The sequence below is a fragment of the Opisthocomus hoazin genome, chromosome 9 (assembly GCF_030867145.1).
Source record: "Opisthocomus hoazin isolate bOpiHoa1 chromosome 9, bOpiHoa1.hap1, whole genome shotgun sequence".
NCBI classification, from domain to species: Eukaryota; Metazoa; Chordata; class Aves; order Opisthocomiformes; family Opisthocomidae; genus Opisthocomus; species Opisthocomus hoazin.
The window spans coordinates 25,867,850-25,939,938 of record NC_134422.1 but is presented as its reverse complement, the minus strand read 5'-3'; the positions used below and the strand labels follow the sequence as shown (position 1 = coordinate 25,939,938).

Here is a 72,089-nt window from a genome sequence, read left to right as displayed (position 1 = left end):
ATTCAATGGAAAATCACAATAAAAATTGACTATCATGATGAAAGTTAGGTAGAAAATAAGCCCATTAATCTTCCTCAAATGGAGAAAGAAACAACCTGGCTGACATCAGACACCTTATTAGAATAAGCCATCTTTAATTAGTTAATGGAAGCCAACTTACAATGTGTTTGTTGGTCCATTCCTCATTGACTAACATGTATGGACTTGAGCCTCTGAGGTGATTTTTTATGAGATAGTGATGCCTGGTACCAGTACATACAGCTGAAAAAGAAAGACCAGCCACTCCCATTCGCTGTAGTAGCCGGTGAGGATCCTGAACATTGTTAGGATGGAGTCCTTCTTTTGGAGAGATTCTGCTGGAAACTGAGCAGATAGGTTTTCAATCAGCCAGATGAAGTAGGGGAAGAGGGAACTGAATCTAAACTTTCCACATGCCAGAAAAATCTTCTGACCTGCGAACTGTGATATATGTGGGGAGTGTTAAAAACAAAAGGACACACAAAATGGAAACGCCTATGTGTTTTTTGAAAAGACCGCATAAGCCTGCTCTCCTTGGTGTTTCCAAGGGATTGGAGGTAGGTGGCCCCTACTCAGCATGCTGATGCTGCAGATCCCAGCTGGAGGTGGCTGACTCTCATTTGCTCTTCCAGACACCAAAGTCCTGCACATGGGTTCATGGTACCAGGCCAGAGCCCGTGAAAGCGCCCTGCTCCCCAGCATCATATGCTCTTTTGGTTCTAGCCCTAGTCCTGTGGGAGTTTAAACATCCTCATTGTCAGTGCGAAACTCTTACGTCCGTTTCAAATTACACGGGAAGATGACCATTTCATTAAACGCTTCAGCAAGATTTATAGAGAGCCCTAAATGCACTTTGTGACTGATACCGGACACTAATTCCTCTAGGTTTTGTTTTTAGAAAAGCTTACACCGTTATTACTTCTTTGGTCAAAGGTTATGCTTCCTGCTCTCCATCAATGCAACTGGCATGTAAGTGTTCTCAGATATTAGTCAGATCACCTCTTTGCAAGAACCACACTAGTAAGAATCTGCCTGTAGCAGTTAGCAAAGTTACAGCTGTATCAAGAAGATATGTCTGAGTCTTCCTAGTAGTCAGCACTAACCGTATGCTTTCACAGTCTGAGAAGTTATGGGAGTCTTTTTAATGCACCTCTGTCTACTCATACAATTACCATGATTAACCATCATAAAGGTAGCCCACATCACAAATTTTGGAAAATTGTGTAGCAGTAACCACTATTAATAAAACCTACAAAATAAGCAAAAATATGTGTTTGTCCCAGAAGAGTTTGTACAGCGTGGCACTGAATCCCTGCTGGTAAGGGGATAAGACTGTAAGTCTGCAGGAGCAGGTGAACTCCAGCATGAGAGTTAACACTCTATGTTTAGCACTATCTTTTTTTTTAAATAGCCACACAATCATTTGTCTTTTCTACTCAGCCTAGTTCTTTCTTAGTAGATGTTCAGCTCGAAGAGCTCACTGCGGCAGAAACCCAGTGCATTTGAAATACCAGAGGGAAAATGCTCTGGAGCTGAGCTACAGTTCTTAGACATCCCCGTCATCTCAGTTCATGTGTCTGGGGTGGTTTGGAACAATCTCCGCTCTGAAGACCGCTTCTGTCAGCGGAGTAATGCTCTCACTCTGCCTTAGCTTGGAATATCTTGGAAAAAACAGCATCTTTCTGTACTGCCTTCTCTTTTGGTTCCCTGTCCAAGCTGGTGCAGCGTACTTTGTGTACTCTGTGTTGTGAAGGGTATTTCCTTCTCCTCGCTACACACATCCTTACTGAGGTAAAGAAGTCCCTTACAGTCAATAAGAAGGTGTGACAGAATCTACCTTTACGCGGAGATGGCGGTAGTTCCCCCTTTCTATAGACTTTTTTTAAGGTAACTAAACAAACCTTTCGAGGCCCATCCACTCCACTAGCCACCTCACGTTCTTCAGTTTTCATCTTTGTTTCTTCAGATAAACCCTCCAATCTTACATCGTTCCCCTGGGGCAAACATTGAAGGTCAACTAATTTAGCAGAGTGAAGTTTAATTTGCTGAAGGAGGGGGTTATTAATTTGTTCTGGTTCTTTTTGTTGATTTTCCAGGTTTCCTATCTACAAGTCACAGATGCATATGCAAAATGCCAGCAGATGTTAGTTTCAAGTATCTGAAATGTAACGCTCATTTTGTCACTGGGGATTTTTCGCTTTTTCAAATTCTTTGTGTTTCTGCTAATGTCAGTTTGCTGATCCCAGAAACCGTTGCTTGCACAAGCAGATCACAGTCGTCAGGTCTGAGGTTCATTTCTAATAAATCAGACAGCAGCCTAAAAAAAAGAGTAATTCATACCAAATTAACTCCAAAAAGCATAATATTTTATGGAAAACATTTTTTGGTGATTTGATGTGGTAAACCTAAGTCCTGATAGGACTTCAGCTGATGAGCAGCCAGTAAAGACCTCCAGTACCTGATGAAGTTGTATGTGATCTAGTCGTTGTATTTCCAAATCTGTGATACTCTTTTGCCTAAACCTTGGGTAGGTATCCCAAAGAGCAGCCCCGCTTTGCCTCGCGTATGCCTATGGGCTTGTTGCAGCAGAGCTCATTGCTACAACAGGGGCCCTGCGTGGGTTACAGCGAGTTTGGGTTAGAAAGCAGAGCTGATGTGTGGAGATAATTCGCAGCCCCGTGTGTTCTGTAATTTTTGTTTTTCGCTTGATCTCCAGCACTGCAAGATCTTTATTTTCCCAGATTGTTAGCTCTTCAAAGCAGAGACAATCTTTGCAGGTACTCACTTGGGGCCTTACATGGCACGACCCCCATGCTACTATCTTTATTTCAAAACAGGCAGTCTATGGTAAGTTAGCTGCTTGATTGTCCTTTACTCTGTCCCCGTAGGAAGCAGTGCGGGTCTCCGTGCAGAATGAAGGGAGGAGCGGTGTGCAGGGCAGCAGCACCGGCTGTGACCGTGAGCCCCGAGTGCCCTCACAAGCAGCAGCAGCAGCAAGTCACTGTTCAGTGTGCGGCTGAAATCAGGTGTCTACTGAAGTTTTCCTAGGAGTGACGCTGCCAGTTTAACACACTTAGTGATACCTACCCAGTCGCATACACCCCCTCTGAACACAAGCTAGGTGTCTTATGTACACCACTCAAATAACTTTTTATTCCAGTTTTCCAGTTTATGTTCTTATACCAGATTCCCCTGGTCAGGAGGCAACCAGCACAGTTCTCGGTCTCAGGGTAGCACTGACAGAAGACAGACTGTAGATTTGTCCTTCAGCCACTGCCACTGATAATCCCTGAGAATCCTAGGATATTAATGACAGGAGGGCTGGAGATACGATATCGCTAATGCGCTGTCTGCCATGCCTATAGAATTTGGCCAATACCATGAAAAAAATACAGGATGTTGATGATGTCATCTTCTAAAAGCATAGTGACGGTATTAAAGGTTCAGTGTCAATGATCTATAAGCACACCTTACGGAAAAATAAGAATTTAAGAAAAAATGCTTTTCTGACTGAAATTAATGAAAATACTGTATTAGCTGAAAGGAAGCCATAACAAGTTGAAGGGAAGACATGACAAGATTGTTTTGTTTCATCAGCATGAGCATGGAAGAGAAACCTGCAAATAGTAACAGATGAAAGAAAAGCCAACAAGTCTGTTTTCAGGGAGTGGTAGGACTTGCAAACATTCAAGTTCAGATGTGAACTTGCGTGCATTTGATACCAAAGAATTCAAAAAATAAAAACCTGTGTAAGGGAGGAAATAGGATATGATATAGCTGGTCCTGATTCCAGATCAGAAATGCCATAGGAAGAAGACAACAAATGTTCTGCTGCAAGCGGAATATTTGGGGCTTACCGCAAATACCAAATGACATCAGTGTTTTCAGCGCTGTGTTGACAGAAGTGCCAGTTGCTCTGCATTGTATTTGCACGCCTCATGCTCATCATGGTATATCACTGCACAGATGTTTTGCATGCAAAAACATGGAATTTCTTTAATGTCATCATTTTGAACTATGTTTTTAGAATCACAGACTTGTGATAAAACAGAAGTGGTTTTGAAGTGCAAGGTGAATATGGCCAAGAATTCCTTGACTCAATACTCTGCCTGACTACTTGAGTCATATTTAATTCTGCCTTAATTTTGACACAGAAAAAGAGGTCAAGAAATTTTCCGGGCTGAGTTTTTTGGTTTGTAATTTTAGAAGCAGCACGGAACCACAGCTATCTGTAGCAAGTTATTCACTATTTGAAGACCCTTTTTGTGCCAATCAAGTTTCCCAAGAAACAGTTTGAGATCACCATGCTTTACGATGATTTAGGTGAATTTAATCTCTGATGGTTTCAGAAAGTTGCCCACATTCAGGTTGTAAGCAAGCATTAAAATGAAGTTCATCTGTTTGTTGGCGTTTTTTTCCTTGATTTCTGCACTAGTCCATTTAAACTCGTGTACTGTCCTTACCACACTCTCTGAGAACCACCCAAAAGTGCGTCAAACAACATGACTAACATTTCACATGTGGTTTATTCTTTCTGCAGTCCTCTCCTGGGGAGAAAATTGCATGCCTAATGGAACATTTTGCTTTGGTAGAGTTTTATTGTTTAATTGTTGCTTTTTTTTTAAAGTCTATGGCATGTGTTTATTTGAAAATTGAAAAATTATGTCTTGTATTTAGAGCAGAAGTTGGTGATATTTGTGCTGATGTTTGCTACTACAAAAGCTCATTCTTGGCTGACTCTTGAAGCTGTGGGTTCTTCAAACCCAAACATTGTCCACTTAAAGACATGGCCTAGTGTCTGAAACTTTGCTAGCTATCCTCTAGGAGTCAGGATAGGCAACAGAGAATTAGTTAGGTGTGCTTATAATAGCACAGCCTTGAGTTCCTACAACCTTTCCATGCCATCCTTTCTGATAAGTATTATTGGATCTTCCTTTGGTTCTTAACATGGTGTCTGCTTGGTATGTCAGCATTCTGTTCCATATTCTGCAGCCGCCTTATGAGCTTCTTTTGAAACAATGTATTGATTTTAAAATTGCTGTCTTGACTTCTTCATCATTGTCCATTTTTATTTAATTGATTTTCTTTCTACATAAGGTTCTGGAGGCTCTGTGAAGTAAAAGGGTGAAAAAAGGCAAACAACAACGAACAGCTGTTTTCTTACTTCTGGTTAAAGATCCCATGGCATTTCTCAAGGATAAGCTGATAGTGTTAATTTTCTAATCAAATTCTGTTTGGTTAGTAATGTTTTTATCCCCTGTATCTAAACTGTGACTGGATCTGTGGCATCAGTATTCTCTTGTGCTGTGTCTGTATGTAGTATTGCATGATGCTGCGATGTGTGGTTAAAGCATTTTATTGCTGTCCTCTTAGGGATTGTTTATGCCAGGCAGAGCAGCTAACATGCACATGTTTGTGTGCACAGCACTCACACCCACACACATTCTTACTCATACATAGTCAGTAGTCAGTAATAAAAGCACTTTGCTGCTAAATAAATTGAAAATAGTATTAATGCGATAAATGTCCAAGCAGGATTGATTCTGTGTAGTTTATAGCATCTGCTGTTGCTCTCTGTTTTCAAGCTACTAATATGTTCAAGTCTGCATAATATTGTTATTTCCAGCTGCAATACTGGGGTTTTTCTGAGAGTGCCAATATTGGCTTGTTTTATTTAGTATTAAGTTTAGGCAGAGATTAACCACTCAGTATGTGAACAATATCTTGTCATCTACGTTTCTAATGTATATGTTAGTTATTTTCAGTTACTTGCATCCATTTTCTATCAACTGCAGAAAAGGTCTATCATCTTCTATTCTTTGAATTTAGTAAAAACTGCTGAAGCTCAACACCAGAGATCAAATGTAGGTGTTACAAGGACACTGATGACTTTAAAATTATGAAAACCTACTAAACTAACTCTGTAGCAGGAGAAACACCTTCTTGTCCCCCTCTGATTTCTGTTTCAGTAGAGGAGCGTAACATGCCATTATTCTGTATTTACTCTTTCTAGTTCATTTACAAACATAAGGCCCAAGAAAGCCGTGATTAGCGTACATAGGTATGGAAAGACATGTTACCAGTTAATGTAATGAAGGAGCATAATTCATTCTTTGCTGTCTACATTGTGTAGAGGGAAGCAAACGTGCATTAATCATGCAGAAAGCAGGAAATTGAGATGTATGGAAGGGAAGAGTGATATGATACCTGAACCCATCCCCCAGCCTCACAGAGCTGGCAACAGGTCCGTTTTTGAATAATGTATATTTTGACAGACATGTCATTTGACAGGCAGGGCTGACCAGAAGGGATGTGAGGAAGCAGCTACTTATTAGCAACAAAAAGGAGGGAACAAAGCGTTATTACACCCGACGCAGAGCAATACTGACCCAGTTAACATCCACCAGTGCGGAGGCGCTGGCTAACTGACAGGTTTCAGAGCGCAGCCACCCATGGGGAGCCATCACCGAGCGCCGACGTTCCTGGCGGGTGGTACGTGCTGCAGGCGTTGCTACCAGTGCCGGTGCTGCTCGGCACGGTGCAGTCCCAGCTTCCTGACAGCCCTGCTCTCTACGATTCCCACGTGGAGAGACATGGACGGGGAAAGGTGGAGGGGCTCACCTGTCCCTCGAGAGAAGTGCGGGTCCCGGGCCTGTAGCCTGCTTGCCGTCTCAGGAGAAGCTGTCTGCCCTTTGTCCTGGGGCAGGAGCGAAGCTCAGCCTGCGAGATGCTCGCTGTGCGCAGAGCAAGGGTGCAGGCTCCACAGCCCGCCGGGGCAGGAGCAGCCGAGGGGCAAAAGTCGGGCGGAGAGCAGAGAAGCGCAGAGAGCTCCCGGCTCCTCCACTCGCCGTGCGTGCTGTGCACCCGTGCTGCGCCTGTCGCCTGCCTCGCAGCGGGAGGCAAACCCCTTCGAAATCCATGCGGAGCAGCGCTTGCACATTTCTCCCTAAAACCCTGGCTCCTGGGGTGCAGGACCAGCTTGGCACTCGCTGTACCGAGGCAAGCGAGACAAAAACCCAGAGTCCGCTCAGCTGGTCCCCGTCAGTGCTGTATCTTGGCATCCTTCTTCCGTCGCCTTTTCCCCAAGGCACAACGTCGTGGCAAGGCAGAGAGGCAGTACCTGGGCTGCCACTTCCCTGCTGTGCTCCAGGCTTCTCCGGAAAGGGGTGGCACATCCCAGAGAGCACTAGTGCTGCTGTGACAGGCCCGAGCTCTCAATCCCTGACATCTTCTGCAGGGCTGCAGTCCCTTCACCACTCGATGCTTGGCAGGGGAAAAACAGGAGCTGAGTGGGAGCTGGTCCCCACCCTGGCAGAGCTTCATTTTAACCCCTCGTGTGTTGCCAGTGGTGCAGGCTGGTGGAGGTGGGACATGGGACTGAAAATCATCACCTTTGCAATCACGGCGCTGGTTCGTGGGCTCTGTTGTTCTGCACTGGCCAAGGCAGATGTTGCTGAAGAGGCCCACCATATGCTTCTCCCTGATTAAATTTCAATTCACAAAAATGCTGCACATGACTTTTATATGTACTTTTATATACATATATACATTTATACGTACTTTGAATTGAATAAGGTCATAAAAATGATTAAGATTAAGCATAAAAGGAAAATCACAGAAAAGGCAACTCCAGCTGATGTTCACCAGCCTAGCATGCTCAATGCTACTTTTTCAGCTGCTTCCTATTTTTCCACTAGTTGTCACTTTAGGAAAGTTAAAATATTTTTTCTTTATTATGAGTCTCATAAAAAATGATCACTGTTTATTTCATTGCTGGTTTATTTCCTTCTCTGCTCTCAGCTCTGTTTTTTTTATACCTGTCTTGATTTTAGATTTAGTTTGTGGGAATTTATTTTGCTTTTCTATTTCTCCAAATTCCAAGGTACTTTATACTTAAAAGAAATCAGATAGATCCTTCCAAGGTAAAAGATATTTATCTTGCCTAGGTAGTCTCACACTCAGGCAAACAGCATGTAATAAAAACAAATCCATATGGAGAAAAATGAGGCTTATGAAATCATAGGCATAAGCATTGGGTAACTCTAAGCACTTGTGCTGGCTGTAGGTAACAGATTTTTACATTTACATTGTTATTAATTATTTTGGTGCTGTTAACTGAGAGCTGTGATTCAGCTGTGATTCAGTTTAATGACACACAGGACTGGGCTCTGTTACTTTCCTTGATTTTGATCGTTCTGCTCTCCTGTGTCTTTTCCCATTCTCCCCATAGGTTCCCTCACACCAGGACAAAACCTGCAGGTCTGTAGTGTTTTGCTATGGAAAAATTATTTTTCAAGAGCCGCTGGATGATATTTCCAGTCACATTTTTGCCACATCATTTTGTCTTCAGCTGCCAGAAGAAATCTGAAATGCATCATAGTCACTACTCAAACTGATAACATGTGAGCGGTCCAGAAGAAATTGTTTATAAAATTTCTGACACAGTATGTCTTGTAATGCTGCTCTGTGTCATGTTCCATAGTTTTATGTCCTAATCTCACATTATGAGATTACATAATGCATTCAGTCTTTAAACAAGTATTCCTTTGAAATGTTTGACAGAGTTATGGCACTTCAGGTATTATTTCTTATTATGGACAGATAGGTCAAATCTGCAAACAATTTAATGGCCATACATTGCTACCCTTGTCAAATCAATCCTCCTAGCAAATGTGCTCTCAGCGGTAGGAACATTTAGAAGCCTACTCCTTCAAGGTGCTAAATATGCTGGTCCTCTTAACTCCAAGTGGAGCTGAAGGCTCTCAGCACCTGGCTGGAGAAGGGCTCCAATTAGCCTACTTTTATGGTAATCCTGAATGCGTGGACTTCCTGCACGTATATTAGGAGTCAAGCTGCCCTTCAGATTTACTTCATTGAAACCTGAGAAGAAGCTATGCAACCATGGACTAAAATGGCTCCATATGCTCCTTGGCTCCAATATGTGCTGAGGATTTCTTTTTTTCTTTCTCTCAGCTGAGAATGCTGCTCTCGGTTCTGCTGAGCTTCAGAGAAATTTGGTGTTCTCATTAACACTTTAACCCTGATCCCAAATAAATTACCTCAAGCCACCATTTAGCTTAGCAGCAGCAGGCAAATTGAAAGGATTTGGGATGTCAAAAGGGGACCAAACTTGACCCCTGAATCATAGGAAAGAAGTGCTTCCTTGTTATAAGAGTTGGAGGAGGGAACAGTGCCCGAAGTGCACACAGCCTCGTGGAGCAAACATTGATATGATTAATTCCTCAAACAGGTTGTCCAAAGAAGGCTTGACAGATGTGCTAGGTTTCTTTGGTGGAGCACTGACCTTGTGCATGTGTACATTAGCTGAAGTGCCATCCATACAGGGAGACCATCGGTCTCTCATTTTATCTGACTTGCTGTGTGACGCAAGGGGACTTCTTCTTTGACTTGTCCAAACAGGCAAAATTCCTAATGAAGGAAAGAAAATAGCGCAAAGAGCCAGATGCTGGACCTGTAAGATTCCCAGGGCACCTCTTGTACTTTTTTGAAGGTATCATGGAAAGAGCAGCTTTCATTTCAGGGAACCATAATGATTGCCATGTTCCTGCTTCTCCCCAAAGCTGCCACTTTCATACCTCCTCCCTGAAGACATGTCACGATAGCTGTCTTGTGATGTGCTGTGAAAGTCATAAGGCACTTTCACCCTGTTTCTGCACAGTGCCCGGGCCAGGAACGCACACCAAGGGGACAGCCAACGCAAATGGCAGCAGATTTCACCAGACCCTGCACAAGTGTCCTGGCCCCATCTCCCCACTGCTTAACTGACACCCTTTGGACACGTTTCTCTGTGAAGCATTTCAGATATGCAATGCAGGGCTGAGGGAGAAGGAGACAGGGTCATGACCAAGAAGCCTGAGAGGGAATGTGTGTGCCTGGGAGGCAATGGGCGGTGCGTACGTTCCCTCAAGCCTCATGCAGGTGCACTGAATAAATCAGCCCCAGATTGCTTTCAAGTATGCATGAAATCTTTTGTAGCCACAGGATCGTGTAGTAAGGCTGTCTGGGAGTGGAAGGAGCGTCAGCACCAGCTCTGTATTCTTACAAAAAATAACAGTCTAAATCAGCAAGTATAAGGTGCTTGTAGGGAGTCGCAGATAGTCTTAGAGTACCAGCTGGAAGAGGAAGATGATCAAAATGCAGGTGTGGAATTGGACCTTGTTCTTAAGCCAGAGTTAATAGGAATAAGACCTCTGAATACGCTGGCTGCAAATGATTTGTTCCTGACTCTGCAGAGCCCTGCTGTGAAGAGCCCTGGAGCCATGGCATATAAAAAAAGGAAAAAAGACACTTAAATTGGCACAGAGAAAATAAATTCCATGTCCTAATGCTGACAGTTTAAATATGTAAATTGTTTTCCAGAAGCCACTAAAACAAATGCTTTAAATAAATAGTTTTGAATATTTCTTCAGTGCAACATGGTGTCCCCAATTACTAGGAAGGCATTTGAGTTCATGGAAAAGCCAAAGCAATATGCACTTATTCCAATATAAATATTTGAATATTCTAATATAAAAGTTCATTTCATAGTAACAGATTACTGGTGAAGTAGCATTTAGCTGTTATGCTGTTGAGTAGTGATGTCAAAGCTGATTTTACCATTTAACGAGAATGAATCACCACAAAGTGAATGATAGGAAAATACCTTTTGTAGCACATTACATTTATGTAATTCCTCCCTATTTACCTCAGAATCACAGAATCACGGAATATTAGGGGTTGGGAGGGACCTCTGTGGGTCATCTAGTCCAACCCCCCTGCCAAAGCAGGGTCACCTACAGCAGGCTGCACAGGACCTTGTCCAGGCGGGTCTTGAATATCTCCAGAGAAGGAGACTCCACAACCTCTCTGGGCAGCCTGTTCCAGTGCTCCGTCACCCTCAGAGTGAAGAACTGGACACAGTACTCCAGATGGGGCCTCACTAGGGCTGAGTAGAGGGGAAGGAGAACCTCCCTCGACCCGCTGGCCCACACTCCTCTTGATGCATCCCAGGATCCCATTGGCCTTCTTGGCAACAAGGGCACACTGCTGGCTCGTGGTCAATTTGTCACCCACCAGCACACCCAGGTCCCTCTCCGCAGAGCTGCTCTGCAGCAGGTCCACCCCAAGCCTGTACTGGTGCATGGGGTTGTTCCTCCCCAGGTGCAGGACCCTGCATTTGCCCTTGTTGAACCTCATCAGGTTCCTCTCTGCCCAACTCTCCAGCCTGTTCAGGTCTCGCTGAATGGCAGCACAGGCTTCTGGTATATCGACCACTCCTCCCAGTTTTGTGTCATCAGCAAACTTGCTGAGGGTGCACTCTAACTCTTCATCCAGGTCATTGATGAAGAAGTTTAACAAGACTGGACTTTCTTCTGAAGCATTGTTCCTTGTGTTTTCTTCTTGCTATTCCAGTTTCTTACGGCAGTATGAACTCCTCATATGCTGACTGAGTCTGTGTACAAACATGCATGTACACACATACTACCCTTAAGCTATTTTGAATAACCTTGGCTCCTGACTAAGTATCTCAGGAGTGCTCGGTAATCCTCAGTAAAAGCACACTGTAGAAACAGAGAATCACAGAATCACAGAATCACAGAATCAAAGAATCACAGAATGGTAGGGTTTGGAAGGGACCTCTGTGGGTCAGCTAGTCCAATCCTCCTGCCGAAGCAGGGTCACCTACAGTAGGCTGTAGAGGACCTTGTCTAGGCGGGCCTTGAATATCTCCAGAGAAGGAGACTCCACATCCTCCCTGGGCAGTCTGTTCCAGTGCTCTGTCACCCTCAGAGGGAAGAAGTTCTTCCTCATGTTCAGACGGAACTTCCTGTGCCTCAGTTTGTGCCCATTGCCACTTGTCCTGTCACTGGGCACTACTGAAAAGAGTTTGGCCCCATCCTCCTGACACCCACCCTTCAGATATTTGTAAGCATATATTAGGTCCCCTCACAGCCTTCTCTTCTTCAGGCTGAACAAGCCCAGCTCCCTCAGCCTCTCCTCGTAGGAGAGATGTTCCAGTCCCCTCACCATCCTTGTAGCCCTCCGCTGGACTCTCACCAGTAGCTCTTCATCTTTCTTGAACTGGGGAGCCCAGAACTGGACAGAGTACTCCAGATGAGGCCTCACTAGGGCAGTGTAGAGGGGAAGCAGAACCTCCCTCGACCTGCTGGCCACACTCCTCCTAATGCACCCCAGAATGCACCCAGAGGAAGCTTCTTATTAAATATTTACTCATTTGTTAAATGATTCTGGGTCAGGGTACTTGTTCTGATATTCTGCTACTCTGTCTGTTCCTATTCTTCTGAAAAAAATCTACCACACTCAGCAAAGCCTCCAACAAAAGCAGGCTAAAGAAAACCTCCACAGTAAAACAGTAAAGAAACTCAGTTTGCATGAGCTTAGAGATTCAGTCGTGTTTAGTAAAGCAATCTCTGCAGATGCCACTCCACTAGTCACTCACAGCGCCAGTGTCTTGGCAAAAGCATCATCTCCAGCATGCAAGCGAGCATCTCCTGCACAGTGGCCATGGGGCCCAGACCATGGGCTGCAGCTGCATTTTACACAAGCCATACATTATTTAGAAAAGTAGACCTTTCAATTAAAAAAGTCTTTGCTACAATAATTTGGAGATTTTTAATTTTTGTTCTCAAAACTATGCAACATGATATCATTCTGTTTATGGTTTAATCCTGTATAAACAGTACTCAAAATTGTGTATATGTATCATCTTCAACTAGCAGAGCACTATAGTGTGTGCTTAATTTTGAGTGTGTAAGTAACTCCCATGGAAGTTAAAGGGAATGTTTTGCCAAGTATGAATATGGAGGAGTATCTCAGTCAAGTTTACTTGCATTCCCTTAAATATAAACAGAGCAATTACTTTGATATTATGTACACAGATGTCATTTCTGCAGTTGCAATGATTCGTAACAGCAAGATGTATCCTACAGACTTGAGAAAATATTTGAGATTCTCTGCATGTTACACAGTTGGACAGATTACCTGGTTTTGGCCACTCACATCACTGAGTCCTAAGCCTGTGATGACTGTAAGTGAGAAACAATTTAGTAAGTAAATGATTTTCCACTCACAGATAACCAGAACTACCACTTCACAGATATATTCAATAGAACTGAGCCATGTGATTAAACTTTATCTTTTGGGATTTTTTTGTATGATCTACTGGTTTAAATATTTAAATGACTGCTAACAGTTTAATATAGGTTATCTTGATCACATATAAATATGATATGATTATGTTCCTCGGTGTATTTGTCTGTATCAGCTCTCACATATCCACTTTAAAAGGCTGTTGTCTGAAGTCCTGAGAACAAGATCTCAGTGCGGGGTTTCTTTTGTTGGCTAAGTAGTCGTGTTTTTTCCTGGGGAAATGTGGAAGTGCATGTATACCCTAGGGAGAATTTCTTAAGAGATGCATTCTTAAGAGTTTGCCTTCTAAATTTCCAGATAGTTGAGGCACAGAAGGACCTACAGAAAGTCATAGCCTTGGAGCTCCTGGAAGGAGGTGGCCCTTGGGGCCTCCAGTCCAGCCTCCTGCCCAGATCAGGGCTATCACCATCTCCAGAGCAGGCCAGCCATGGCTTTGTATAGGGAAGTCTCAAGACCCCCGAGTATGAAGATTTGACAGCCTCCCTGGATGACCTGCTCCGGTGCCGCACCGCCTCCAGGGATGACGTAACAGTGTGGGTGTTCAGCGGTGTACTCAGCTACAGCCGAAGGCCCAGCGAGGTCACTGCCAAGCGGCTTAATGGAGGTTTGCAATTTATTTATATTCAAATTATCTGCTGGGTCCCAAAGAGAAGAAGCGAATCAGAAACCAGGCTGGCTTGTCATTTTTGTTGCCTTAGTTTGGTCTTTTCTGAGACTTTCACTTCCTAGTGGAGGTCTCCCAAAAGCAGAAAAGTTTGCCACAGAAGCAAACCTAGACACTGCACTTGGAGTGGGGTGAGACTGGTGAGCCTGCTTGTGTTAGAACGGTCACGCTGAAGTACCTCTGTGGCTTGATGCAGAATCGCCTGGTGAGAGACAATGTAAGCCACACAGAGCAGATTCTAGTCTGGAGTTAATTCCATTCAGCTAGAAGTCTGTTGTGATCCTGAAGAGCCAAGAAATATAGGCATTACATTCAAATGGGATGTTGGAAGCAGGCTGTTGCTTGCATGTTTGTTCCAGCCTGCAAGCTTGCTACAGCTTGTGAATTTCATTTCAGCTCTGGAACTTGCTCCAGTTTTGTAAGGTTACTGCAATCCTGAGAGAAGTCAGATTTCTTACATGCACCAAGAACAGCACAACAGTTTTTCCTTAAGGATTAAGCCCCCCCAAAAAAAAAAAAGTGCCCCCCAACACCAAGGGCTCAGACCAGGTTTTCCCACCTGTCAAACACATGCTAGGCCATTGCTATTTGACAACAATTACACCCCATCCCTTTCCTCCCAGCTTGTAGCTTAGCTACAAGGATTTAATTAGGGAGTTTTTCCTAGCCCCAGAAACCAGGAGACACAAGGAAGACCAGGAGCAAAAGTTGCTTGGTGCTGCGGTTGATACTGTGCCCTGCTTTGCCTTGTCTGCGCCGCCTGCGTTGTCAATGAGACAAAAAAATGTTTTAAAAGTGAGAGCAGGGTTGGTTTGACTAACAGCCTGCTCCTCGCGAAGTATTTGTATTCCAGCTTATTGAACATTCGTTATGTATCAGACGCTCAGCCTTGTACAATTGATCCAGGAAAGGCTCGCCGCGTCGGCTGGGCTCCTGCCTCGCTGGCTGTGTGCTGCAGAGCGCGTTGCTTTCGCCTCCACACTCCAGCAGACAGTACAGCAAAAGCTCTCGGAAGCAGCCTACCAGCGCGGGCACAATAATAGCTCTTTTCCTGACCATTAATTCAGACATCATGCAATCAGTCAAATGAACCTGTCCTCCTCTGCGGCTCTTGTGGAGATTGCTGTCCTCGCAGCGCCAATGAGAGGGACCCCGACTCGGTAGCCTGTGTCTTCCTTTAATTAGAGCCGGTGATAACCCACGGATGGGCTCGTTTTGCCAGTGGCCATACATCACACGACCGCTGCTGCCTGGCACCAGCAGATTGCTGTCTGTAAACAGAGCAGCTTTGATATGAAGACAGCGAGCATGGGAACAGCCCATGAGACTGCAAACACAGCTCTTGTAGCCGCCTGCTCTGAGGCTGTCCCACACAGTCTGGCTGCGTTTTCATGTGATTCCCAAGCTTTAATTCCGATCCCATGTCAGAGCTGAAAGGGCCCTGTGAAAATGCCTGGGTAAGCAGTCTCCTCTCCGTGCTGAGCTGAACTGCTCCAGAGCAATCTGCATTTTAAGGAGAAACAGCTTTGGCAGTCCATCAACTTTCCTCTGTTTGTGACTGCTGCATATTTTATGTCACCACTATATTACAAAATGAATACTCCACAGTACAAAATTAATATTGGGAATATTTTCTGTGCATTTTATGGACTTTATTTGTGCTTTGTTTTCACACGATTGTCTTATTTTTGTCTCTAGAGAATTAATAGTATTATTATCAAGGGCAAACAAGCCTGGAATTAATCTGATTTAATGTTTAATTATTAGTTATGATGTTTTTTAGATTACATACCAGCATTGTAGAATGCCATTTTACAAGCTGGAACAGAGAGCTGCACAGTAAGCTGAGACGCAGGGATTACTCTGAGACCTCACCAGTGAGGTTTTTCAGCAGTAACATCAGCCATTGCGCGGTGTGAGGTTTAGTTTGAATTGCCGTTGCTGTAATCAAGGGAGCAGGCTCAACACTGGGACAGGAAACTGAAAAAGTAATAAAAATTTTAAAGCTGAACTGAGAGCACCCACCTGGATAATTTCGCATCGAGCACGGCTCAGGCCTCCCAGCCTCCCTCTTTGGCAGCAGCTGTTGGCTGGATGGTTACGCCGAGCAACTGCTGTGAAAAGGAATAAAAAGGGACCTGAAAGAAGATCACTGCACATGTGTTCAGTATCATCTCTGTAAAGGCAATGGAGTATTTCTGTGGCTTCTTTTGAAAGCTGATAGGGTTGGGTTTCCCCTTGAGCATACCTGGCTGCCTCGCCTACAGCAACCCTGAGCAACACAGATGAAATTTTGGACTCTTTGAAGTTCACGGATAAGCCACAGTTGGCGTCAGTGAGAGGGTGGGGACGAGACTCTGATTTTCCCGTGGTCTTTACCTCCTGCCTGCCCTGGGAGCGAGCGCAGGGGTCTGGCTGCGTCAGAAATCCCCCTGGCAGGGGGCACGCAGCCGCCCGGTTAGGAGAGGGCTGTGCTGAGGAGCCCAGCACCAGCGGGGCAGAGCCAGCGTGGACCCCCACGGCGGTGCCAAGGGCTGCTCTGAGAGCAGAGGGTCCCCTGAAGGTGTGATGATCTTTTGAGAGCATTTCCAGGCTTCCTAACCTGTGTATGCAATGAAACCCTGATGCTCAGCATTGTGCAGGCATCAAAACGAACAGCCGGGCAGCACCATCCTGTTCGAGACGGGCCTGCAGGCCCTGGGCTAGTGCTGTCCTCAGCGGGGTTGAGTTATCTGAGTTATTCCAGAGTGGGGAGAGAGCTGGAGCTGCGTCCTCAGGTCTAGCAGGGCTGGAAATATTCAACTTCTACTCCCTTTACTCAGAAGGAAAAATTAACTTTATATTTCTCTTTTTCTCCTTTTTTTTTTTTTAACTTGAAGGGTGATAATAATTGTGGACCTAATGGGTGACTAAATATTGAATTCAAATTGTTTAATTTAACATAGGGCTTATAACCTCCAGCAAGTTCCAGACAAATTGTTGCTAAAAACTCCTTATTAAACTTTGCTCATTTTTGTCCACATTTGAAATTTAGTTTACATAAAGATTTAGGGGTAGTGCTAAATAATTACATGGCAGGATAATCTGTTTTTCTTATAAATGGTTATAAGAATTTTAAACAATCTATCTGTGGAGTAGTTCAGGAACAACTATTCTTCAGCGGCTATTTTGGGTCAACTCAATGCATAGTCTATTAGAGGTATTACTTCTGCTGCAGAGTAATGAATCATATTTGCAGTCAGGAAGTCACTTGTGTAATTGTCACTAAATATAAGGAAGACAGGGCTATTTAAAGGGTTTCAGAATCATCTGATGTTCTGGAAGATGCTGTTTCTCTGGAGAGGAACAGTACAAACCCCTTACTCCAGCTGGTCTCAGTGGTTTAATATGGAAGAAAGGGAGCCATCAGGATTTGTGCAACGGGATATTGTCATGCTTTTGCAAGGCCTATAGAAAGTGAAAAGGAGGCTTCTTAATTTGGAACATTGACTTGTAAGCTGGGTATAAAAGTATAGCAGAATTCCTCTGCATATTAAAGCCTAGCTTATCAGTTTTAAAACCATTCCCTTTGATTATTTGTTCTGAGTCCTGTGTTAACACAAGACTAAACCCCATATTGCAAATCAAAGCAGAGACTCTGAAAATATTCTGATTGTTGCAGACAAATTCCCTGGTGCTTCATCTGACAAAAAGATGGATTAGAATAAACTCCAGAGTGTTATTATTACCACCTACATGAAAGATTGTTTCTTTTATTTGTATTAATTACTGATTAGTGCTTTCTGTATCTTCAGCTCTTTCAGATGTTTTGAATGAGATGCATTGCTCTCTATAGTTTCTTATCTAAAGGGAACCCTGACAGAAAACTAGTGTCTCAGGCACTGCGCACAAGGAAGTCATTGATGTGGTCAGACGCTGTACTCCAGGGAAAACCCTGCGTCAGATTCCTGGAGAGGTAAAAATAAGTTCACGGATAATACTGCAGACAGCTAATTTTCCACCCGACAATAATGTCGTGAGTAAATACGGTAATTAACTTAGATTGGAGCGCCGAAGGAGAAGGGAGCAGAGCGTGTAGGGCTCCTTGGGCGCATGGTGGCTGGGGAGCAGCCCAGGGCTTGCCGTGGTCCCGGCCGCAGGTGGGAGCTGGCAGCCCCTCGCTGGGCGGCTGTCAGACCGGGCAGGGCTGCCCAAACCACTCCTCCGAGCAAGCCCGCATTGCGGACGTCGTTTGCCTGCCGCAGTGCTCAGGGGCTTTTATTCATCTGGACAGAAACACAAGGGAGTGTCTCCTACCCAGTGGATTTGCATGCTAACTGGGTCGGAGAGGGTGTGGGAGAAGTCCTAGCCAAAGGCTTCATCTGCCCGGTCAGATGGCAGCAGCCCTGGGGCTTGCAGTGCTAACACGGCTCTGGGGCGTTGCAGCCTGGTGGTTGGAACGCTCTTGGCCAGGAGGGCCATCCTGTACCAATCCTCTCGGGCTCACCATTTGGGATGAGCAAAGGCAGCCTTCTGCCTGCAAGAAGGCACTAGCAGGAGAAGCAGTTGCGTAGGTAGGTGGGGGAGGTTGTGCTTGAGAATCTTAAAATGTTCCTGAGCCCTCGTTTAGCCTGTGAAGAGCTCAAAACGGAAGAATCCAAGGCAGGTTGCCAAGAGTTAGGACTGCACTTCAGCATCCTATCTGAGAAGGAAAAAGGAGGCTTCCTGAGGTCCAAGGGGCTGGCTTTCATACCTTTTGTGCATAAAAATGATCACAACATCTTGGCTGTGAGGAAGCAAGGCAGTTATTTAAGATATCAGTGAGACCGATATTTTGTTGGATGACTGCATGAAACTCAGCGGTGAGCCTTTCATGGCCCGGGTTTTGTTAAAAGGGTAGTTTTAAAATAGCCCGTTGTACGTCATCGGCTGATCTGTCATTTTCCATAATTCATGAGCACTGGGGCAAGATTAGACAATGGAGTCTTGGGTGAGAATTCATTAATTTCCTCCATGTTTTCAGAAATGTCAGAGGTGTAAAGCTGAGAATAATAAAAGTCAAATGCCTTAGATATATCTACTGTGCTGGGAAGAATATTACTCTGAGCATCTCTGATAGTATACAGTGTCTTAGTGTGCGTGTGTCTTTAATTGGTATGCATAGAGTTTATCTGCTTTACTGCCTGCACTTATCAGAAAAGATATAAAATGGGATGGTGATAATGGCTGCCTTCAAAGTAAAAGATATGTTCTTTCAAGGGTGTAAGTGCAATAAATCTTTCTAGTTTAAGGGCTCACTGGTAGCAGAAAGATTCCGTTCTGCTGACAACTGAATGTGGGGAACTTTCCCAGGGGAAAACAAATCATGTTTCTCTATTCAAAATATAGTAAAAAGTCACCGAAATGTGGTACTCCAGAATGTATGCTACAGTGTTTCCTACTGACTCCTTTACCAATTAAGACACGCTTGCAGACGAATACATTTCTCAAACGGTTACTACAAGGTATCTGGCATGGAATATACTTAGAAAACACTTGTGAATGACTCCCACAGTAATCTGCAGTTCAAAAAAAAAAAGACTAAAAATAAGAAGTCTACTTTAGCTCTTTCTTAACTATACCACAGAAATTACTATTCCAGAACCATTCTGCACATCTATGAAAAGCAGAGTTAATACTACAGGCACCTACTGGGTCTTGAGGAGATCTTTCGTGAGTTGAAAAGAAATCAGTATATTTACTTTAGAAAAACCCACATTATTCATAAGAATCAAATGTTGTGTCTGACTGTTATGGAGAAACAAAACAGACAAGGATGTTTTAAATTGATCTGTCAGTATGGTGCTTTCCAGTGCTCACTTTGTTCATGCAGCCAGCAACTGATGTTAGCATGAATTTAAATAATTCCTCGTGCCTTGAATAATGACCTCGAAAGTTGAGTAATGATATCCAGGAAATATCCCAACTTCTGAGGAGCTGCCTCTTCTCTAGGACTGTTTGTTTGCTCCTCATCTCCCCCGCCCCTAATTGCAGGGAGGGGCTCTGCACAGCCTATGACTAAACATAATACAATTTGATTTGTGTTGCAGTGTTCTCCAAAGAACAAATCTGTAAAATTACAACATGTGAAAGCTTAACACAATGATATAAAATGGCAGTGGCACGGTTCATATCTTAAACTGACAGACTGATGGTGATTATTGCAAGGACAATGCCCTGCATATGTCAAACGATTTGCAAATAATTTATGTCACCTTATCCTCCATTATTGTTTTTGCAGAGGACATAAACTGTGTCACTAATATTAAACTGTCGGCAAAAAAAGCCTACCTCAGCTCTTTCCTAGCCAAGAATGCAAAGACATCTGCGCAGAGACAAACATGCATATGGCCATCATTTGTCCAACATCTTACACGTTGTGAAGGTTTTTTACTTGAAATGCCAACCTATGTGGCAGATGATGTATGTGTTTCTTCAGCCCTGTGATTACCAGCACAGAGCTGCTCTGCAGTGCTCTTCACCTCATCAGTTCCACAAGCTGCACTCCAAGGTGTGTGAAACATTTGCAGGGAGATGGCATCTGACATGCAGCAAGGCAAAAGCATTCTGGTGTGAATATTTGACTCCAGATTTTGTTCAAATCAGGGTCAGATTCTGACCTGGAGAAATTAGTGTGGGTAGAGATTTAGCGCTACAAAACAGCAATTTGAAAACTGGAATGAATGTATTTTAAAGATGGGGAAGCAGAGGAGAGTGGTGCTGTCTCCTGGGTGACTCCCAAGGGGCTGTGAAGGAGGGGAAAACTTTATAAATGACCTGGGCTTTATTCTTGTGGAAATAAGCAGAGGACGAGGCAATCTTAGTCATTTCTATTTGTTAAGTTGCATCATCTCAGCTGCTGGGTTCTTTGTTTAGGTTTTGATGGTTCATTCATTACTACCAAGAAATGCCTTTGAAGGGTGATTTTCAGAGGCCGTTGTGGTTAAAAAAGCAGCAAAGAATGCAGTGCGGTGGTTGGAGCGTGGAGCTGGGAAACCAGCCTCCAGCCTCCTGCTCTAGATTTTGCCCTGCTCACATTTGGGACAAATTACTTGCAACGGCTATGGCTTGACTTACTCTTCTGTCAGGCAGGTTTTTCTGTCTGACTCATCCGCTCGGCTATGTTTGCCAAGTATTTCGTAATCTTTGGCTAGAAATCACTCATTTGATTGCAGATCGGTGACGTTTCAGATGGGACGCATCAAACAGCCTCTGTTGGCGTTAGTGCAAGAGATGGCTCCAATTCACTGCGGTGAGGAGGGCAATATACTGTGAAACTCACAGAACTGATTTAAGGATTGAAAGGGAACTCCATTCTCTTACAGCTACCAGTTTTTCCTCTTTTGGAAGCTTTATTTAAGCGTTTTGCACTTTTAACCCCCTCAGAAGTGAGGAATCTGCTCCTTGTCCTTCCAAGCTTTTCTCAGCCTACTTCTCAGTAAATCATAGTTTATGACTACATTGATAGTTTTATATTATTACAGTACAAAAATGCCAAAGAAATTTGAGAGAACTGCATTAACCCAAACGAGTTTTAATCGTACTTTCTTTTTTTCCAATGTTGAATTTTGTCAAAATTCAAAAAAAGAAATTAACACCAACTACTTTGCTGTTGGAATTGCTTGTGATCAGTGAGACAGAAAAATCAGATTTAGGCATCCTAGTTTATGGAAACACGGTGTGTTTGCTGCAGCAGTGGCGTTTGGGCTCACCACAGATGCGCAGAGCAGAAGGTGGCAGGTTTGCAGGATGCTTCTCACTGCCTAAACAAAGCCTGGAGAGCATGCTGGTCTCTCTGTTCACGCCTAGGTGATTTCACTGGCACAAGGAATCTCTTTCGGAGCAGAGGGAGAAATGCAGTCCCCCGGTGAGGTGAGCCCCTGGAAGGAAGGAAGGAAGCCCCAAAAGGAAGGTGAGCCCCTTCCTTCTCCGGGCGCAGGAAGGCCCTGAAGCTGCAGCAAAGGCAGGGGACCGCCAGCGGACATCAGGGAGAAGGGGCAGCAGGACGGGCCCCGGGAAGCTGCACTGGACCAAATGGAAGCACCTCCACAGAAACAGGGCTGCAGGAGCTGTCCTGTGTGCGTCCGAAGCGCTTCCATCAGGTGACGGGCAGCGCTTTCCACAGCAGTGCTTTGAGGCTCTGCTACGGGTGCGCTGTGGCGTAACAGCAGGACTTTGGCACTCACGCTTGCGTGTAATACACACGTCACAGTCAGGTCTGTGATCTTCACCCACCTGCCTTTTACAAAACATTCTAATCTACAAAAAAAAACATACTGGAGAGAAGTTTATTGAAGTAGGTAAAAACATACCCTTCCCATAATGCCCCCAAATTACTGCTCTTCATCAACTGGGTCCTTAAACATGCCACAGCGCAGACTTAAAGCTCCAAATGAAAGAGATCGTGGAGATAGTAATCTCAGCTATACACTTCTTGGCTAGGAGGCATCGTGGATCAAGATGCTACACACTTCTAAGAGAAGGAACCGACAAAAACTGTAAAGGAATTTTAGAGAGGAATTTACAGGAATCAAGCTAGAAACAGCAGTGGACCTAAAGGGAAGCTTTTATTGTCTTAAAGTGGGCAGCTCTCAATCTAACAGTCCAAGTGATAACACCTGAGAGATGAAGGATAATTTTCACAAAATAATCTCAGGCAATAATCCTGTGCATCTGTGACAAAACTGTTGATCTCAGCAGTGAGAGAATGGTGTGACCAGCAACAGATATCTTCAAAGTCAAGGACACCTGGCCAAAACTGTACTTTGTAGCTAAAAGCAGAGAGAGAAGAGATGTCACCAGCCATGGGAGGATGGCAGAGGCAACCTGGGATGTATGACTAGGGAGGTGGACTTGCTGCTGACAGAACTTGGCAGGAAGAAGTGGTAGAAAGTGTAAATTCATTGTGAGAGAAGACAAACTCGGAAGAGGGAGATGCGCTGGGGACTGGGTCATGCCGTAGTTTGACCAGACGAGCTGGGTGGTGGCTGGGCTTCTTTCCAGCCCCACAGAAGTTGTCACAGCTAGGCTGCACTGGTTCCTCCCCACAGCACCTGCAACAAGGTTCATTCACATACTCTCTGATGGCTGTCTGCTTGGCCTAAGATGGTCTGCTGTTTGCAACAAGCCCTTTGCTGCTGCTTTTATTTTCTGTGAACAATCATCATTGTCATTCTTGTTTAAAATACTTGTAACTGAGCTGAGGCCACAAACCCTAGAAGACATGATTTGAGCAGTGCTTGCAGGGAAGGTGGCCATCCTACCCTACATCCTCAAGATCTCTAATTTCCTTCTTAAACTTTTAGGTAAAAAAATTAAAAATGTAGATGAGAGAGCGTTCATGTGACATAAGGCTTGCTTACAAAAATGTCTTTATTGACAGACTGGGTTACTGTCACTGTTGAGCCAAACAGGAAAGGCATGCATCCATGCTGACCTCTCATGACAGGTCACCATTTCAAGCCAGCCTCGGGGCCCACTGGCTGCGTGGACAGGAGTTACTGTGGCTGCCACAGATGTCAGCAGGGGCAGTCCATCTGCATCGGCCATGGGAAGCTGTTCACCTCACCTCGTACCGGGTTTGAAGCCTGCAGAAATAGATGGGAATGGTTGATGCTCTGTATGGAAAAAGCCTGTGCCTTCATTCCAGCAAATGAATTAGCTGGAGACAGAAAAGGTTTCTAAAACCCTCACTGTTTTTCTTTTTTCTCGTAAGCCTCCACAAGCAGACAAAATTGCACCCAGAGTTTCTGCTTGCTTTCAGTGGCAGCGCTTCTCTCCCGCGCGGAGTTCTTCAACCATATTCAAGGCTCAGTCAGTTTTTGCATCTCATTTGTAAACCCAGAAAACAGCCTTTCTGTGGGCATTACTGTGCAGTCAGCTCCTCAGCTCCTCGCAATGGTCTTGCAGGGAGAGGACATGGTATGTCATGGTGGCTCAGGGTTGCAACAGCACACACAGCCCTCATTTCCGCGTAACCACTTCTGCCAACCCTTTTTGTGTTTACATGTGAAATACTTCTGCTCAGCTGGCTGGAACTTGGCTCTTTTAATCACGTAGGTGACTAATGGCCCCAGTATGGATACAGTTACCTGGGTGTAAACTTCATTCCAGTGATGTCGCTAATTTTGTTTCCTGCACCCCTTTAATTGCTGTTATTGTTATTATTCACACAATGGTGTTTTGCCGGGCCGGTACCTGTTCCTATGGCAAAACCTTCGAGCCTAGACAAGCCCTAGAAGGTTAAAGTCATTTCAGTGTTTCTTTCGAGTCGATTACACAATGGGCCTTGGGCTCCCTGCCAAATGCTGTCTTTTTACCAAGTTGGCAAATGGGAGTGTGAGCCAAGTGCCGCGAACTTGTGACGCAGAGGAGTGCACGCTGGCAGTTAGGGAATGACAGAAGAGAGACCAGCCAGGAAAATTTCAAACTACATTAGGGTATAGCCTGACTTGCGAATGCTTTCTACTTCCAGCTCCTACTTTTATCCTAAGATCAGATAACGAGGAACACTTTTTCTTTGTAACAATTCATTAATCAGAGAAATGATCCTTGCTACTGTTTAGATGTTTTACTTAATTTGGTACTTCTGGCCTGCTGCCCCAGTAGTGCCAAAATTATTATTTCTCACCCAGCAGGTGATAAATAACAACTTCAGTCATGATTAATACCATGAATTTCTCAACCTGACTAATGCAAAAAACTTCAAACCTGCAGAACAAGTGGGTGCTAATTGTTGTGAGAGCCATTGGAGCTGCACTGTGCTTGTAAAGAAAGCAAGCCACAGGAAATGAAGCGTTTTCTAGAAGTACAGTTGATCCTAAGAGGCATCATTAAGCGCAGCTCAGCAGCATTTTCCATGTGCAGGGCTGTGCTAGGCTCTTCTTTTTCCACAACGCTGAGCTTCAAGTACATTTGAGAAGCAGGAGATTGCCAGGTTATTTTTCTTTCCTTGGGGAGGAAGAGGGGAAATGAAATAAAAAGCAGAGAAAATAGCAGATGACTGTCTCATTAACGCCACTCAATACTGTAATTTTAACTAACTGATATGTGAAGAGTGATAGATCCTCGCAAAAGCTGCTACCACCGAAGCTCCTTCCTGTTACATCTGTCTTGAAATTCCATCACAACATCATAAAACGTAGCATCAGAGACCCCCAGTCAGACAGGAAGAGGAAAGCCAGGGGCTCAGGAAGGGCTGTCAGCTGGAAACGATACGGTACAATCCAGCACTATGAACTAGCCTGCAGCTGAAGTCCCGGCCACCGTCGAATGACACGCCAGTTTGCCGCAGCCTGTGGTGGAGCAGGGTGGTTGCTCCATTTTCCATGCTGCACATGCAGCGGCGCAGGGTACACGGGATCCGCAGTTCAGCTGGGCGCACAGTGCGGCTCTGCTGGTCACGCACATGAGACCTTCACAACAGCTGGAACAGGCACCATGCATTTCTGATAGGAGCAGACAGCAGAACCCAGCGAGGACATGGCCAGGTAACTGCTGAGTGGGGTCTGTGCAGAGCAAGATCAGTCCCTTCCACAGCCCCAAAGCAGCGTCTCGGGAATGGAGGCAGAGTCCTGTTTGCACCAGGACTTTCACAACTGTTTTAGCTCCGTCAGGCCAGGAAGCATCTGCTGCTTTCCAACTAGCATTTAGCTCAACTTGAGCATCTCCAGATGAAGCTATGAATTCGTGGAAGACTGTAAGAAGCAAACCACCATGGGCAAGTGATTTATACATTGTTCAGACTCCGTAATGTCTATTCACTTGTAGTTACGAGTGCTTTTACGACTTTGTGTACTGTTTTGGTTGAGTGACTCCTGCAGTTCCTGGTGGGGCGTTTTCAGAGGATGTATGTTTAGCCACGGTGCAGCTGCTCCTGACACTCTTTCTGTCAGAAATCTAATTTTTGTCTTAATTTGGGGAAATTTAAAAAGTTCCAGCTGTCTGCTTTCTTCACCCAAAATAGCCTCTGGGAGCTTTGGATTTATGAGCTTGAAAAGCTGGGAAAGAAAATCATCCTCCACACGGTCCTGCTACATGAAACAGACCATGGGCCTTCCTGGCCCGATTCCTGCCTCTGGTGCAGCAGTTATGCTTCGGTCATGGGAGAGCTTCTAGAAAAACACACAACTCAAGAGCAAATTCTCACAGACTGCGCTTGCACAGCCTTCTCTAACAGTGGGCCACTCAGACCAACAGAAAGCCCTCTTTACTTGGCCTTGGACAAGGCAGGGTGGTTGACTTGCTCAACTCCCTTGCTTAGAAAGGTTACTGGGTTTGGGTTGGTCTGGGGTTTTGTTTTTTCCACCCTCAACTGGTTTTACTGCTGGTCTTGTTTCAACTTTTCATTCTTTTTCTTGAACTGTGCACAGCATTTCAGGAGCAATCAGCATCAGTGTCCTCATTGGGACTGCAGCTTCTCAGGGTTAAAGTGTGGCGTCCAAGCTTTGGGCTTCGGTGCTCAGCTCAGTCTGCGCTGTAGCACTAGTTTTAAAAAAGCATAATGGTTTCTGGTATTTTTGAAGCCCAATGTCCTTTGTCTAGGATTTTAATAGCTATTTTCAACACTGGTAGCAAAACCTAGATTTTCCTTGTAGTTTTAAGTTTAGATATCGCCTAGAATGAGGTGCAGGCTGATCTACAAACCAGCCCTGTGGCAAACCTGCCAGGCAGAAAGTATGCTCTTCAGTCAAGGAAGTAAAGAATGCTTTTTCCCATTTAAATTTTGTTTTACTTAATTATCAAAGTCACACACAAGGAACGAGGGGTGGTTAAATTTTCAGCAACTATTCAGTTTAAGTTCCAGAGCTCAGTCTCTGCTTGTCCTCTCACTCCATTATTGAAAACTCCATGTAATTTGCCTCTCTCTGTATCCTTAAGTGCAGATTGAGTAGCTCAGGTGGATTTACACAAACTTTTGTTTTGTAACAGATCAGTATCTCTCGCCGAGCCACTTCCACAGCATTTGACTGTATTTTCTGCATGAGACATTCAAAGTGGGTTAATGCATATGGCTACCTCAGTGGGGTTTTTTTATTATCTGAAGTTATAAAGCTTGCTGTATGTTACTACACCAAATTTGCAATACCTATCTGTTCAGCATTCAAAGTGTTGTATTCCCAGTGCTAGCTCTGCCTCATGGAAACCCTGCCAAAATATAAAACCATGGTTTAATTCAATGCTGTTTCAAAGCAACTGCTAAAATTTGGTTACAAGTTGGCAAAGGGCCACTGCAGCCTGGAAAGAGGAAGAATACAGGCCCACTTGCACCTTTTCAGACTGAATATAAGTTAATGCCTGTGCAGAGGTGGGTTTGGAAATCCATTAAGTAAATTACTCATGTAGTTCAGTCTACTGGTAGCAAAAGAAGTGCCAAAACCACAGAAACTAGGTTAAAACCCTACTCATGAATGGTGCTCTGTAAATAGCAGGAGGTAAAAGGCAAGTTTAATTGCTCTGGATTAGGTTACTTCCGTTTTCACACAGGATTTCCCCATCGCCGTGGCACTACTAGCTTCAGAGACTATCAGAGAGTGGCTCTCTCTCTGAGTAGTGTGTATCATAATATTCTCTCCAAACGAAGAAAAACCCCACACCAAATTATTTTCCATTTTTTCCAGAAGTTGCAATAATGCAGAAAAGCAGGTTCAAAAGAAGTATCTGTGTTCTCAGCTACTGCCCGCTTTGGTAGCATAAATTGTCACTAAGCAGTCAAGAGTTGATGGGGTTTAGTTTGCAAAGGTGTATTCAACATACGTGTGAAATTTTAAGACTGAAATGCAGGATGAGGGCAATTTTCTTCTCCTGGCAAGAGTGATTTGATAGAAGGCCAAGACCCCCTTCCGCATTGCCACTTGCGTCAGTTGGACTCCAGCAGGACGCCTGTATCAAAAAGCAACAGTAAGAACCCAGCTCCCTTCTCCACCCGAGCTGACAAGAGCAGTCCCCGCTGCAGCAATGGGTGAGCAGCAGTGGTTCACGAGCCACGGAGTCAAGAGGGACCCGGCCAGACCAAGGCCCGCAGCTGCATTCTGCTCAGTTTTTAAGAGAGAAGGAAATGCCAGCCAAAAATCTCATGACCATTGCGTCGCCAGTTCAAGCCATTAAGTATTTTGACAGTCAGCAGTATATTTCATAGTAAGAAAACACAATAGTTCCAACTAGCCAAACGCCTGAGATGGTTCCCAGTTGTGCCCAGGACTTCCCAAGTGCACGAGGACTGGTTTTGCCCCCAGCACATTCCTGGGGTTGCTGGCGAGCACCACTGACAAAGCAGAACAAACATTTGATGCACTCGAAGAAACACTGGTCACATCAGGTCCTTGCCTACACACAGGAACTCTCCCTTGAAAAGTTCCGCATTGCCAGGGTTTTTGGAGCACCACAATGATATTTTTTTTGTTTACTGCTGTATTATTGTGCCTACACGTACCATAGGATAACTTCGAGGCAGAAGGACCACAGCATGCCAGCCACAGGCTCATACCAAGTCCTTTTGCTATGAGAACCACCCCAGCAAGGACATCAAAGTTCAGAAGCAACGTTAACATACTGGAAGTGGAAACGGTGAGACAGACTCTTACCTAGCAAATTAATTTCTTAAACAAAGAGCAAGACAAGCTGAGGATTAAAACTGGGAAATGACATGAAGAAAAAGAACAAACAAAAGTAAATCCAAAAACCAAAGAAAGAAATAGAAGCATTAGCAGGACACACATAAGAAGTACTGACAGCCAGGAGCTACTTTGACACAAAACAAGAACTGACTGAATAAAATCACATCACTTGTGTGCCGCAGAGCTCCAAGACATTTTTGTCACCCAGTTCCTGAATGAATTTTGGCTGATGCAGGCAAATTGAAGATCTCTGAGTCCATCCATTCCAAGCTTAATAATTCTTACTAGTTTACCATATAACTGTCTTCCAGGTGTCCTGCCAACATGATTCCACTCACTAATTATACAGACATTAATTACACAGACATAAAACTTAGTAAGAAAGACATTTAGAAAGATCAGAAACTTTTTAAAGGATTTTATTTTTTTTAATACAGATACAATATTTTTCCAAGGTCACTTTAGAGTAAATGGCATACAGGCTATTAAAATGGAAGTGCCCACACAGTCGTTTCAGGTTAGAGGTGCACAGTATATTCTACAACACAAAAACTGCATTTAGAGTTTTTTCTTGCTCCAGAATGATTTGGCAGCTTCAAAAAGCTAACACACATTTCCATTCTCAAAATCAATTCATTGAACAACAAAACCCCAAACTGAAATGCTCCAAGCACCAAACAACACGCTCATCTCAGTAAGGACCTCTTGGCAGATCGGGCTGCGCCGGCGGCAGAGCTGTCTTTATCATGACCCCCAAAGTACTGCTGCTCTATTCGCCGACAAAAGGCTGTGAGATTACTGTAGTTCTTCACTTTTTCAGAGAGTTCATCAGTGATTAGCTGAGTAGTAAGGATGGTGAACAGATGTCCAAATACCAGAGCATCTAATTCAGTTGGTCTGTAAAAACAAATGGAAAAAAGAACAGGTATTTTGGAAGGCAAGTCCCAATCAAGAAAAAACCCTGCTGTTCCGATAACCTTTAGACAGCCACGCAATCTAAGAATTGGGAAGAAATCAGGCAACACTGAGCTTACCAAATGCATGGAAACTGTGTATACAGTATATAAGCATAGGGCTAGTTCTCCGTATGGCATCTTTGCTTTTGGTAGCTTGGAAATGTGAAAATAACACTTCTTGGAAGGGGCAGAGTTACTGATCCGGTATCAAACCATGCTCCACCTTTTAGCTGTGTAACAAGGGTAAATGCCTATCAGGTCTTTGGGGGTTTTTTCTTTTTCCTCTGAAGATATATATAGAAAAACCCCAGCTATTACCTCACAAAAAAAAAAGCGGGGGGAAAGCATAAAAACCCTATTCCTTTTTTGTCCTTTTCAATAGTCAGGAACTATTCAACCAAGAAGAAAAGGTGACAGCAGCTGGAAACACCTCTCTTTTGAAAGGGGACTACACAGAAGCAAACAGGTATTTTGGGAAACAGTGGTCTATTGAATGCTTTCAGCCCTACCTTATTTTAGGCACAAGCCTTCTGAATTGTCATCCTGGACCTCTGTATACAAGTAGCTCACGTGCAAATAACCCCCCTTTTTTTTCTTAAAGACATTAATAGCTTAAGAGTCCTTTTTTACTAGTGTTCAAGGTAAGCAGAATGAGGGTTTTCTAACTGATAAATTTTTTGCCTTTCTATTTGTGGATCACTAAGAATGCTCCAGTGGAGATGTGGACCCTTGTATGACAAACTAAAATCTGTCAACAGGCTGCTTTTCTTATTTAGCTCCTACAGACTCCCAGAAGTCACATACTGAAAAATACTGGACTAAGAACACACATGCTTTCTTAGTAATATTTCAGACAGCTAAAGCTTAAAGGTTGAAACTGTACCAAGAAAGCCTGGTTAACAAACAACAAAAACAAAATCCTCAAGCTATGGTTCTTTACAAATACAGAAAGAAACTTTAGGAGATACTATGTAGGAATGATTTGAGAAGATGCGATTCAAACTTGTCTTCTATAATGCATATATCTATATCCACCCAATTTGCACTATCCACCTAGGCTCAACTTGGAAAACGTCAAGGGGCAAAGACACACCCAGAAAAGTAACCTAGGCCACACGCTGCCTTTTGAAGATGTCTCCCTGTCCAAATGTAGTTAACTGAAGTCCAGACCTGAGCAGTTCTAGTCTGGTCTACGTACAGGAAACAAGAGGCAGCTAGTGTGACATTATTTAAATCTTTAATATTTCAAAAATATCGAATTATTCAAGATAAAAAAAATAAGGGGAAAAAAAGGCATTTTGCAATTGGAAGAAAAGTGAAAGCAGAGGACATCCCATGAAAACCAGGTTATTCCTTTCTTCTCCCCTGGGAATGTCAGTATTGGTTTTCATTTTGCAACTAATCCTCTGTCGACAGAAAGCTAGCTTCTGCCCCAAGTTCTTACAGCTCACAGGCACCCTCACACTAATTCAGTTCATTCAGAGCTGCCCCTGGTGTTCAGAAGGACAAGACAAGCTGTCCCAGTCAGGACGGCACAACATACATTCCCTCCCCTCTACCTAGTAGAGAATGTTACCCAAGAAATACAAGTAAAGCTTTAAATGTATCATTTTTAATAAGAAACTAACTGTATAAAGGTGTACATTTATAGCCTACACAAGCTGTGGTAGACTCTGTAGAGAAGACAAGCAGGAGAAAAACTAAATCATAAATAGAAAAAAAAAACCAAAACAACAGAAACTTTGCTTTTAAAACCTTTAATTACTTATTTCTGCAATGCCATGTTTATATTCCAGTCACACATCTGTATTCCCACAACGAATCACGTAGCATTAAAATAAAACAGGCATTTTCCATATATATATGTGGATATGTATCTACACCTCACATTCCTGGATGTAGTATTTCAGTAACAAGTAACTTACTGCTTATTGAAGAAATATGGTTGTGTTCCTAATCTCTGGGAGAGAGCCTGACAACACTGATCTACGTCTTCCAGCACCTATCAAAACACACAAGAGATAAAAGATCCATATTGTCAGGAAATACCAACACTACAGAAAATAACCTCCTTACTCTGTTTGCACTGACGGTGGGAACAAGGAACATACAATGCTGGAACATCAAAAGCTGTTAAAGTCAGTCAAATCTACGCTGTAAGCAGGTAGCTAAGCATTACTTAATTTAACCTTTGATGTAAGGCAATTCTGATTAAGTGCCTCCCATAACATTTATAACTTAGCTTAATGAAAGGTACTAACTGCTACCTCAAAAATGCTTTGCTTTTTTGCCTTTTTTAGACCTCTGACAAGGGAAGCCGCAATCCTGCAAAGCGTGCCTACGAACGCCATACAGGAAGTGGGGGCCGTAACTTACAACCCATTTTCAGGACAACGGCCTAAACTAACCTCGCCGGAGACGTACGCTCATGGTAAAACATCCTTCCTCCCACCCCATCGGGCTGCACATAAGTTAAGGTTTATTGCTGCTGAAGGCAAAGTAAGCACAGAATATATTTTTTCACTACCTCTGTTTCAAGTGTCACTCTCCAAAGCCTGTTTTTTTAAAAAAAAAAAAAAAAAAAAAAAAAAAAACAATAAAACAAGGTAAACAAATAAGCTTCACTTTTCATACTGACCTGTTCAAGCGTCTTTCCCGCCCATCCAATGGCTTTCATCTTTCGCCTTACCTCCCACTGCTTCTGATAGGACAAAATGCGGTTCAGAGGCCACGGGTAAGGGGAGCCATACCTCGGGTGAGTAATCTTTGTTTCGAAACAGAAAGGCTCTGTGTTATCATATAAGAAAATACAGATACCTCTGTGCACAAAATAGCTAATACTCAAATATTTCTACCAGAAAGGGAGCTGTAAAACAGAAAGGGAGTTGTGTGATAGGCAGTAATTATTTGCGCAGAATTTATAGTTCGCAGCATAAGCTTTTGAACTATTACTTCAGAAACATACAAAACCTGTATCTGTTCTGCAGTCAGCTACCTCCAGTAATGACACGACTTCCCCAAAATCTATATGCAAGCAAAATTAAAGTGAAAAGACTGTACCATTAATGGTATAAACCTCAATGTTTCATTTATGAGTAGGGACTTGCAATTGTGAGCAAAAGTGTTTTCTCATTAAATTTTAATTAAGATAAATGCTGCAGAACCACTCACCTCCTCTACTGTAACATCATCACACCACTGGAGATAGAGCTAGAACAGAGAGAACACTTACTAAAACTTCCTAATAAAGGAGAATACAAAGACAATCATTTCTCACTTAGTAGAATTTTCTATATTAGATTAAATTTCCATTTCACTCCTTCTGTTAGACCTCTGAATGCAGAAAAGAAATTAAAACTGGAAGGCAAAAGCCCAGCTGCTAGTCCTCACTTCGCCCAGCCCAAGGTGAGACGAACAGCCCACCGCCCGCACTGCAGCCGGCTCGGCGCGCAGGTTACCAGCCCTCGGCCACCCACAGCTCTCCTGCGACACTTCCAGCATGGTTCCCACACCAGGACCGCGACGCGCTAGCCGGCCACGGACCGCAGGGACCACAGCCTCCCACCCGACACGCACGCTGCGGAAGGCGGCAGCGGGGCGCCCGGCCAGCCGCAGGGCCAGGTGGGATCCCAGCAACCACAGGCGTTTTCCAGTCGGTTCCTTCTGCAGCTACGTGACGCACGTCAGTTCGGTGAAGGGAATCACGCTCATGGCTTGTGTCTACAGGATCATTTCAGCAAGCAATCCACATAGGGTACAGAGAATTTATTCCTGCCCCTTTCACCTCAAAAGTTGACAACCTAATCTAAGAACAAGCAGTATTTCCAATGTAAGGAAAAATCCTAATGCTTTCTTGGCTATTGTCACTTATGTAAGTGTGTGGAGTTACTATGGTTTGCTGTACCTCTGCTGTCAAGAGCATATTATTGACTAATTCCATGTAGGCTTTCATCTCAGCTTTTTGGACTTCATCCAACCCATCACTGAGAGAATGGCCCTAATGGGAAAAAAATAAAAGCAAAAAAGAAAAAGGCACACATGTAAGAAAGGATATTGGAACATTCAGCAATGCCTGACCCAAGAACCTCTGAAGTCAATGAGCTTTGGCTCAGATCCTGATCTCTTACATAGTTCAGTAACAAATTGCATATGCAATTTTTACAGACAGTATCCTTTAGAATTAAGAAGAAATTATCGTAACATAGCTAATCTACAAGAAATACAGCCTATTGTCAGTTATAGATGAACACAGTTTGAGCACACAGCCTCCTGGTTCTCTCTGTGGCAAGAAGTAAACACACGTTTACATCTGTGATGCAGCTTTATCAACTGCTCAGTGAAAAGACAGGATTTTTTAAAATACAGGGGAGGGCTGGGAGTGGGGCATGGGGGAAGCAAAGGCAAACTGGAACAGTACCTGACACTTCAGGATTTAAACCAGTAAGTTCTAGGTTTAAGAGCTCTGAGACCCAGAGAAAGGGCAGGTAGAAAAACATTCTCAGAAACTGGCACTGGCATGGAGCTGTCCTGTATAGAATTTACTTCCAGAATTTGAGTAAATGACAAAGAAAAACATTTCCACCTCAACAAACTCCTATTCCAGGATATCTTTCTTTCAGATCAGCACTAGATTTCTACACCATTTTAACAAATTAAGTAACATTCCACCAAATCAGCGCAATGCTAAGCAGGATTAACGTGCTATTCACTCATTATTGAAAACAATGTACTATTACCTTGGCTTTTACAAACTGGACTATGGGCCCAAGTTCAGATACTACTTGATTTCCCACGTGAATAAAGGGTACTTTGCCTGTAAAATGAGAAATGTATTTTAGTACGAGCTTTTTATACCCGTAAAACATCATTTACAATTTTCAAAGCAAATAAATATTGCAGGTACACCTGAACATCAGTGGTTTTCTTCAAATGAGCACAGGTAAAGCTCCAACATACATAACTCACTCAGCAAACATCTGTAACAACAAACATCTTCCTCCTGAACCTCTTCCACACGCAATACTCGCAACTGTCCATTTCAAAGTTATCGACCTGTATTTCAGCAATGGATCTTGCTTTGCTGGGAAGACTTTGCTCAACGTTTCCCTGCTGCCCAGCTGGGAAACCCCAGGTGAGCAGACAGAGCCCTTGGCTAAGTTTAACAACACAAGGCGTTCCCACTGGTGGGGAAAGGGCTGCTGAAAGCATGACGGGAGATGGGGCACCGCGCCCAGGAAAGCAAGCAGGGGGGAGTACGAACACACACTCAGCAAGGCAGGGCCTCGCCTCTCCCTCCTCCACTCCTTCGGATTCCCAGTGACCGGGCCAGCCGGCTCCCGTGGACTGCCCCAGTGTGCACTCTCTAGTTGTGAGCTGGCATTTTCCAGCCCCCGTGGTCCCGGGGTCAGGAAGAGGTTCTCGGTACGAGACTTACAGCTTCACAATCTGGGAGTCTCGGAGGGCGAAGGAGCTACTTCATCATCATGGAAACAAAATGGAGTTAAAGCTTAATACTCGTCAGGCTCAGCAGTCAGCCTACGAAGCTGAGCCCTGAGGGTTCAGCATGGAGCAAGGCTAAAAACAGCTGGTCCTCAAAAGGAGACTGGGAAATGACTGTGTCACTGGTGGAACTTGTGGGGGTATGAAGGGCTCCTGAGTCTGTACGCACAACCTCCTCTGCTTGGTAACTGACACACAGAACTGAGCCAAAGCTTTCAGGGAGGCAGAGATATGAGAGGAAGCCCTGTTACACACAGCGAGCCGTAAAGCACGACAGAAGCTGCCTTGTGCCCCTTTTTCCCAGCTCTCAACGTGTGAAGCTGAGGGCTCCTGCTCCAGTCCACCCTAACCACATTTCTTGTCCTGCAAATCTTCATCTGAGTGCAACTGACAAACATCAACCTTGTATGCAAGATTAAATCTTTTAGCATTATTTACACGATTGAAATAATCCATAAAATGGAGATAAATGCTGGATGTTGTGTATTACTGAAAGCATCCTCAAGCCCAGAGGCAGTAAACGAGCCTGCGCAGCGCAGTGGGGCACAGCACCCTTGTACCTTGCCGCCTCTCGCTGTGGGCAAACCCCTCTCTCCGTGACAGACAGCCCAAAGAGCAAGGTCAGCACATGCCTAGCTCCAAATACGTTGTTAGCAATACATTCACTTTTTTCACTGAAACACAAAACCCTCCTGTTCGGCCCAGCTCAAACACAGTTCATACTAACGGCAGTCAGCCACAATTTTTATCATGAGCTTCACTTCCCACTGGCTCGATCAGCCCAAGGGTAATAAATGAAGTGCATCACACCAACAAAAGCTTCAACTGCAGCCACACGCTGCATGTTGTGGAAGGAAACACAGACCTCTCTGTGCTGCAGAATCCAGTGGTTTCAGTCAGACTGTACTTCACACACCAAGACAATCCTTTGGTATCACACTTTTGACTCCCTCGGAATGGGTTTTGTCATTACAATGACTATGAGATAAATAACCTTTCCCCCAAAACGATGATATGCAGATCTTTGCTGCTGCTGTGAGACAGAGGGTGGTGGGGTGGGAGAAGGGAACAAATGAAAACCTTGTCTGAATTATCATTAAATAACCAATATAAAGACGGGAAATCGGCCAAGTGAATAAAAATAATGAGGACTCCAAGAGTAAGGGCAAAAAGAATACATGTATTCCTACCTACATTTTGAAGCAGTATCATTTTCCCTCTTGTGCTCCTTGTTTTCAGCAGAAGAAGGAAGTGTTCAGACCCAAATTACAACATCAGATGTCAGCAAGTGCGGACATGGAGTGCGAGTGGCAGAGAAGCGAGAGCACGCCACTTCCACCAGTCCTATTCCTGCACATGCAAGATGCTCCTCTGTGCATGCATTCAGCATTTCAAAGCTAACTTTCTGTGCTAACAAATAATTTATATACCTTCATGTTTTGGGTCCCTCACTACAAGAAAGATATTGAGTTGCTGGAGCGTGTCTAGAGATGAGCAACGAGGCTGGTGAAGGGTCTAGAGAACAAGTCTTACAAGGAGAGGCTGAAGGAACTGGGGCTGTTTAGTCTGGAGAAGAGGAGGCTGAGGGGAGACCTTATTGCCCTCTACAACTAGCTGAAAGGAGGCTGTAGTGAGCTGGGTGTTGGTCTTGTCTCCCAACTAACTAGCGATAGGACAAGAGGCAACGGCCTCAAGTTGCATCAGGGGAAGTTTAGATTGGATATCAGGAAAAATTTTTTAGTGAAAGAGTGGTCCAGCATTGGAACAGGCTGCCCAGGGAAGTGGTGGAGTCACCATCCCTGGAGGTGTTCAAAAAACATGTAGATGTGGCACTTCGGGACATGGTTTAGCAGGCATGGTGGTGTTGGGATGACGGTTGGACTTGATGATCTTAGAGGTCTTTTCCAACCTTAATGATTCTATGTTTCTATGTCTTACTGGTTTTTTCACTGCTGCCAAGCAACTGTTTTTTTAAAAATAGCATAATTTTGGCTGCTTTGACCAAAGTATCAGTAGCAGCAGCAGAACCCACACAGCTGGCAGACATATACTCACAGGCGCTTCCGTGTGGCAGACATCAGCCAGAGCCAGGTAATCCGTAAGTAAGGGCCTCCCTACACAACAAAAATCTGGGACAGAGTGCAAGGATTACCAGACTTTTGCACCCTGCATTCAGCAATTCTCTCTGACTTTTAGGCAACCTCCTGAAGCCAGCCAGTGGACATTTTTGTGGGTTCTTAGGCAACCGGTCATCTCCAGCAAAAGGTGGGTTCTGTACCCTTCTAACACTTGATTTACTGTTGGTGGGTTTGGATTTTTCTTCCAGACACCTGTCACCCTTAACACTGACAACGCACCCTTCAGTCTTCTCCTGTATCAACATCCTGGCAACACTCTCCCAGACACGGTAACAAAAAAATTTTTCTCCAGTGTTGTCTCACCCCAGTAATGGGGAAGTGTAACAGCATTCACTGGAGTATTCCCTGGATGCAGAATAAAGCCATTTTTGCAAACGCACGTCTTCCTGCTTCAGGACACAACCACTCTCAGGCATCTGAGAGCAGGTTTCCACCAGGCATCTGAACTGTCTGAACGCTTTATATAGGTACTGCACTCACAGGCATGATTACACATTGTGCCAATGTTACTTTGCATCCCACTGCTTTAATTGTTTGCAGAGCAGAAACTGCACTGGAGAGGAGGGGGGAAGGCAACCCACACACGTAGCCCTGACCGACTGTTATCAGCAAGACAAGGCATAGTTGCCATGGTATCAAAATGGAGGCATAACGCAGTAATCTAAATGAAGGCCACACTTACCAGATGGGGACATGTACTCGGCATTTGCCCTGCAAACCACCCGGATTGGCAGATTGCACATTTTCAAAAAGGCCTGGAAACAGAGTCACATTTAAAAAGCATTAATACACCAGTGACAAACGTGTTCTTCTCAATACATTTGACTATGTTTTAGCTAGTTCTTAGCACATGCTTATGAAGTATAGCTCCTTGCATACTGCTTTCAGGTAGAAAGAAGGGTAAGTAAAAGAAAAACAAGGTTTCTTCGACAACTGTTTTATCATCCAGTCATTGACTGGAATTCTTCTAATGAAGTTTCATCTATTCTTACCGTTTTTTTCAAGATGAGCAAAGAAGCCATCTGACAGACACAATTAGTGCTGTGGCTGTACAAAACTAAGTGACGTTTTGCTGCTCCTGAAAAACACAGTACTTAATTCTTCTGGCTATAGCTGGCTAACCAAGTTCATGTTGTGTAACACAGCAAACACATGCAGCACCTTTCCACATTCTATTTACAATAGCTGCCAAAAGTTTTGCCCTATGATACTGTCAGAGCACAAGTCTGCTTTGGGAGGAAGTAATTATTATCTTTAATTTATGTGAATCATGGAGAGCTTAAGTGATCAATTTACTGTTTCTTTCTATCTGTAACCTTAAGATTCAAAGCATTCTCAGTAAGGTACCAATTTTTGTCAGCACCTGTCATCACCACAAAATCCTTCATATGTTTCTGTTGGATACCAAAATATCAAGAAAAATACTGGCAATTTGTACAGAACATGGCAAATAAGGAACCTTTTAACCCCTGAAGTCTCTGACAACTCAGCTACGTCCTAACACTCATTTTGTCTTTGCAATTAGACAGGTCACAATTCCAGATTCCAAAATTATACATATTTATCCACAGCGGCTTCAGGTGAAAAAAGCCTGCACCAAGAAGGCTACTACCATGAAGAAAAACACTACTGTAACATGGCATTTTCTACATGTGCCTCCTCCTAGCTCTTCAGATTGCAGGATCTGGCAGTAAACTGCACTCTCACAGCTTTAGATGCTCAGACCCTAATCACAGACATCAAAGTAACCCATACCTTGAGATTGCTCGCCTCTGCACTAAATGAGACCACAGGGCATGAACTAACACTGACACCAGCCCTGTTCCTAACTTTGTTGTTTCTGTAGTATCCATCATGTGAACAAAAATCACCGGAACAGTCCCTCTCCTCTCTCCTGCGCTCCTCAAGTCCTTTATTCCCAAACCCTAACCCAATCCAGGGAAAAAAAGCCAAAAGCTTTGTTATTTTTCCAACCAAATCCAAGAAATACACAGTCCATTACAGTCCATTTGGCTCCTGCCGGCTTAGATGACCTAACTCCAATCCAAATCCCAGTTTAAAGCAAGGAACTATGGTCACAAGCTGCTACACAAGACATTGATTACAGCTGACGAGCCCACCTCAGAACTGTGGAGGCTCTACAAAATCCACCAGAAACCTGGGTTTCTACACCTTTTGATTTCCTCAGCCTAACTCTTCAGTTAAAGCACTGCTTGAGAGCCAATTACTATAGACACACATGCAGACAGAGAGAGACAGAAAGATGCATAAAGGGAGGGTACTAGTCATGGTCAGCATAAGCCAAATACTGCAGGTCGTGCACTATTTAGCAATACACTGGTCTCTAGAGTGCTTCATCCCAACTAGAACCTCTAGCACTGCTTAAGGGTGCACCTATCACCCAAAGCAAATACAAGGCACTGGCCACATTTGACAGCACCCCACTTTCTAAGTGTGCATGCCCATCAGAGCCCACTAAAAATGGATGCTCTTGCTGTCTTAGCATCCCAAACTCCACACAAACAGTAAGAATACCCAAAGGACTCATTCTTAAACAGCAATTTAAGGCATTGGTCTGTCTCGGTCCTCGATCTCTGCCTGCTGGCTCTGCAGAACCTAGCAATGTCCAGGCTGTTCCAGCTACTGTTACACGCACTGTGTCTTCTGCCTAAACTGGGGCTTCATACACAGCCTCTCTGGAAACAGTTAAGAGACAAGAATGCAGAGACTGTGGTTTAGATTAAATACATGCTCTTATGCCATTGCTGGACACGACTGAATCCACCAAAAACACACACTCTAACTCGTTCTTCTGAAAGCTCTACCAGTAGCTAACAACATCATCTCAACAGTGACGTGCTGCAGTAGAACTGATGGCACCAAACAACAGCTCCACACAATTTCATCTTTGGGTGGGAGGAGTGAACTTCTACCATACTACTTAATCCTTAGCTGTTGAATTTCATCTGAAAAATACGTGAAAGTTCATTTGGCCTAGGCTTACCAAATTAATTTCTTTTGCAGTAAGGCACTAAATTAACTCTGTAATTCCGCATTAAGATAGACATGAATTTTGCAGCTGCCACATACTATTCTCACTGCACGTTCAGAAGGAAAAAAGTCTGAGCCGCACTGGAGTTAGGGCAACACATGAATAACTGAAAAGCTTGTAAGTGCGCATAGACACATATAAGCAAAAGGAGGTACATCAGTAATTATTTTTACTTTTTCATATCAGTTGTCAAAAATGAGACATGCTGGCATGGAACACTTAGGTCACATGAGTTGCTTCAGCAAATTATTGCCTAACGTACATTGTATTGTACATTGGCTCCTACATAATCCAAGGCTTCTACCAAAAACATAGTTTGTGACTGTGAAAAACAATCCTCAGCACAGAGGCTAAATTATAAATAAAATCTTTTCAGTGTAAAGAGTTGAGCCAAGTTTCCATCAAAAATCTGAATCTGACCTTTCTCCCTCTCCTTCTCCTCAGTAAAGATCCACAGACCAAGGAATATCAACCTTTATTATATCTGGCAGGAAAATTCTACCTGAGTCTCTGGCCTCGTGCAAAGGGGATTAAGAATACGTTGTCATTTTGGCATCTCGGAAATGCAAACACGCGGGGTCCACGTGCCTTTTCAGCACTTCATAAAGAAAAGAGAGGATGCTGAACTAGAACTGAGCTCCAACGTGGCAACAAACATTAACTAAATAAAAATGTTCGCTACTCTGCATCATAAAGCACAGATTCTAGTAAGCTTAGAAATAAGTCAGCCTACCCTCAGTGAGGTTAAAAATATTTTTAAAAGAGAATTTTAAAAGACCCTAAAGTAAATACCAAACCAAAAACCTGAGAAAACTTCATCAGAATAGCCATCTTCAGTTCTGACAAACATTTCATAAACGGGAGACCGGGACTGAGCTTGAGAAACTGAACAGTGATTCAAGATTAAAACTGGCCAAATCCATCGGGTTCTGCATCCACCCCAGCAGTCCTCCTGCGAGGTTCAGAAACACTGGAGCTGCTTCTCCAGCAGCCTTACACGGCCTGTTCCAGCGACCCCCTTCAGCATCCACATGCCAACACCTATTCTGCTTCAGTCTTTGCCTGTATTTAGGATTGGCTCTAAGACGAGTGCTGAAACAGTAATGAAACACAAAAACAAGAGAAAACAGAACATTGAAAGAGTTGAAGAAAAAAATCATTTAATGCCATACAATAAATCTAAAAATAAAAAAAAAATTAGAAACGGCTAAAATGATAGAAGTCCATGGAATTGAAAGACCAGCACGTTGAGCTGTAATTTGTATGCAAACCATGACCTATTCAAGTGCTCTGTAAATACTGTTCTGCAGGAAAATGAAGGAAAGCTCCACAATATGAGAGACGTTTAATCTTTCTTGGATTTACACTTCTGAACTAATCACGTAGAGAAGTAGGCCAGTATCCATTGGTTGATTCAGCTTAAACTAATGGTCCACTGGATAGCTTTCAAGCTGAGTGAAAAATACATGTCAACCGATGAAAGGAGACAGCACCATCCCAAACTATGAGGGCTCAGCCTAAGAAATAAGCCTTACAATTGGCATTGCTATGAGAGTACTTGCATTCTTTCATTGATGTAACTGACAGGCTTTGGAAATTGTTAGTATTAACAACACAGGTGGTTTTAACTTTTCAAGCACAGTGAATGCATTTCATATTTATGGAAATTATGGTTTCTTTTAGAAAAAGAGATGGACAAGGATCGTGACCATTGCATTCTTACAAAAAAAACACTGCCAGAAAACCTCAAAATTTTTTTCTGATGCATTCAACTAGATAAATTAGATTTTAGACAACAACTGATGTTAGACAGTAAGTGGTATGAACTATTACCAAAATAGCTGTAATTTGCACAGATCAAAGAAATCCTACAGACAGAATATAGGACAAATCAGTAATTTTTGTGAGTTTTGTGAATTTTATCTCATTTAACACTTTAGCCCAGTGATCAAGGTAGGATTTGTTCACCGTCTGACCACGCATGTAGAACTGTCAAGAACCAGCACACTTGGTGTGCAGATGGTATCAGATTGCAGTGGCTTCCAATTCTGATAAAAGATGCAGTGGAACACTGATTATTCCAGCTCAGAGCATCTCATTTCCCTTTGGGTACCTCACATATATAATTTGAGCAGGCAAGTAAACCCTTGCTTTTCTTGTGAGAGAAACCATCAGCAAATGAGAGTGCACTCAGCTCCTCTGGCTGCTTTTCGAGTGAAGGATGAGAGATTGACGGCTGAAACCACCCCAGTGCAGTTCTGCTGAGATTTACGAAGACATCAACACCCCTTAAAAGACAAGGCATCAAAAGCTGAGCAACCTGAAAGATCAAGGGCCCAGGCTTATTGTAGTACATCAGATTATTAACATCACAAATTTGGCTGATCAACTTAAAAAGGGACTGAAAGGGGCCAGCTGAATTCCAAGTGACACATAACCTAGTTAATCAAGGCCTTGTGAAAATTCACCTAAAAACAGCAAGTGAGACAGTTAACAGCGAAACTGAAACAAGACACTTAACTGAGCACAGCCTGTCATACCTTGCAAAGATGCTTGTAATTCCAAGAATAGCATTAAATGTCCTGCTCTTTTCTCCTCTGGAAAAAAATGTACTAGCACAGAATGAACAGAGTAACTATTGTAGGCCACAACCTGGATCTCCTCCAGCACCTACGATTCTAACACAATAATACTACAGAAGTTGCAGTTCTTCAGAAGAGGGAAGAAAAAATAGCTCTCATGTCTGTAGTAAAACTGGTACATGTTACTTCATCTAAAGTTTTCAAGTCCAAAGCAATTGTAAAGATGTTCACTGAAAATGTTTATTGATACTTTGAAAACAACTCTTCCAAACAAACTCTACACAGGAAAAGGAGAACTGAATTCCCACTGGAAAGGGTTTTGGGTTTTTTTTATGCTTAATATCTATCCAAAGAGTTAACTATTTGGATCAATTCACAAAGAGGAGGGATTAATATTCTTATTTCCCCTTGCCCATGTTACAGAAGATCAAGAGATGACTGCCCAATAGACTTTACACAAATAAAGGAAACAATTCCAGCATAAATATACAGAATTAACTACAACTGAAGGACTCAGTCAAAATGCTCAGGCTTTTAAAATGAATGAGTAATTTCATGGCTCATACTGGTTAACGCAGCATAAAACAAGGGTAATGAAATCTCAGATTGGGAAAAACTGAGTTTATTCCCCTGGCATCAGCAGGAGAGCCTCCTTTATCCGTATGTTCCACTGATTATTTACATTTCTGTAATTTTAAGAACAGGGCCTCAATTTCTTGTGCAGCATTGGTATTGGTCAATGACTGAAGCAGACGTCTGGAAAACTGTCCAGTTTAGTAACTTCTGTTCAATATAATGTCTGCTACAAACATTTTTCTCTAAGTTACTGCTGGAACAAAGTGTGTCCTTTCTTTGGAGGAGGTTAATGTGAGAAACAGATAAAGGTATTAAAAAATAAAGGTTTGGCTTAATAGGGTCTGTCAGCTTCTCTCCCACGCATGCTGTCTGCCTCTCTTCCCTGCAGGCTAACAGTCTTCCCTCTCATGCTCTTCCAGCCTCCCTACCTGTAGCATCACCTACTCTTCTGGCACCTGGGAAGGGAAGCGAGAAATGTGAACAACACACTTTTAGCAATGCTACCTCTCTTCATCCAGGCTGAAAGCACCAAGTCTACAAAGCTGCTGCTGCCTCTGTGTGCCTTGTTTTTAATGCCAGACCTTGCTGTAGGCAGGGAGGTGGAGAGTTGCTGCAAGCCCATGACGACAAAGGAGAGGGAGGAAAAAAGGTGCCACCAGGTGAATTATGTCTGTCCTTCCCTGCCCTCCCAGTATTTACTGTTACGGACTAGGGAAGCAAGAGTGTGGGAGCGAGGATGACAAACTAAAGAAAAAGCATGGGGAAGCCTCTCGGTGGCTTTCCTGCCCTGCCGCACGTTGATCCACAGAGGACCACGGCTTGCACTGCACTGCCTTCTCCTCCGAGAGCACTGCCTCAGCCACTCTGTTTTCAAAGTCAGCATGGAACAAGCCGGTTCATATTTCTGCTGCGAGAGAACAAACTATCAGCAGCTGTGTGAAAAGGGCTGATAGGAAGCTTTGAGGTGACACTCATTACAAAATTAATCAACAATCTTATGCCTATCATTCATTTCAGTCATGGCAGTGACACCTCCTGCCAGAATTACGGAGTACATTCACACTTAAAGGACACAGTCAACTTAAGGCTTGTTTTGTTTTCTTACAGCTTGCCCAATTTCAAATTCAAAATGTATGCAGTACATTGGATTTCAATTATCTAAAAGAATAATCCGAGCAATCACCTTTGTGCTGCTTTAGCAGTTCAAAAGCCCAGAGCCCAGAAACCACAGCCAGCCATGGGGCAACTCACCCCACCCTCCCCTTCCTCCTCGTTTCACACAGCTGACATCCTCATCTCCGGCACTGCTGCCGCCCCCTGAAACAATGCAAGCAAGGGAAGCCATTGTGTCCTCCGATGATGACAAGGATGGAAAACGACTGTGCATGAAACACAATGGGAAGGAATAAGAGAAGGGAGGGAGGAGTTTTGTATTTATTCCTATGGTTACTTGTTTTCGGTGCCATTTTTACTCTTGCTCTCCCTTCCTCTGCCCTCCCCATCTAAGGGAGGGCTGCTTGGACACCGGCAGTTGGAAACGTTAACACACACTGGGCAGCAAATCACATTGTCAGGTCTCCATCACAACGCTCTCCTCTTCCCCTCCTGTCCCCTCTCAGAACACTACATATAAGCAAACACATATACTCATTAAAAATGAGTTATAACTTGATGTAAATCATATCCAGATTGCAGTTTCTGAGATCAGAGGCAAGAATGAAATTACTTATGCCAAGACTCAAATAGTTCACAACTTATATGAGGAACACTATTTTCAGATGGCACACTCCAGGCTTCATTTGAAGAAGATATATTCATGATTAGTTTTTAATAAAGAGCAAGCTATTCCAAGCCATCTCTTATCCAGCAGCACTTCTAAAAGCACTCACACAATACTGCTGTGAAGAAAGAGTGAAAGGCATTTTCTGTTTTCATTTTTACATTATTTCATGAGCACACAAAGGACAATATGCGATGACAACTACAGAGTTATTCTCTACTTTATTGCAGGAACACATTTTAAAATTAAAAACCACGAACAAATCTACAGAACAATTCAGTTTTCATATCAAACAGCTGCAGACCCTGTAACTGAAATAGCGTGTCTATGGTTATAAATGAAAACTGTTCAGTATCATTCTTTGAGTGACAGATTAAATTCCTAATCCAGTTATGGTAATGGCCACATTTGTAGTTTAACATAAATTAAGAGCTTAATTATATTTGTGACTATTTTAAACAAAATAACAAATTCCTTTGTACCTGTGAACATAATTTATAGCAAAGCCACGTTCGTTCTCCAAAACAATCTATTTTACACTGCAGCACAACACTGCTCTAATGGTATAATGTAATTCTTGTTGTAGAATGCAGAAAGAGTAGATTCACTGGTAGCACAGAGGTTTTGAAGATAAATGAAGATGCTATTCATTCAGGGGTAATTTCATCTTAGAACTATATGAAAGATGTTTCACTCACAAACAGTACCTGTATAGCTTGGGGTTTAAGCATGTTTTCAGCTACAACACAATGCTGCTAGATTGATTATGTTGATACTGTATTTCTCATCATGAAGAATTCCAACTTTTATTCTCTTTAAAAAAAAAGATTGTCAGAGTTTCACTTCAGTACTAAGCCTTTGTTCAAGCCTCAGCAACAAGTTCAAATTTCTGCTAATGTTTTGTCTAGGGAAAAAACAAATCACAATTCATATACACAAACACAAAGAAAAAAAATCACAAATCTGTCGAGGGCAATTAATCATGCATGATTTACACATTTATTTGATTACTTGTTGAAGTAAATAAGCAGTTGGTCTGTGTAACACAATTTTAAATTGCCCAAACATCCTCCTGTCATTCAGGACTAAGAACAGACAATTCTAAATGCACTTTCCTGGAATATATTAAGATCATTTACAAGGACATCAATTGCACAAGCAATTAATACATAACTTAACATAATGAGCTGCAGGCTCTATAACCTCAGGATAGCTATGAGAATTTCCACAATCTTGAACATTTTAGACAGCCTTTTAAGAAAGACTCTGAGACTACTTGCATGAAAATCTCAGAAGAACCTGTAGTAACAGAGGCAGTCCCAACATCCACATTCCTCCTCCCGACAAGTTGGAACAGTACGCAGAGATGCTCGAGCTGCCGTCTGAGGCCTGGCACAGCGCAGCTGTATTAACCCACTCCCTCCTACCCAGCCACACTACTTCCACCCAGGCTCTAAACAAAAAGGTTTTACCTGCACCGGGCTTCAGTAGAGAGATGGGGCCCGGACAGACTCTCTGCTTCAGACTGAAATGCACTCTCCTATGGTAATTCAGTTTTAAGCCACTTTTTCCCCTCCGTGAAGTTGTGGAGTTGTGTTATTATCGGAATACAGTTGTGTATTCACTTCTGGTTTTTGGTGGGTTTTTTTACTATGATAAGACTGATAAGTAGGAATGCTGTATAATAAAGTCATACAATAAGCAAGTGGGGAATGGTTTTAAGCACAAGCCACATTACCCAGAAGGTGTATGTGTTTTCATTAACTTTAATGGGAACAGAGCTGCACATCTCACAAGAGCCTTCATTTCATGTACAGCGTTCTCTTTTCTGTAGCTGGATAATCACCACTGATTAGCATTTTCCCTTGGTTTTAATTCATTTGCAGTGAAAATAAAACTTCATTCAATCATCAAGATTTTGCAGCCTAAGATGAAATGTGTTTCACTTTCAACAGGACTGTATAATACACTACTTCAACTTAACAAAAGAGGAGTGCAAACACCAAGATGTACCAGAGATAATGCACTAGCTCATTTTGAGTTATGCTGTGTTTTCAGCAACTATAAAGAATCTGAACCCAGTAAAAGACAAAGGAATTGTTAATTTAGTCTGTTTCCAAGAACAATAATGGGCAGCGGAGGAATTAAAAAATAAACAACAACAACACCCTGCCAGAATCAGCAGAGAGGTTCCACAAGATGAGAGGGATTTTTTTGCTGTTGTTTGGTTTGCTTGGTTTTTAACTATGGAAGGCACCACCGCAAGTACTTAGCAATTCCCAGAAGACTCTGTCCTCCCCTCTCTTATCTGACATGCAGCTATGTCAGGAGTTCAGATTTGATTGTACAATGAAAAGTCGTTAGTCCAATCATTACAAACACTCAACCAACTTCCTATGTTCAGTTTGCAGCCCTCACTACTCATTAATTCAAACAAGATGCCTGCAACAGTCTGTTGCACCTACACTCAGGGTAACTTGCTCTGCTGTCTGCTTGATCTGCTTTGTTGACAAGAGCTGCACGAAATGCTATTTGTATTGCTGCGTCGTCAATTTTAAAACAGTCAACTTTTACTCTAATTATTTAACATGGCATTGGATTTTATTCTTTGTTATATATGTAGCCATCTGCATGTATGCCCTCTAAGAGCTATCCCAGAGCAGCTTTACAAAGAGGCGCTGCAAGGAGATTTTGAGAAATATCTGAAAGACCAGTTGCAGCACATTTAGAGTCGTGTTCCTTAAAGATCTGATGGCGGCTGACTCCACATGCTCTTTTGATCAGAGAGACTCAAAATTCTGATGCGTTTTCACTACCTGGAAGTTCAACAAGCCATGAACAAGCTATGTATCTGCTCTGGTGATATTCATGTGCCCCAAATCAGTTAACGGGGGAAAAGGAACAGCAATAGCAGCAGAAAAGGCCCAGGTACCAGCTCGTATTTCTCCTCCTGTCCTCCACTCTCTTTTTTTCCTCAGGAAAAGAATCCCCCCCCACCTCCTCCCCAAGGGAAGGGGGGGGGGGGGGGAACAACCCACATCAGGACAAAGATATCCAGTAAAAAGACAAACAGGCTTTCATCAGAATAAAAAGTAAATTCTAAAACAGAGGAACTCAGCAATTTCCTTATGCAAAACACATGGGTATCTTTAAAGCTTTCTGATCACTAAGCTAGTAATACATAACTACAGATTCCAGTATCATTTCAAAACGGATCACAGACACCAAGGACAGCTATTCTTTTGCAGTCACAACCATGTTACACAGATTCTTCAAAACAGATACGATACCCCAACACAAAATTGTTCTATAAAGTTTAAGATCAGATATCTACCAGAGTCATATTTATAGTCATGACTACTATCAGCTGTCCAGCTAAAGAATATTGAAGAAAAACAAGCGTTTTTAATATATTACAGTTAATTTATCATCTAAGTGACATGTGTAGGATAACAATAGACTGGAAACAGTAAAGCAAAATGATGCATTAGAAAAGGAAATTTTAGGGTTATGTTATTGTTTCTTTTTTTTGTGTGCTTTAAACACAAGCCACGCCTATCCGTATTGTTAGATGGTAAGAAAATGCATGAGAACCACAAAAAATACAGTTGCTGGAGTAAAAAGGAACACCAAGATCAAGCGAGCAACAAAAACACTTACTTGCATTACTGTGAGGCACGATACAAAACACACCGCCCAAACAAATAAACACTGCCTCATTTATTTGGTGTATCTAAGGTGGCTCCTCCTTCCAGCAAAGGAAAAAGGTATTTCCTTGCTGTGATAGAATTTACTCTTAGAGGTATTTCCTAGATTGCCAGACTGGAAGGAAAAAAGTTGGAAGTAGTTACCATGGTCAAATGATGCTAAGCTTTTTACCAGCAATGTCAGTTACAGTCTCCAAGTGTCCCACTTCGGCTAAATGAGATGAGTCCTTTTCGGACAGCACTCAACCACTGCTTGCTCTAGCTGCTCTGAGCTGGACCACACACAAAAAGCAAGAAGCAGGGGAACAGTGCAACTCCTTACTATGCAAAGCAGCAGCAAAGTTGCTTTGAAGAACAGGAACCTTTCAGACCTCCTGCTCACCACCACTTCTGACAGCCAGGCGCTCTCTACTAATGGGGAAAACATCCCCTCAAGATCTGGCATTACTGAACCCAACAGGTTAATGGAGTTTACGCGGACTTCACAGCCACAGAGGTGCTTTTAAGTCAATTAGAGATGCAAGTTTGTCAATTGTATAGACTATTTCTAAAACCACACTGTATCTCAACTCTATATACACGATGAAACTGAGAGAACCTGTCAGAGACACGGAGCTTTGATGCCCACAGCATGAAGCAAACATGCCTCAAGTTTAGGGCAGTATTAGCTTTGAGAATTAAATGATCAGCAAGCACCATGCAAGATGTTACAAGACAAACTAGCATACCAAGCGACAAAAGGTGGGAACTATGCACAGTTCTCAGAGTAGGTAGACAAGCAGATACTGTACAAACACAGACCAATACAAAAATAAGTACAAGCAGCAGCACTCTGTACAGGACTATCAAAATCCTCATCTTTTAGCTCTGGCACTTCAATGACAATGTAGAGCACAATCAGATGCAGGAAGTAAGTAATTTATTTTGACAGAAATAATTCTTAAATTACTCAGCTAAATACAGTTACTTCAGCTAGATAATAATTCAATAAATAAAATGGAATTAACATGTTTAGTTTAGAAAAGATGACATTTTACCTGAACAGCAAGGGAAGATGCATTATCAGAAAGCAAAATTTGTTCCTCTGTTGAAAGAAAAAAAAACAAAGAACACAATTACAAAAAACAGTGCCCATTTAGCTACTGACCTGTAACTGTAAGCCATTCTGGGTTGCATTTCTTATGCATAAAACAAGGAGCACATATATAATTATTATGCAGCTGGACTAGAAAATCTGTGATATGAATATTAAAAAAAGAAACAGGGGAAAAAAAATAATATCAGGAATATTTCTCCTGGAAATGCAACTGCATTTATCATACCACCAATGTACAATAACAAATGGTCACAACTAAAAACCAAGTGCTTGAGCTTTATGCCAATTACTCTTCTTCTAATCAAAGTTAAATAAAACCACATCTTCATAAGTCCTCTGGCTAAAAAGTAAAAGCATTCAGAAACCTATAAAAGCAGCTTGCAGTTAATACTGCACACTGTGTCTAGGTCTGTCACACAAAAGAAAGATGACAAGTTCACTGCAATAAAAATTCCATGCTTAGAAGACTAGGGCTGCTACCTATTAGTCTTCATTACTTTGCAGTCTTCTGACAACTATAGCAGGCTGCTGAGCCCCAAATGGGGGCCATAATGGGATCTGATGATATATGAAGAGCTGCTAAAGGGAGCCTGAACCATCCTAGCCTATACATTTTAACAGTTCCTTTTTACTGAGAGCCCACTTTACCACAAGATTTCAAAAATCTGCTGCCTCAGCTATTGGTGCAGTAAATCTGCCAACTGTGCCTGCAACCACATCATTTTACACTGCCTACAGCAGCCAATATAATGAGTCAATAATAAACCAAGGACCTTATAGGCTATGAATAGCTGGTTTATATTGGCAGATGCAAGCGTAGCTAAAACCTCTGACCAGACAAACAACACAAAGGACTCTTTTAACAGTTTCTGTGCTTCCTTGCAGTTAATTATCTTAGTGCATATTTAATGTGTTTTCTAAAAATAAATTATTAATTGCAAAAAAAAGTATACTCACCCTTCAGCTGCTGATACAACTCAGCATTTTCAGGCCAAGGCTCTGCGGCTGCGGAAAGAAGAGGAATTAATTAAGCAAGCCAAACAATGTGCTTGCAGATGATAACTGAACACGGACGTCACCTAGAGCAGGAACTCAAACTGCAAAGATGCTGATGCAAGATTTCAGCTGCCCTAAAAACTTCCCACTGTCACTCTCTCCTCCCGTACTTCTCTCCTGCTCACAGAGGGACAACACAGAGCAGAAAGCTCAGTCCCAAAATTTAATGTTGCAAGAAAAGCTAAAATTCAAGCTACGTTACAGAACGGCCTTGTAATTCCCAAGCAGATAAAGCAGCTATTTTTCCTCCACCATAAAGACATCCTTGTGCACATTCCCATCACAATTCTGACCACTCTCAAGAGCAACTATTTATTAAGGTACTAAACAAAGAATTCTGGAAAGAAGATAACAAGACAGAGACGAGAGAGGCACAAACCTCCAAACCAAGTGTGAAGAATGCTTTCGGGAAATGGAAAAGCTTTCTGCCTTTTAAGGCTGTGTCTTCACTGGTCCTATATAATATCCACAAAGCCAGGGGCTCGAGCATGTCAGAAACCTACCCACCAGGACAACTGGGACTACCTATTGCTTTAAATCATGTATTGGTCAACCCTGAAACTGGAATGTCAATATCCACTAAAAAAAATGCATCATCAGTTGTCCAAAACAGTTCAAGAGTTGTTTAAAAAAAAAAAAAAAAAGGGCAAAGAAATAAAAGACAATCACATCTTCTAGTTGAGAACCGTTGCACTTAATCAATTGCACACCATTTGAATTTATGGGAAGGCAAAAATAATAATCAGTACTGATTTACTGTTAATGGTAGCATTAAGATAACAGGTCCTCACACTGTTTTGTCTCCATTACATTCCTTGTTAATGCCCAACTAAAAATCTATTTTTAAATACCAATTCAAACCTTGAGTTCTACCCAAACTAACTATTTGTTAACAAAATCAATGCTCTAATCACTTTTTCTTTTTTTTAAAGCAATCATGTCTATAAACAACTGTGTGGTTCAAACAGAAATATGCCACTGGCTTCAGTAAGGTCATTCTTTGTGTCTTTGCCCTCAGAAACCAAGTGGGAAAAAATGCATAATTTTCTAACTATCATTCTTTTTGGATACTCATGAAGTATTAACTTTTATGGAAGTCACATAGAACTCTAAAGCTTATAACACTGTACACATTTTTGCAAAGGTCACTGCAACTAACATTAAGGCACAGAGCCTATCAAAGCTATACTAGTATGGGCATGAGAAAGCAACTAATCACATTTAAGTGTCATGAAAAAATGTTTTATGCTTTATGGTAGCAGTTACTGGTTTTACACCCCTCCATTAAAGTTTTGCCCTGGAGTAAAAATTCTTGAGATGGAAGTACATTCACTTCTTTAAATAAAAAGAGACTATGATAGTGTCTGCGGCACTACAGCCTTAACTATTTAAAATAATTTATCTAACATACATTTCTTCAGATCCACTGAAGTCTTTCAAGAGCAAATGGAATAAGGAAATTAAGAATGCTATTACTGTACTTTAGCGAACTTCGCAGCGCTGGACTCTGAGATACTTACAGAAGCAACTAAGTCACAAAGGTACACTGATCTCATAAATACTCCAGGCAACCAGTGAAAACTTCCTTTTTACATGCCCAAAATGGTACGGAGAACTTCAAATTGTATGGGCCCATTTCTACTGAATGTATTTGCCTGACCCTCTTCAGACTGAAGTGTCAGATTTATATCCAATTTTTATATTCCGGCCCAAACTGGAAGTGGCCTATTTTCACACCAGCACGTGGCTGAAATATTTCAGGTTCACAAAAATCAAGTGAACTTTTCATTTTCCAACAAAAGACCTAGGTATATTTCAAGAAATTCAAACACTAATTCTCGTCTGAACTTGGCACTAAGCTACATGTGGCCATGGAGAGGGAGAGAGGGAGAGAGGGAGAGAGATATAAAAGAGCTTCTTGGCACACAGAATCCAAAAACTACATTGCTGCTAAGGCATGCCATATCCATACTATAAACTAAAACACAAGTAGTATATTTTTTGTAACTTGTTTGCCTTTATCGGCTTAAATTTTCCTTCCACATTCTACTGGTCACATACAGATTTTCATAATCCATATCTGCTGACCCTAATTTCATTAGTCATGGTATGAAGTCCTTATTGCACAGCCTTAGTAGAGAGGAGCACACGCTTAACTTGAGGGAAGGAAAGGACAAGGGTAGTTTAAAACCTTTGCACTCATTCACAGTTTAGTTGTGTACTAATCTATACCTTTTGATAAGTAAATGAAACAAGGACAAACAGCCACACAAAAATCTCAGCCTTCATTACCAGTGCACCTTGAACGCCAAATTTCATCAGTTCAAAGAAAATGAATGAATAATACCCCCTGCACTTGGGACCTGACCGTCTTCAGAGGAGGTCACTATTCCGGCCGTGTGTGGAGGTGGACACACGCGCACGAGCCCTGAACCCAGGCCTTCAGTTCTTCGTACATAGACCAGACAAAAGATAACTGATTTTGCTATCACTGTACAGACTGGATTTTAAAACAATCAACTTTACGATTCACGTATTATTACTCATATCTTAGAAAAAATATTCTGGAGCATGCATTCAGAATTGCATGCAGCAGATCATGTTCAATGATACCAGAGGAGCATACACAAAGCCCGTGTAATCCTCTGGAAATCAAAGAATTAAATACCCACTCACTATCTGTCCCATATCTTCCAGTTTCTACTCACTCTCTCTCTTCCACGATGTTTAGAGTATGATTATTTTTTTTTTCTGATGGCGCAAGAAGTTTAAATATATACTGCTACATGAGATGTCCAGGTTCATAAGGTGCAAGCTAAATTCCAGTATCAGCTCCCAAGACACGTTCAATTAATTGTAAGATGAAAACATGCAGCTAAGAGAGACCTGAGCCCCGTTGGGGGAAGAGAGCAGGAGGAATCGCTGAAGGGATGTCACATGCCTCCACAAGAGAAAGTGTGTAACATCTTTAATGTACGGCAATGACTCTTGCCTTATGAATGTAGGTGAAGACATAATTTGTAGAATAATAGGCACTAATATTACACGCTGTTTCAGTTCTGTCATATTTCCAATCCATCAAGTTGATTAATGCTATAATAACTCCTCACAAACTTATCATTTGTGCACTAATGAAGTCAAATCCAGTTTATCCTGCGGCAACTATAATCTTCTGGTCTGTAGATGTTCGTTTCCCTGCTAACCACAGCTACTGCGGCACTAGGTATATAAAAAGAAAAGTAACAAATGTGATGTCAATTCAGTTTCAGATGGTTTCAATGTAGAATCCCGTTTATGTGTTAGATCCTACGCAACAGGCACTTTTATCATTAGCTGCTCACAGGATGAAACAACTGCATAGACGTATGCCTTCCAGGAACAGCTTCTCTACATATCTTAAGAATAAGGAACTATTTGGTTCTTCCTTCTGCCTCCATAATCAGAGGAATTACTATTGTGTGGTTTTCAATGGGTCTGTCTCTCAGGCTTCCAGTCTTTAGTGAAAGTTGTTTTCCCACCCTGCTGAAACTTTTCCCATGCTTAACCAATTCAAATATTTAGTCTTTCATGTGGATTGTCTGCTGTTTGTTCAGGACAAGCAAGCCTCATACTGTTGTCTTTCCCTGCTTCACTATCACATTGCTTGTTTTAATGCCAGTTATAGGAAACAACCATCTGTGGGACCAGTCCTCCCGTTAAATTTCTCTGAAATGAGCTTCGAGTTCAAAAGTTACCAGGAAGTGAGAACTAAAGGGAGATGGACACATAAGCCTTGTTATCCTAGGAGCTGAGAATTCCACAGGTGCAGCAGCACAACAACCGGAGAAGTAGACCACCTACATAAAATCTTCTTTGGTTTTGTGGATGACTAAAAATGAACGAAAATTTTACTAAGCTCAACATGTTTGTTAGTCAAAGTGTTTTACTTATTAACAGTTTAGCATAGAAAATGCAGATTTGAAAGTGTTAACAGGGTTCTTAGGTGTCAAATTAGACTTTTAGAAGAAAATTCTGTGAACTGGTGAAGAAAATTCTGTGAACTGGTGTGTTGCTTGTTCCCAGTGGAGTTTTCATGACTCAGCTTTGTAACTACCTATTAAAACAGATTCCTAGACTCCTCACCCGTCATGTCAGAGACTGACTTAGAAAATACATCATTTCTGCTCTTACAAAAAAACTTCCAAAACACAGAATGAGTCATGACGGTCACGTCAAATTCTTTGCCACTAAAAATGTATTGTATTAGGTGCATTTTTCAGACGTTGTGGTGAAGTATTTTACTTGAGCAACATTAAGGCCAGAGACAGATATTCAAATAGCATTCTGCTTTAAACATTTCCAGCTGTTTCTGACTGCCATTTCAATAATAAGACTTTATCCACCCAAATACTTTTGGAACAGTAAGAGAGAAGAATGCACATACGCTGTAAGAGGAGACACTTAAGAGCACTGCACCCCACTATCAGCAGGGGATCAGCAGCTCACCTGAGGCCTATGCACATCTCAGCTCCAACTAATGCTCTCAAAACAGGACATAGGATACTTGCAGAGATGAATTTTAATTCAACGAATGAGAGGCTGCAATAGCATTCTCCTAGTGAAGTCTGTGCAAGAGAAAGCACCACATCCCCAAGATGCTCTACAGTGCCTCAGCCCCACCAATTCCTTGTCCAGGCTGTTCAGGGTCTCTCTATGAGTGTATAAAACTTGGTTCCAACTCCTGCACTCTGAATTACTGGGAAACTATTCATCCTGTGTCAGTACTGCCTGGATGAATGGGGGAAACAGACATTTTCATCTACCTTCCCCAAGTAGCTTCATAATGATGAAAGAGATGTAATGAAATAAATGGTTTACAGTTGTGCCTTTAATCCTGTTACTTAAAAAAGTAAGACTCTGACTGTGAAAATGAGAAGACACAAAATACTCTGCATGTTAAATTGTGGAATATGCTAAACAACAATATAGCTGTTTCAGTGGTCTAGCATGACTAGCTAGTTTCAAGCAGTAGGGTATGTGGTGCGGTTTGCTCTGCTGGTCTGCCACTCATTTAGCACACTTTTTGTCAAGCTGCAGCATTCTTGAGTATCAGCCACAGACAAACGCCAGAGACCTCTGGATCCAGGTATCAAGATGCCCCCTCCTGTATGGGAAATGAAGTTATCAACAGGTTAAAAATTTTTGTAGGAAAACACTCAACTTGCAATTAGGTTGTTCCCAGCTCTTAGCATTACCATAGAAATTTGATGAGGCAAGAACATTTTTGGAAGGCAATGCAGATAGAAATATTTTTCTGTTATAAAACTAGCGTATGCCTAACAAGAATCAAGACTAAAGAACTAACACCGAATGTTACTATCCTGTTATTTCTCAAGTACTGAAACTCTACAGTGAGAAGTAAATCAAGACAATCTCAGCCCCAAATCTCCCATAAACTAAAATTTACTCAATTCTCATTATGCTAGCAATTTATCCTTTGAAATCTTCTTTCTGCTTCTGTACATGAAGCACTCTGTCAACTAACAATCTCTTCCATGCATTTCACTGCATGCTGTTGTGTAGGTGAGGCTAGGACCTGGCTCGGGAACATTTGATCTTCTTCAATTTCCTGAAATGTTAAGAAGTTTATGGATCGTACAGAAATAAAGATTACTCCTTCTCTAAAGTCATCACCATTTGCATGGATCAGTTTCCTTTCTGTTATGGTCTTCTTAAACACTTTTATATTAAACTTGCATAAAAAGGAGAAAAACTAAAACATCTGTATTTACCAGTTTGGTTCACATGGCATTAAAGGCCTGTTAAAACAGCCAAGAGGCAAGACATCCTCTATTAAAAATGAACAAAAAAAAGTTGGCATTGATTTGAATCACTGTATTGCAATATTACAGCTGGAGAGATTAACTTACGCATTATTTCCACATAGTTTCTTTCAGCCTCTCCCTAGGTACAAATTTGATTAAATTATAATGAGATACCTCAAAACTGTTTTCTCACAAGAGTAAACACTCCAAAGAAATTTAGTCTTACATCTGGGCAACATCCACATCCAACATTACTTACAAGTCTCCAAACATTATGCAGCAAGCATCGCAACAACCAGCAGGAAAACACTTACCTTTTTTGGTTTCCCATGAGTGGTGCTATGTGGGGTACCTGCTGCTTGCTATGTTCTAGCTGTAGCAACCCAAAGAAAACCACACGTAAAACTGTCCCACAGACTCCAGAAGGAAAGAGGATTATTAGCTGCTCAATGTTAAGATGCACCAAAAAGAAGCAGATGATCACTTCATTCTCTTTTCATAATATAAATCTGTCATATTTTCAAGTAACAATACATTGTTCAAAAAGAAAATGCCAGGGATTGATGTGTTTCTCTCTATTACAACAAATAAGTAGAGGGGTATATTTTTATTAATACAGTGAAGCTGCAGCCACTTTGGAATCAAAGCAGTTAAAAATCTACATCTCTTACATTAACAGTGATCAATAAAGGAAGTACGAGAAAGTCGTGAATTAGCTTCCTTAAGATCCACCAGTTCCACCCACCCACACTGAGTACAGATCAATTTCATGTAATTGGCCTGATCCTGTAAACTAACAAGTGCCAAAAAATAAAAGGAAAGCATCAGCAACTCCCTGGCTCTGCTGACAAAGGACCAAAAAGTGTTTCACAGTGCCTTGCCAAATGAAAACTACCACACAAGTTAAACAGTATTAGACAGTATGCATTAAATTATGTATCAAATAATTACATCACTTGCTTAAACCCATCCCAGGCCTCCTTCATAGAGATATTGCAATTCAGATAAATCACGACTGTTCAGTAATTTATCGATCAAGCAGACTGTCAATGTAAAGACTCAATCTCAACAGCAGTTCTCAAACTTGAGTTTCCTGTGGCTGCATCACTAAGAGTCAGCATGTGACATTACTGCAGCAGCCATTTAGCGTGACACGATCTGCTTCTTCACCCTCCAAGAAAGCTATTAATTGCATGTACTTAAGCATTAGCCCAGTTCTGTTCCCGTCTTTGAGCTGACTTTCCCGAGCGTAGGAGCTGTGGTTCAACCCTCCAGGGTGCTCAGCGCTCTCTCTGCTAGTGGAGGCCACAGGAGGGAGACGGCTCAGCATCCCTGTGCTTGCAGAACCATGCCTCCTGTCAGGAGAGGAGGCCAAAAAATGTCAACAAAATCAAATCTATAAATAAAAGTTGTTCCTAAATCAACATCTGGATTTCTTCAGAAAAATTAGAGAGTGTGCCAGCTAAATAATCTCAAAAGATTTATTTATAAAGTCCTGACAAGCTGGAGCTATTTTACTTATTCCTGATATTCAGCACAAATGCTCCATCTGAGAGATGATCTGTAATTCTTAATTATATCTTTTTATAGATCTCTAAATCAATCCCTTCCTTTTGTGCTACTTAAGACCCTTGCCCCTCTTTGGCCCTGACTCAAGAAGTGAAACTTGAAGCACAGGAGCTGTGAAGAGTAGGACAACGGAGGTATGATACTCATGAATGCCTTAAGTGCCTTACTGGACTGGGACATTTCTTCACCATGTTATCTACATTTGCATACTTCAAATCAGTCCTTTGAAAGCTCTCTTAGATTTAGCTCCCCTCTTCTCTGTGGTAGTCTGAACTCCTCCTCCCCTAAGGGTGTTTGGCAGGCAGTCTGAACACCACTTCTGCAAAGCAACCCAAGGAGCTCCCTGCTTTCTCACCCACAGCACCCCTACCCTGATCCACAACAGAGATCTTACACGTCTGTCCCACCAGACAGGACCTCAATATCCCATACCTGCTCCAAAAGCTGCTCCCCACCCAGACACACAACCCCTGCTCACCCAGCCCTGGCCCCTCTGGCCTTTCGTTAAGGCTCCCCTTCATTCTCTCTTTGCGAGCTTGCCCACAGCCCCGAGCGCAGCAGTGCCAGGAGATAAGAGTGATGACAACAGAGACTGTGCGTGTCAGAGTCTTGCGAAGGGTCAAGAGGGCTGAGATCCCTAGGCAGGAGAGCTCTGCAGGGTAGAAATGCAAACAGCACTGGTGCAGTCGGGGGTGGGGGGGAAGCCACTAGCAAGAGGGCAGATGCTGCTTCAGGGCTCACAGTCGTCAAGTCAGCCCAAACCAGACAACGGTATCAGCAATAGCACCTCGCAGGCCTGCCCCACCCCTGGGAAACACTGCAGGCTCGCTGCTTCAAAATCTGAAAACAATTATCCTCTTAATCATATCCTCACAGTCTTCCTCATTTCTTTCCCAAGGCTTTCAGTGAACACACTCCAATGCATCCAGAGTTTCTCCAGTCTGGCGTTCAAATGCAAAACAAAAAAAAAATTACACATGGGGTTGGACTGAAAGTTCTTGCTAGGGATGCAAGCATTACATCGGCTTCAATTTCATTACACAACAGCTAGAAGGCAGAACTGCTAAAAATTCCCATCTCTCAGCATTTTTACTTTCCAATTCAGTATACTACATTCCAGTTTTTTGGTTGGGCTTTTTCCCCCCAAAATGAGACTGGTATCAATTTTTCCTGTATTCTTTGCAGCACCATTGTATTTTTTTCCTTTGATGTTTCCAATCCTTCCTATGCATTTCATAGCTTTTACTACCACATGTAACTTCTTCCAGTTTGTACTAAAACATCCATGGTCACGTGACATCTATGTCGTTCTTCTTAATAACTAAAGATCGGAATTTTAAAATAACAACAATAAAAATTTCAGCACCTGGTGCAGACTTTCTCTCTGTCCTCCCCACGGCTTGCATGCACCTGCGGTTTCTCACTCGCTTTCAAAAGAGACAGCTGAAAATGCCAAGCAGCATGGCAACATGCAACACCTGCTCAACTAGAGCAAAGAAGGACAGCAACCAAGCCCTTTCATTCGTTCTTATTTTGAAAACGAAACAGCTCATCAGATCCAAACCTACAGGAGGAGACCAGGTTATTGCCTGGGGACAGTCAGAGAACAGAGCATCCAAGCACCAGAGAGGAAAAAAAGAGCAAGAAAGAGGAGAAAAATCTGGTTCCTCTCCAAAGCCGTTCCTCTAAGACCTCTTGTGAGCTGAACAGTTAGGCCCCTAAACAGCACTCGTAGCCAAAGCACTCTACAACTGATGAAAGCTCGCTTGCAAATCAAACTGGACAATATCAAATACATGTTACTTTTCGTTTCCTAATTTTGTTACCATTATTTCTAAAGCAATCTCATTTCTGGCATGAGAAGAGAAGATATTACTTTAGCAGAAAACACGTAACAATAAAATGCTGATTAGAGAAAGACTGCTTAGCCTTAATGGAGCCAGAAACAACTACAGAAGCATATTCTATTATAAACTGCAATTATATTGCTTCTTAAAAACAAGAAATAACAATATCTCAAAATGAAATATGTACTGTAGTATAATAATTGTGAAAGTCATTTTTTCCCTGACCTAAAAAAAGATTAGATAGGCAAGCCCCTCAAAGGATTGGTCCAAATCAAGTCATAAAACATATGTGTCTGAGCACGAATTGGCAAGAGCAGTGCAAGAGACTTGTTTACTGAAACTGAACAAGAGTTAAAGGGATTCCTTTCGGTTTGATTACCAATAAAAAAAAAAGCACACGTAAAAGAACACTGTAAGATAAATCATACAGACTGACAAATTCGGTATTTTCACATCACCTCTTTTTGACTACAAGCACCTCTGCAGCAGGCTTAAACAATCTGTGCTGCAGACAACCTACTATTACACAAGAATAACTATTTTGTTCACTTTACACGTGCCAGAAATGTTAACATTTACCCATGCACACGTTGATTCACAAAATGCATACTCAGTTTAAATTTTATGTCTTCACGTGCAGGAACAATTTAGGTGGCCAGGTTTCATTCCCTATGTATTTGTTCTCAGCCAAATTGCAGCTTGTCTCAATACATAAAACACACACACCAGAGATTTATTTTTGCTTTGGCATGTCACATTGGAGATACACTCACTAAGAATGTAAAATATCTAAAGGCAGAAGGGCATCTGTTTTTCAAACTGCATTCATTTCCCTTAGTATTAAAACTAGCCTAAGACTGTTGGATGTAACTCAACAGCAATAAACAGAAGCAATTTTCCAGAGATCAAAGGATAAACAAGGATATTATTTTCTCTCTTCTGATCATTGATCTAAAACTAATGTTTTGGGAGGAGAAAAAAAAAAAAAAGTAAAGCATACTGAGTAATCCAGTGATCAACTAAACATCTTTTCAACAATCTTTTATAGATTATTTGAGTAGTCAGCTTCTCAAAACTACTAGAGTTAGAAAGATTAATATTCTGGACCACCTGAAAGCTGGCACGTTAATTCTTCTTACAATATAACCACTCATTTCCTATCCCGTTAATATGTGACTGATGCTGAACTACTAAACAAATTCTCTACCATATTACCCAAATAATATTTTCTACAGTTCAGAAATAAGACGATTTAAAATGTGACATAACATGCTTGCAAATCATGAGGCTATGGAAATATTTATTATTCCCTGAGACACAGCATCAACCTCTTTATATTACTGAATAAGCGAAGAGCTGAATGGCACTGAAGCAAGTCTTTACTCCACATAAGGGATTTAGTCATTGCTTTGTATTTGATTACCAACGCACTACAGCAGCAGGCTATGCTCAGCATGTTCAGGTGAATGCACGTTGCACAGAGAGGGTGCTCAGTCACTGCAGCAGTGCAAGCGGGTTGAGCAACTGATGGGCATAGAACAGCTGAGCGCAGAAGGCACTTCTGGAGGCCCAGGGCCATCTCCAGTTCTGTACTGAGCATCTCCAAGGATGGAGACTCCACAACTGCTCTGAGCAACCTGCATCAATTTTAACCCATCCTCACAGTAAAAAAAGTTTTTCTTGCATTCAGATGGTATTTTCTGTGTTTCATTTTGTGCCGAGACAGTGAACAGGCACATCAGAAGTGAATGCACAAGGTGCAGAAAAGGTGAAAATAGGTAGTACTTTTAAGAAAAAAAAAAATCTAATACACAAGCAAGCCAGTGTGTAAAGAAAGTTACGGTCCTCTCCTCTACTAAAGCCCTTCCCTCAGCTTTTAAAACACTTCTAGAAAACAAACCATGCTGGTACAATAGTCTTTAAAACCCCTGCATGCAAAGACCCATGCTTTATAGCTGTTACATGTTAGAGCAGCGGTAGTTCATTGCAACTGCCATGACAAAGTGACCGTCTTCACAAACAGGACCCTCGATGACAACCCAATCAAATTTCATTTTTACAGACACAGAAAAAAAATCTCAATCATTCTCACAGTTCGATCCATACATAACAGAAAGGCAGTATTCACAACAACAGATATGGGGATAAGACACTATTAAAACAAGTGTCATTGTTAAGTGGTATTTTTTTCTTGCAGATACACCATTTTTCTTCCTCTCAAACATTCTTACTTTTGTGGGACATTTATATCTTGGTACCAGAATGAAATATTCTCTGTGTCTGTGCACTGTCTCGGGAAATCCAGAAGTGTGATGGGTATTGGCCAAGATCCCGGGTAACTTCTCTTTTTTCCTAGAAAAATCTTCCATATGAACAAATTGAGTGATTTCACTATTATTTAGTTTCAGTCTGGGCCTGGTATACAACACAGACAAGCTAGGAAGGCCACGACCCAGTGGCAAAGGTATTTTTTATTTTCAAGGCAGATAACTGCTTTTGACACTGATTCGCTTTTGGGAAAGCAAAGGCAGTGTCATAATTTTGTTTTAAAGAATGATTCAGTGGACAGGTCTGCAACAAGGATTTGCACTGTACCTTGAGTCACAGTAAGTAGCTGCATATCCATCAGAAGTACAAGATTAATAAAATAAGCACCAACCATTTCCGCTCTGCAAAAATAGAGGAGTACCGCCAGTATTATTCTATTAGACGTCTACGTATTATCTTACCTATAAAAAGAAAATGAGCATCACTTAACCTGTGACTGACGGGTAGAAGATGAGGTGCTGCTGTTTTAAGCTTATTAAATTGTAGGAGGGTCCAGAAGTACTTGAGCAGCTCTGATGCCCTCAAAGCACCACCTTAATAGCACAACTGTTAACATGCGAGCCTGAGACTAGTACAAGCAGCACTGCAATCACCCCGAAGGGGAGGCAAGAATCTCTCCAGGAACAGAGGAAGAATGCTTCAGCAAGGAGGGAAAGAGCCAGTTGTTGCAAAACTTTGTCTTCTTGTTCCAGTTTTTCAAACACACGTTTCCTTACACTACACTTAATTTGGATCTGTTGTATTTCACAATAATTTGCTTGTTTAGCGGGAAGTTGTTGAGAAGAAACACAGCACTTTCAACAAGAAAGCAATGAAGATCCCTACATGCAGTACAGTTTTAAGTTTGTATTTGCAATTCCAGAAGAAAAAGTAAATATCAGCAAGCTGTCACTCTAGAATATTCATAAAGGTCACAGAGCAGAGCAATGCAGCAGAATCAACACCTACTCACATATGTCATAGAATCACAGAATGGTTTGCTTTGGAAGGGACCTTATAGATCATCTAGTTCCAAACCCCCTAGGGACACCTTCCACTGGACCAGGTTGCTCAAAGCCCCATCCAGCCTGGCCTTGAACACTTCCAGGGAGGGGGCAGCCACAGCTTCCCTGGGCAACCTGTGCCAGTGCCTCACCGCCCCCACTGTAAAGAATTTCTTTCTTATCTCTAATCTAAATCTACCCTCTTTCAGTTTAAAGCCATCACCCCTTATCCTACCACTCCACGCCCTTGTAGAAAGTCCCTCTCCAGCTTTCTTGCAGGCCCCTTCAGGTACTGGAAAGCTGCTCTACGTTCTCCCCCCAGCCTTCTTTTCCCCAGGCTGAACAGCCCCAACTGTCTCAGCCTTTCCTCACAGGAGAGGTACTCCAGCCCTCTGATCATTTTTGTGGGCCTCCTCTGGACTCGCTCCAGCAGGTCCATGTCTTTCCTGTGCTGATGATGTCGTTACCCTTGTGTTTCACCATAAAGGCTAGCAAATGGCATGAAGCAATGCTGATCATCACTGTATTCTCCACATCCTGAGGATGCAGGGCTCTGGCCCTTAGAACATAAGCGCAGCTTGTGCTAATGCCTGCCAACCCAAGAGCCCAGCGCAACTGTCTGTGGCTACCTCTACACACCCAGATTCAAGATCCACCACCTTCACTTTAGCTACCAGTCAGGTGCAAGCCTGCTCTGGAAACTGTACTTTCATAGTAGAGAATCCAACTTGGACTCTTACACCGGAGCCTCTACTGAGCGGCAGAAGGCCCAGCTCCTGGGACAAAACACCGGCTTCCTTCTCAACAGGTCAGTAGCAGTTAAAATGCTGTTTCCTTGCAGTGTTTATTGCTTGTGAGCTTGTGCAGCAGCAAGAAATTGGGAACAGAGAATAACCAGTAAGGAGAAACTGGCCAATGAACGGATTTTCAGCGTGCAACATACTAAACGTACTTGGAACTCCCTAGTCAGGAACTACCCAAGGCGCACGGGGTTTTTTTCCTTCACAGCAGACTCATATACCATTTTTCACTAAATAACCCCACAGTGACACACACTGCTGCTTCACGACAAGGCTCACACCCAGCCCGCACGTCCCAGCGGCTGCAGCAGACCACAGGAGCGCTCACATGCAGCAAAGGTACCGGTACCGCCACATTTCTTGGCTTCACGAGAGCAACATCGGAAACACGGCACGCGCCGGCGGGGAGCGGGCGGCACCGAGCTCTCCCACACGGCCGGACTCCACTCCAGCTGCTGAAACTACAAATACGATGCGGTTCTTTGGACCACTGCAGAAAAGCAAAGAGTTTCAGGGACAGGGAAGTCATTAAGCCAAAGTAACGAGGCGCCCCAGCACGGGCAGGGGCCACGGACGCCGCACAGGGGGGGCCTGGCGACCCCGCACCGCTGTGCTCTGCGGGGAGCCGTGCGGAGCGGCCCGCCCGCCCCCGGAGCGCCGGGAGACGCGCCCGAGGCCGAGCTCCGTGCCGCCCCGCCCCCTCCCCGGTCCCTCGGCGCCCCAGCCCCGCCCGGAGGGGTCACCCAGGGGAGCGAGCCCAGCGCGGCGGCTCCCACTCCGCCGCCGCCCTCCGGCCCGCGGCCCGGAGCGCAGCGCCTGACACGGAGCGGGGCTCGGCCCCGGCGCTCCGGGCCGCCACCCGCCCGCCCCCGCCCCTCACCGGCCAGCTGCGTCACGAAGGCCTCCGCCACCAGCGACATGTCGCGAAGGGCGGGCGGCAGCCGAGGGCACGCACAGGAACCGGGCGCCGCCGCGGCAGCGACTGCATCCGGGGCCCGCCCCGCCCCCGCCGCCGGAGGGGAGGGAGGCGCAGGGGCGGGGCCGTTCGTCGCGCGCAGCGGGCCGCGGGCGGGGGAGGGGCGCTGCGAGGGGCGCGCGCGGGTGGGCTGGCGCGCGAGGTTCTCGTGGCGCTCTCCTCAGCGGAGCCGGGGGGGGGGGACACACGCTCACACCCTCCCCCCTGCACCGGGGCCCCGCACCGGGGCAATGGCGGCGGTCCGCCTGCGGGGAGCAGTCAGGGCTGCGCGGGATCAGGAGACCAACATCAAAAAAAACAAACCCTTTTTTTTCTAAAATACTGTGGCTCGGACAGAGTCCCCAGCCCCAGGGAACGGCTGCTGCGGGTGGGAAGCCGGATTAACGCGCTCCGTGTGAGGCAGTAGCTGAAGGAGCTGAAAGATGCAAGTTAGACGATTTTGTGAGAGATTCCCAACAAGGCGTTTTGAGGGTTGTTTGGGTTTTTCTTAAATTCCGCGTGGAAAGGCTGTTGGGAATGCCGTGGCCAGCTGCCGGGCCTCCCGAGACAGGCGACTGCGGCCACCTTCAGTCCCTCTGCCACTCATCCGCTCCAGCACGCGTGAGGGCTTCATCCCAGTAGTTCTCAGCAGAAATGGCTAAATACGGTTTAGAGCCTGGAAGCAGAAGAAGGGCCAGCCTCTGACTGCCTGACAGTGCCACGCTGGCTGCCAGCCATTCTTCCCCGACAAACATCAACAGAAATGTTCCTTCTGGCTGTACGGCTGTGGGATCCATTGCTCCCCTGGACTGGTTCGGAACAGTGTACAAGCTGGACCATCACTTGTTTGACCTTTAAAACACAAATGATGGAGGAGGGAAGGCGAGGTGGGCGTAGCGTGACCTGAATATGACGGGAGGCTGTTCTGAGAATCTTAGGTGCTTGCTTTACTGATCATACTGAATATTTTCTTTCCAAGGTCTTGGTACCAAAATGCTTCCTGAATTGTCTTGAGGACAGTAAGCTGGAACTAAAGGGACTCAGTACAGGGTACAGCTTACTTTTATTCATCCAAAGTTAAGTTTTCAGAAGACAAACTGCATTTTGAGATGTACACCTTGCCTTTAAACAACTACTAATTTCTTAGTCTCAATGCCATAATAAAAAGACTATCCAAAGATTGGAAAAATGCCGTGAAATTAAATTACGCATCCAGTATGTAGATTACAGAGAAGATAGTGGATATGTGAAAGACTTGTTCCATTATTCTGCAGTGCCTCTGGATCTTCGTTTCTTTCGCCACACTTTACTGAGAATTAAGACTATCTCATTTTATCGAACAGGCTTAATCTACTGTGAAGGACAGATAACACAATGATATTTCAGTGTTGTTCAGCAAGATCTTAAATCTTGTAAGTACTAGAACATACGGAACAAATAAAGAAATGTATCAATGTTTGCAAAGTATATGAAAGTCTTCTGGTGACACTTACTATTGAGTCACTAAGCGTCATTACTACATATATTCTTCATGTGGTGGTGGAAGCATGCTATGAGAGCAGTAGCAAAAGCAGAAGAGCCAGTAAACACATTGGAGCAATGGGCTGAGGACAGAAAACAGGGATGTGGAAGAGGACTGATTATTTTAAAATGCTGATGAAAGCTACATTTGTAGTTACAGTTGCAAGTTGAATAGCACCAAAATTACAGAAACTCTGAGCAGTCTTCAGAAGTTGAGTGGCTTTGTCTTAGGAGATTACAATAGTCTTAATTAAGCTGGTGTGTCCTAGCTGAGTCCTTTCATCACTAACAGTACTTAGCAGGCCAAAACCACAAGACAGGGTGCAAAATTTGCCCTAATAAGGCTGAGCGTGAACTAGGTATGAGCTAGGCCAGATCCATATGTTAGCACCCGGTTAAAGAGGCAGGTTTCTCTGTAGAGCTCGGTTTGATACAAGGAGCTCATCTCCAGAAACGGAGGTGGATGATGCAAAGTAAAGGAACAGAAATCAGGAAGTAATCCAGCAAGTACCAACAAGTGCATACCAACAGAAATCTATCGACAAATCCAGTTAGCCAAAGCAGGAGGAGAGCTGAGTGGAGCTCAGCCCGTGCCTCCAACACGTGGCAGGACACTGATGCTCAGGCTCCCTTCTCTGCGGCAGGAGATCGGGGCGGTGTTTTTTGTTTCTGCATTCCCACTCTTCCTCCCTGCTCCCACCGAAAGGACTGTTTTAGCAGAGTGTCTTGTAGGAAATCCTCCAGGGAGATCTCCAGTGATGATAGATAGTAGCAATGAAACTGACTCCATCACCGCTTTCACCTTTATTGGATATGCCTCTCTCCTCCCCCGGCTTTTTGAGGAAAGGCATCGCTCTTGTGAGCCTGGCTTCCTGCAGGGCCTGCATGTGAATCATTTCTTCAGCTGGCCACACCGTTAAACTTCTTTCTGGTAATTCTTGCTCCACGCCACAGAAAGCTCCCCAGCTTTCACAGATTTTGAAGGTGTGACAGCAGATACCAAGGTGCTAGTCCCTCTGATTTCAGTGTGGAGAGAAGGATGCACTTTCAGATAGGATTTCAAGAGAAACCTAAAGGCAGAATTAGGCTGTCCCTTGGGCTTTGCATTTCAGAAAGTCAACCGGAGTAGATCTAGCAGAACTATTACCCTTTAAGGAGAGTCTCACCTTGCACAGGCATGCCCAACACATGGAGTACAGTTTTCTCACAGCCCATGTCTCCACATGGACTGCCTTTACCAGGTAAGGTATTAACTGATAGGGTTAAACCATCTGCTGGGGAAACAGGACTAGGCCATATATACATATGCTCCATTTTAAACAGAATGGAATTTGAATAGGATTGATCTTCTGCCTAGGGAAAAAAGAAAAAAAAAACCACAACCCAGACTGTTCTCATTAGTTCCCTTTAATATTATTTAGGCAGCTTTTAACATGTGTTTAATTTGTATTGTTCTTTTATTCCATGTTAATATTTAATAAAATGTATGGCATACCTATACCTACAGTGTAAGTCCCTTGCAGATAAAATTTTTAGGCATATCTTTACAAGAAGAATTGGGAGATGGCAATGAAAGACCTTTTTTCTCCTGCAATTTTGTAAGCGGTTTGCTTTTTAACACATCCACTATTGCTGGCCATTCAAATTACAGTCTAGCTGGTCAGGTGTGTATGGCAGCAAGACGTAAGATTAAACAAATCACCACAAAGTGGAGGTATTTGAATGAGTTTCTTCAAACTTGAATTCTGCTAGGTGTCACACGAAGTTCTCAAGTTCATGAAGCCCATTACAGGCTAAGTCCAATCTAAGGTTGATACAATGGTATTGTGTGCCAAACACTGATCGCAAACATTCCTCTTCAGAGTGCTGTTGAGGTGGTAGAGGACACTGCAGAGTTGTTCTGTGTTGCGATATGACCTTTCTTCATCCCAAGACAACCGGCTGGGGCCACATGCTGCTCAACAGACTTCATCAGAGCACTTTCTCAGCACACGACTGGGGACCTCTGCCCAAACGGCTGCTCTCCATTTCCATGGAGCAGGTCTCTAACAAGTCAGGCCTTTCCAAGACACAGGAGGAGTGCTGACAGTTGTAGATTCAATTAGGAATGGTTCTCTCTGAAAGAGAACTGTGTGGAAATTTCACCAATGAGTGCAATCTCTGAACACTCCTTGTGTGGTACGGCTGGTGTTTGAGAATAGGCCAAGCGGTAGCGAGAGACTGCAAACAAACTGGCACTGAAAAGCCTTCTCCTCGCCTGGCCCACGGCCAGGCTGCCCCTCTGGTGTGGCTTAGGGCATCCTGGGGGCTGCTCTGCATTATGCTGCCTGTCAGTGTCTTTAAAAAGCTATTATGGCTGCTGGGAATCTCTGTAATGTAGGAAGACTTGAGTAAGTCCTTCCCTGCCAACACATCCAGTGCCAGGCAGCAGCAGGGGGGTGTTCTTAGCATGACTCTGTGCCAGAGGTTCTCTGTACACTAAACAGTCTGGCAAAGTACACAGAGCAACAGACACAGACAGATCTGGACTAGTGCGATCAAATGGATCTCACAGGGCATTTGGTACATCTTTAATACAAGTGTTTGCCTGTCAGCCATTTCATGCAATCCGCTGTTCTTCATTGTGAGGAATGGTGCCAAAATTGCCCAAGTATGAGCCAAGTTTCAAGTCTTTCAGTTACACACACAGTCCTGTGAGTTTACTAAGGAGGTACCATTTTATATGAGAACCTGAACTCAAAATCAAGGCCAAACTTTCACCTCCACAGCTCCTCTGCTCTTCCTTGGGAAGCTGGCGTGTGTGTCCTGTGGTAGCATCCATGACAGAGTAAGACATTAAATTGTTTTTATGGCAGTTAAGGTGTATCTTACAATAGATTTTCACACTATGATAAAATTAATTGCTTGTTGCTGACTATTCTCTCATTTTCACAATCGGGCAGGTACAAATTTTGATCTAATAGTTGTGTGAACAAGATAAGGTATGATTTCTAAGAACATGCTTCTATAAAAATGCAGGGTATTAACACTAACCACTTTGCACTTAAGGAAGATACTGCATACTTTGACAAACCAATTATTCCTGATGCATTTCCAACAACACACATGAGGACAGAAAGAATTTTCGTAGAGTTTTAAGAGGCACAAAACTTAATAGGCACAAGAATAGCATTTCTGAAAGTAAACAGAGGATCTCAAACTGTGTATGAAAACATTGAACATGAAATCATTTTCTCCTCCCTTCTCACCTTCTTTCTTTTGTTCCCAGGGTCAGATTTTCAGGAGTTCCAAGTCTCTTTTAGCACATCTGTCATCCTTGCAGCTGCACTGAGAAGACATCAAAGCAGTTGTGCAGAAATCCCAACTTCACTGTTTTACTCACTGGAGGCATTCCCAGCCCCCAGGCTCTTGCATATCCCTGTCATTCACAGCAGCTGCTGAGGAAGCTTTGTCCATGCTCTGAAATAGTTAAGATGTTGAAGTCAGACCTTGATCTTACCCAGCTTTACCTAAACTTTCTGAGGAGCTCTGCAGGATAGCAGGGTAAAGCCTCTACAGCCACAGCCTATCCCACAACTCTCAGCCCAGGGCATCAGGCACCTCTGTGGGGACAAGGACATCAACCCATGGGTCAGGGTCCAGCTAAGCAAAAGCCACGGCTAGGCAAAGAAAGCAATTGCCCTGGTCTGAGCTTTAAATAGATCTGATGGGCAGGGTGTGGTGGGGGTCCCAGATGGGGCTGGTCAGGTCCATCAGTGCCCCCAGGACCTTGGCAGTGTCTCAGCTGCACGTGGAGCGTGTTTCTCCGTGCAAGTGTTGGATTTACAGCAATATATTTCACATAGCTTGTCCTATATGGGGCCAGGATTTGGCTTTTAAATAAAATCTCAGATCAGAGGGGCCTGCAAGCTGCAGCTTCCAGAAGGGAGACAACAGCTTCAGCGGGACTTTGCCCTGGTTTCCTTGCCCGTACTACCGCACAGATCTGCACTGCCTTCCCCTACCCTCCTTGCCAAGCTGACTCTAGCTTTGGCTCTCTTGGATCCAACCTGTGTTAACAGACTGCTCCCATACTTGTCTGCCGTTTTTTAATTCCTAATTGCTGAGACACCAATAAATCTTTTTTTATAGCTTGGATCAGGGCTGCATTGCTAAAATGGCACGGATGTCAAAGCGGCAATCATGACTCCAACTTGCAGTAGCGATGGCTGTAAAGGTTCATCCTGATATTTGTATAGCTCATACTGCAGCAAAATCTTGACCCAGCTTGTTAATGAAAGTAAGAATAATTGTTCACAGTTTGACTGTAGGCACTGGTTAGGCAAGTCTTCTCAAACTCTAAAGATGTTATCTGAAAATTTAAGGAGCTGCAATTGAACTCAGTTTCTGGACAAGTGCAGTAAATACTGAGGAGGTTTATTAATTCATCAAAGCATCTTATGAGAGGATCTAAATCCTTCTCTGGAGGCCGGCATAGAAAGAATTAACTTTCTCCTTCTTCCTGTAGAAATGATCACAACTGCCTACCCTGCATGGAGGGAAGAGGCAGCTGTAATGAATTATTTATCTGCAGCACACTGTAAGAGGGATGTGCTGTGATTAATTGTAGAGCTGGGCAGGAAATGGTTTCCTTGTCCCAAAAGATTTTTGAGATTAAAAATGTGTTACTATTCTACGCTGGGATAAAACCAAAACCCCTTTAAAATGTCTCGGAAATACAGAGGGAGCGAAACCCACCTACAAAAAACCCTCATCAGTTGTATGCGTAGGAGACTCTTGCAACATGAAAGCCCAACAGAAAATTTTAACACCTAGGAAGAAAGTTTGGTAGATAATTCACGGGGTCCAAACCGCCCCATTCAACCTCCATATCCTTGGGGAGTGCTTTAGGGAGGAGACCAACACAATGGAGCAGGGACATGAACCTTGTTGATCTCATGTGAATGCTGTCTCTGCTGAGCAGGGATGGGGCTTAGCTCTTGGCTTTTTGTGCTGTCCGTCTCACTTCAGCCTGGTTCTGCCTGATTACTTGGTCCTCAGAGAGGCAATCTGTTGTTTGTACTGACTTTTCTGTTTTTACAGCTAAATGCTGCACAGCTGAATGACCTTTTATAAACTTTTTGCCTCCAGATGGGAAACCTCCTTTTTTAAAAAGCTTGCATGGAAGTGACTTTTTATTTTCTGAATCATTTTCCCCGCGTGTCTTGTAAATAAGAAGCTTTTCTCTAGCTTTTTTTTGTCAACACTTCCAGTTTAAACACATAGCCTGACATGCAGGAGTGCCCTGCTGTATTTTTAAGGAAGGCTGAGAATTGATTCACTAGATATGACATAGCAGAAACTTCAGAAGTTGAA

At 43.1% G+C, this 72,089-nt stretch overlaps 1 protein-coding gene across 1 annotated transcript; it reads right to left on the bottom strand.

Moving 5' to 3' along the window:
• Positions 1–28,888: 28,888 nt before the first annotated feature.
• On the bottom strand, positions 28,889–65,271 carry MTX2 (metaxin 2). The gene is made up of 10 exons (XM_075429605.1): positions 65,139–65,271; positions 50,829–50,876; positions 49,813–49,859; positions 37,761–37,833; positions 34,178–34,254; positions 33,346–33,438; positions 32,613–32,651; positions 32,080–32,205; positions 31,367–31,443; positions 28,889–29,382 (listed from the first exon to the last, which is right to left on the bottom strand). Exons 1-10 carry the CDS (start codon positions 65,176–65,178, stop codon positions 29,172–29,174), a joined length of 831 nt encoding a protein of 276 aa, XP_075285720.1. The 5' UTR covers positions 65,179–65,271; the 3' UTR covers positions 28,889–29,171.
• Between the last annotated feature and the right edge of the window lie 6,818 nt (positions 65,272–72,089).

What these genes read in the sequence shown, in the direction of transcription:
- MTX2 (XM_075429605.1), bottom strand. Translation starts at nt 65,178, where the DNA reads ATGTCGCTGGTGGCGGAGGCCTTCGTGACGCAGCTGGCCG. An exon ending in GTTGTATCAGCAGCTGAAGG is followed by an intron (nt 49,860 to 50,828) that starts GTGAGTATACTT and finishes TTCTTTCAACAG; the next exon opens with AGGAACAAATTTTGCTTTCT. An exon ending in TCCAGTTTGTAAAAGCCAAG is followed by an intron (nt 33,439 to 34,177) that starts GTAATAGTACAT and finishes TTTTCCCATTAG; the next exon opens with GGCCATTCTCTCAGTGATGG.